This window comes from Arachis duranensis, chromosome 9, assembly GCF_000817695.3.
Source record: "Arachis duranensis cultivar V14167 chromosome 9, aradu.V14167.gnm2.J7QH, whole genome shotgun sequence".
Lineage (NCBI taxonomy): Eukaryota > Viridiplantae > Streptophyta > Magnoliopsida > Fabales > Fabaceae > Arachis > Arachis duranensis.
In genome coordinates, this window is record NC_029780.3 from 9,677,968 (window position 1) to 9,741,508 (window position 63,541).

A 63,541-nucleotide genomic window follows, 5' to 3' on the forward strand; every position below is an offset into this window, starting at 1 on the left:
TTTTCTTTAGTAAGGTTTTAACGAGGCAATAATCCTGAATGGTCATCCAAGGGGGAGTGTTGTGATAAACACAAAGGATATGGATGCCCATGCAAGTGACTCAGTTTTTATGTTACCAATAGAGAATGAAATTAATATGGGTTGAAAACATTCCTCCCATATGCTTATAAATAGGAGGTTAACCTCCGTTGTTAACACACACAATAATAAACAAATACTCTCTCTTTATGTTGCAATCAAATACTCTTCTCTTTATATTTCTTCTACAATTCTTTCTCTTCTTTTATTTTATTAGTATTCTAAATTCTCTTTTCTATTACTCTTTACATATTATATTAATAGCAATATTAATCATCTTTATTATATTGAGATGGTAACAATAAACATATGCGATTCTCTCTCTCTTTATTTTTAATACTTATTTCTATCTTTGTATATATATACACATTACAACATATAATATTATTATATATACATAAATTATTATTGAGCTAATTATTTTAATAATAGAGTCTTCTATTTATACATCTTTATTTTATATATATCTTTTATTTTACAACAATAACTATATTTTAACATGTTTATTTATATTTTATTTATTATTTTATTATAAAACGATTTTTTCGGTTTAACCACGGTCGAACCGGTTGAACCTATAAACCAGTGAACCAGTAGCTAGAGCGGTTTGATGACCGGTTTGGTTTTCAGAACCTTGGAATTGACAGATGATATCATCAGCCATAGGATAGGCATTCATTATATGCTTTTGTATGTTTTGCTTGACTGTGCATTACTTTGGTTTTATTATCTAAATCAATCTTGCTCCCTTTCTCCCATTCTTTTACAGTCATCTTAAACTAGTTCATACATAATTATAATATATAATTAAGTATTTGTTGAAATTTGTAAATGAAAATATTGTTAAATTTGTATAAGTTCATATTTTCTACTATGGTGAGAGGCATTAAGAACATATGTAAAAATCATGTAATTTTATTTGTATAATAAAAATTTTAAATTTTATAAAAGTGCTTATAGAAGTAGGAACTCCTAATAAATCGATTTTGTATAAATTGATTTATAATGAAATGTCGTTTTTCTGTTAAACCAATTTAAGATAAAACGATTTATATAGTAAGAGTAAATTAATGTAATTTAAAACGATTTATTATCAAAGAAAGAACTACTCCATTTTCATTTCGTGTGTATCATGCGTGAAGTGATGCAATTCGTGGGTGCCATGAGTGAAATGGTGCATTTCGTGTATGCCATGGCTGAGGTGACTCATTTCGTGGATGATACAATTGAAATGGCTTGTGTCATGTTGCATGAACCCATTTCGCGGGTACCCCCATGATATGCCTCCTATTTCTATTTCGTGTGTGATTCTTGCGAATTGGCCGTGCGCATTTTTAGAAAAATTTCAAACCATGCGCATTTTAGGAATTAATGTATTTTACATGTGCATTTAGGTAAAAAAGCCCTCTTCTCACTTCGCTCTTCACATTTTCTTCTTCTTCTAACAATGGAATCACCATGCACCACCACTATAAGATCCAACTCCTCCTTTTCTCAGCCCAATCTCCACTCCGTCGATGAACTATTCGTCGACCGCATCCTCCTCCCTCCTCTCCACCTCCTCCCATCCAAACCCGATCCACCACCCAATCCGGAACAGTTTACAATCTCCTAAGACCTTGACGCTTCCTCATCAGTCACCGTAATAACAGAATCTTCCACTTTTATCACTACTACTCTCTCCACATCAAAGCGCTAGAAGGACATTTTCAAAAAGAAAAAACACAGAAACAACGACACAGAAGAGAAAGAGAAAGAAAAAGAGAAAGAGAAGGACAAGAAGAAAGAGATTAAGAAAACATGTGGCGGAACGGATTATGCGACGGAGCTAAACATTAATATACGATCCTTCTCCAGAAGTAGGTCCGCTAAAAATGTCATCACCTGCCTCAAATTTCTTGCCGGAGCTCCGTCTTCGACCCAAAGAGTGAATAGCGCGCCATGTTCCCGGAGCAACTCTACCGGAGATTCCAAGTCCAGGAAGTGGCCTAGCAGCCCGGGTCGTCCCGGAGTTCAAGTGGACCGGACAAGCCCAGTGTGGCAGGTCCGTCGTACCAAGAACAGCAACAACACCAACGCGCAGAACAACGACGGCGCCGAAGCCAAAAAGAGAGAAAGTACCACGTGTCAACGGAGAGAGACTAAAGCGAGGGTGTTGAATTATTTAAATTAAGAGCAATGCTAGGGGCCAGCAATTTTTGTGATTGTTAGCCATCAACTAGCCATCAATGATGATTTGATGGTGTGAGATTGGTATGAGATTTCATCCAATGGCTCACCTTCCTCTACTAATTACATACTGGCCAAAATTCAATAAAACTGCTGACCCCTAAACTTTTCCTAAATTAAATATTAATTATTTAACTTTTTTACAATTAGACACTGAATTCTTAAACACGATAACAAATACCTTTTAAATTTCTCTTCAAAATCGTTATCAACTTTTCGTATAGTGTGAAGAAAAATGGCATCTTATAAAGTATAGAAATTGGAAAGCAATGGTGCTGGTGCATGCATATATATTCTCAAGGTGATATATAAGTTATTGGAGCAGAATTGGAATGTCTATGGTGGGGAAACTTGCATATGGTCTTTTAAGGACCACGCAGGAATATTTTAATTGTGGGTGAAGGTTGGTTTCGTACATAAAATATTGTTTGTGTGTTACATATGACCAGAGGAATGGACTCTCCGGGGTGAGAGTGAGGCATCAGCCCTCCAACAAATTTTAAATTTATATATTATTATAATTGATGTATTGTATAAAGTAAAATTTAATAATGTAGTAATAATTAAAAAATAATATTATTTATGTATTAAAATTTAAATTTTTTTAAATATATTTATATTATTTGTATTTTTTATTTGATTTAAAATTTTTTATATATTTCTTTTTTAAGATTAATTTTAATATTTATAATCATATAAAAAATATTTTAATATTATTTATAATAATATTATTTTTTTAATTTTATTTAGTTGTTTATTTTTTATTATATTTCTATTAATTTTTATTTCTATTATTATACAAAAATATTTTAATATATTTTAAATTCACATAACAAAATTGTTAGTACAATTAATTTATATTATTACATGTCATATTTTTTAATTATATAAAATATAAAAATATAATTTACTATTACATAAATACTTAATAAAGTAAATTAATTAACAAAATATTTAAAAATAAATAATTTTATATTTTATTAAATGTAAAATCATAAAAAATTATAAAGACTGAAATAATTATTTTTTTATTGGATAAGTATTTATTAATTTTTTTAATTAAAAAATTAATTATAATTATATCTATTATTAAATATATAAAATTATATTTAATTATATAATATTTTAATTTTTGATCCCTTCTTTCATAGATTCTTGAATCTGTCCCTGCATGTGACCCATAAATTAACGTAATTGTAAATTAGTATAGAGCGATTCGGTTGAATTAGTAAATTTAATATTGGTTAGACCAAAATGGTGATGAATGGGGTTAAAGATTTATTGGATCTTAGTAGGTGCTTTTTTTTGACAGAAAGTATCCAATTATATTTTTATTGGTTTAGATTTTTTTTGGTGACTATTGGTTTAGATTATTGTAAAGAGATTTATTTGACCTATTTTATTAATTTTTATTTTCATTGAATGGTTAAATGGTAGTTGTTTGAAGTATATATATTTATATGGTGTTTATTATGGTACGATGATAAATTCATACGTATCGATATGTTTAAAATAAGACAAATAACAATAAGACATGTAAAATTTATTTTTCACGTCAGCATTTAGTTTTTTCTTTTTTAAATATATAGTATATCACCACTTTTACTAAAATACCATTTTAATTAAATAAAATAAAAGAACATTTATTTATTTAATTTTATAAAAAGACTTAAACATCTTTTCTTTATTTGATTAAGCAAAAATATCATTTTAAATTAATTAAATTTTAGAATTTAATTAATCCTAATTTTATAGATTCAAATAATTGAAACAACAAAACAAAAACATATTAAAAAAATAAAAAATCAAAATTGTTCTTCATCTATGTTAAACATATTAAAAAAACAAAAAATTAAAATTGTTTTTCGTCTGGGTTCAGAAACCTTCCCGTTCATGCCTTGAAGGTTTCAGTCTTCTTCATCTTCTTCTCTCCTCTTTCTATCCTCTCTCTCTGCTCCTCGATCTCTCTCATCTGTCTCTGTGTCGCACGCAAGATGCCATTTGCGCTCTTTGTGAAAGGACCCTTTCTTTTCCCTCCGGTGACAATTCTGATGTCCCAACTTCTTCCTTCTGCAAATTCTGCCACCCGCACCCTACTTCTGCCTCCTCTGCCTCCGACTATTTTGAATCCTAGTATCTTCTTCTTCTTTTTTTTTCTCTTCAAAGTTCTATTTTTTCTGTGACCTTTGTATTGTTTACACCAAATAGTATTGAATTTTGTTGTGGGGGTGCTTTGTTTAGCAGATGTCGGTTGCGACAAAAACAAAGGTATTCATTGTCATATGCTTCGATAGAGTTGTCAGGGTTCTATTCGATTGTTCTACAGATGACTTCTTTCACTTTGCAAAGCTTATTCTTTCACTTGTTCTATTTTAATTTGCTTATATCATAATATCTTTTTTAATTGGATTTAATTTATTTATTCATTATTTTTTTAATAGAAGATGAAGAAGACTGAAACCTTCGTGGTGTGAACAAGAAGGTTTCTGAATCAGATAAAGAATAATTTTAGTTTTTTGTTTTTTAATATGTTTAACACAGATGAAGAATAATTTTAATTTTTTGTTTTTTAATATGTTTTTGTTTTGTTGTTTCAATTATTTGAATCTATAAAATTAGGATTAATTGAATTCTAAAATTTAATTAATTTAAAAAGATATTTTTGTCTAATCAAATAAAAGAAGAATGTTTAAGTTTTTTTATAAAATTAAATAAATAAATGTTTTTTTATTTAATTAAAAGAGTATTTTAATAAAAGTGGTGATATACTATATATTTAAAAAAGAAAAAACTAAATGTTGACGTGGAAAATAAATTCCACATGTCTTATTGTTATTTGTCTATATTTTAAACGTATCGGTACGTATGAATTTATTATCGTATCGTAGCAAACACCTATATTTATTTATTGACAAAAAAGTATATCTTTATTCAAATTAAAAAAAGAAATATATATTTACAATTAAGAGTAAAAAAAATTTCAGTCCAAAAAAAAAGAATAAAAAAATTTCATGCCCAAAAAAAAAGAAAAATATATATTTTTTTAATTCATTTGTTATTTTGATAATAACAGTGACGTTACAAATGTAATATCCTCTCTTTAATGAAAAAATTGAGGTTACTATATAAAAAAAATTGAATTATTTGAATAAATCAATGAAACTAATTTTCGTCACTGTAAATGGTATGATATTTTGTAGTGTCATTAGTTCTTTGTGCTTTAATTCTCGAGTAAATAAAGAATGAAGTAACAGTGAATAATAAATTATTAATTAATTTTATTTCGGAACAAAATACTAATTGTAAGAAAAAAAACTAATTCTTTAAGAATCTGAATTAAAAACCGCTCTAAATATATTAGCTAATATAGATAGATATACAAAATAAAAATAATAGTAACCATATTCTAATAAAATATTAATTTTTTATAAAAAAAAATTAAAGACACGTCTTCGAATTAGGATTTAGAATTACGGTTTTCGATTTTAATTTTTTAGAGTGATTCTTATTAGCCTATAACCTATTATTATTATTATTATTATTATTATTATTATTATTATTATTATTATTATTATTATTATTATTATTATTATTATCATTGTAATATTGGCAATTAAAATAATGATAATAACATTAATAATTATAATAATAAGAATAATAGTAATAATAATTTTAATAATCAAAATAATACTAATATTAATTATAACAATAATAATGATAATAGAGATATTATAATAATAACAGTAATCAAAATAATGACACTAATAAAAACAATAACAGTAATAATAAATGAAATAATAATTATAACAATAATAAGAAAAAACAGTACAATAGACAAAAAAAAATCAGTATAAAAGCGAAGGTTATTGTAAGAAGGATAATATTAACGATAACTAAAAGGTTAATTTATATTTAAATTTGTCCCAATTAGTCAATTACTATAAATTAATATTTTCGAACCGGCTCTTATATTTTTGAATATCTTTATTTATTGTCTGGTCTTTTAAGATTCGGATTATACTTTTTTCACTAAGAAAGCTCTTGGAGGATATGTGCCTATAATAATCAATTTGGCATCTCATAAAGTAAAGCCTATAACAGTGAAATATCTCGATGTATAATTCTTAAATAGTTTATATGAGAAGTTGGAAACTTGATGTGTGTGTGTATAAATAGGCATGCATGTTATGGTGAGAAGTGTGAAAATTGAGTTAATTGCTTAACATGACAACATCTCAAGTCCAAAAGATAGAAACAGAGTTTCATATTAAGGCAGATGCTAAGGAATTCTATGTGTTTTCTGCAACAAGACACACCATGTTGCTAAGGTTTGCCCTGATAAAGTACAGAGTGTTGTAATTCATGAAGGTGGATGGGGCACTGAGAGATCCATCATTTCATGGAGCTATGTTCATGGTAATGTCAAGTGGACCTTATTAACTTGTTACAAAGTCAATTCCTCTTGGGTTATATTTTAATTATCTTTTACCCCAAACCCCGTCCCCTCACAAAGTAACGGTCAAAATTCACTATGCATACAAATATTTTTTGTTTAGTATTAGATATTGATATAAGATCTGGAAGCTTAAATTTTCATATGAGAAATTTTTGGATCAATAAATTTTAATATTTTTTGTTATCATTTGATTGATATAAATATTAAATTGTCTTTAATAAATAAATTATACTAATTTATGTGTGTAAATTTTGAAAATTGTAAATCTAAACTGTATTAATTTATATATAAAAATTCTAATAAACATAAATATAAATTATACCTTTCTTGTGTGCAAAATTTCTATAAATATAAGTGCATATTATTATTGGCCATTTAGCATTGTGACTTACCCAATTTTGTGATGACACTTTTTATTTCCTTTGATCCGTAAAATCTAAACGGTTTTTGGTTTTGACAAGATTAGATGGCAAGGCTTGTGTTGCTAAGGAGATTATTGAAGACATTGACAAAGAAGACAATAAAATGAGCTTTAGAGTGTTGGAAGCAGACCGCTTCATGCTGTTCCCAAGAAAAAGGGAGGATGCATGGTGCGTTGGACCATGGAATATGAGAAGATCAATGAAAACACTCCTGATCCTCACACTATGATGCAGTTGGTAGTTGATGTGAGCAAACAGGTTGAAGTTCACCTTATTTCCAAAGGCTGCTGAAAAAGCGATGAATAATTCACATCAAATTAATGGTGAATTTAAAGCTGGGTAATTGGAGCTATATAATAATATTATTATGATGTGCCCTCATGTATCTTTGCTAAAATAATGGGCAAGGTATAAGCTACTATATATACTAAGCTTATTGAGCCGAGATACATGTTTCATGTCCTACGTTCAATAATAAATAATAAATGATTAAGTTGTCGTGTGAAAATGAGATATTATTGCTGAGAATTACTTGGACGTTTTCAGAGAAAAAATTTATTCACTTGTTCTAACATATTTAGGTAGCATTTGTTTTGTGATAATAAAATTCGAATTAGGAAATTGACATTTGGTTTGGTGTGCGAAATTAGAACTCGTACAATTTTACCGACAAGTGCACTGAGTCGTCCAAGTAATACTTCAGGTGAATGAGGGTCGATTCCACGAGAATTGTTGAATTGAGCAAGCAATAGTTATTTTGCTGGACTTAGTCAGACAAATAGTAAAAGGTGGTTGTTGTTGTAAACGCAAAAACAATGAAATAGCAAATAAAGAAAGCAAATAAACAGATTCGGAATAAGACAATGATAAGAAAACAGTTAAGTTCTCGGAGATGTTTATTTTTTCGGATTAAGATTTCTCACCAACTACTTTAATAATGAGTGATTTATTCTATGGCAAACCATAAGTGATTAAAACATAATCTCTTAGCGATTTAATCTCCTATAACCTTCATCAAAAGCCACTCTCGTGGTCATTCAATTCAGATCGGAGGGTGAAGTTCAAAAAATTAGTTTAGCGCCACAAAAACCTCAATTAGCTAAAGCTAACCGGATTTTATGTCACATATCTAATTAGCCCAAGTAAATTGCAGTTTAGGAGGAGTGTTTTCAAGCTGTAGTCCAATCGAGATAGCTCTCTCGAGAATCACAAGAACTCATGTAGAATAAAGGGTCATACTCTCGTTCCACCCCAGATGCATAAGATTAAGAACGAAAACAACACCTTAGAATTGAATCAAACATTAATTAAAATAGAAAAATAATAACTTTAATCTATAGAAATAAACAGAGTTCCTAACTTTAACCAAGAGGTTTAGTTGCTCATAACTTTAACCACTTTGGTGATTGCTTCGGTTCTTCCTGGCGTTCAACGCCAATCTGGGCGTTGAACGCCCATAGGGGAGGAGTGCATTCTGTCCCTTGCTCCCTGGTTGGCGTTGAACGCCAGTTTTGGGCGTTCAGCGCAGGAAGTGGCTCCTTCTTGGGCGCTAAATGTCAGTCTTGGAGTTTAGCGTATGATTTGGCAGTGATTCCAAAAGAGAAGTATATACTATTATATATTGTTGGAAAGCTCTGAAAATTAGCTTTCTAATGCCGTTGAGACCGCGTCAATTGTACCTCTGTAACTCAAGTTATGCTCGTTGGAATGCAAGGAGGTCAGGATTGACAGCATCTGCTATCCTTTCTTTATCTTTGCACAAGACTCTGCCAAATTCGTCCGAATTTCACCTAAAGTCATAAAAATACCACAAAAACTCAAAGTAGCATCTAAAGGTGAACTTTGCACTAAAACATACTAAAACTTAATAAAATCTAACTAAAAACAATATAAAAACAGCTAGAAAAAGGGTATAAGATGCTCACGCATCAACATTTAGCACTGTGTTTATTAATAGTTATGAATTGGAACTAAAATTTTGGTAATTATGTTGATAGTTCATGTTGTAGGATTACAAGTGTTCATAACACGTAGCGGAAGTAATAAAGTAATTATATTGATCTATTTTGTGGTTAAAATTTTATTGAAATAAGATGAATTAGATGCCAATATCTGAATACCTTAATAAATAAGAAACTTTTTCCTTCAACAGTACAAAGGTACTATATGTATCCACATCAGGACTGATCCTTATTGTCAACTTCTTGACCAATGAATTTAATTGAAAAATTTTTTGTAACTCCTTGCACCAGCAATTCTTCACTAAGAATTGAAATATTTGTGTATGTGGAGGTAGAAAAAAAAGTTATGTACTTTTCTTTTACCATATACATTTATATATAGTATGAGATTGGTAACTGATTTTATCTAAATTACAACTTAATTTGAAACAGAATCAGTTAGGACCTTATCCGTATTTAAAACTCATCATAGAATAAATAATTAATTGTTTAATATTCTCAATTATAATATTATTATATTCATGGTGCTAGCAAAGAATATAATAATATTCTATTTGAATTAATATACTTATTTGTTTGATCAAATTAAAATAATAATTAAATAATTATTTACTAAAGATTAGAATACTCATTAGTGTGTGACCCCATAAGTTCAATACTAAGCGAGTAGTAAATTAGTCATACTAAATTTACTAATCAAGGTTGGCGTCTAACAACACTCCTTGACGACCCAATAGTATGAAGTAATAATATTTTTACTAAGAACTCAAGATGAACAAAAAATATAACTTCTTCCATCCTTTTAATTCTTGGCTAACTTTTAGAGTATGGTTTGATTGTCAAACTCTAACTTGTTACCATTATTATAATGAACTAGTGTATGTTCTCGTACTCTATATAGAATAATATATAAAATTATATAATTTTTTAAAAAAAATTAAATAAAATATGTATAGTAATTATTATTATAAATATTTTACAAAGTTATAATTAAAATTAAATTCTCAGTATTTAATATTAAAATATTAAAAATAATTAGTATTTGTCTTAATCAATTTGAGTTTGTTGAGTGATCATCTCACTCGTTCGCTTAAACAATTATTAAGAGTTAGAATCTCACCTTGTGTGTGTAGCAATTCATTGGCTAGCGGTAAACTCTTAATAAACGAAGCATCAATATGTGGTTAGACTTGGCAGGAGTACCCGAATATGTGGGTACCCGACCCGTCCATATCCAGTTGGAGAGGATAATAACTTGATCCGAATCGGGACAGATTTTGCTCAGGACAGGACATGGTCAGGTTTAGGGTGTACCCGTCCTAGATATATACATATAAACACTTTTTAGGTATTAGGATTTGCCTCACATCACAAATTCAGTAATTCACAGTCTTAGTCCATACTCTATATCCATGCAAGAAAAACTCAATCATCCTCACCTAGAGTCTTCTTCTTTTCGGCTTCTTCACAAAAAATCTCATAGCTTTCGTCATTGTCGTTGCTGAGTCCATCGCCGCCTACCCCCTTCACAGCTCCCATCTTCCTTCACAGCTCATGTACTGCTGAGCCCATCGCCACCTTTCTCCTACCGAGTCCCTTTTCTCTAGGTAAATTCCTCCCCCTCCCTTCTCTCTTTCTCTCTCATTGTGAGTCTGTTAAGTTCTTCTCTTCTTCTTCCACAAACTTATCACTTAGTCGCCATTGCTTTGAGCATGAGCGTTGCTGTTGTAGTTTCATTTGAGTCTATCACCGAATAAAATAGAATTTTTATTCAAGTTAGACCAGTTGGAAATAGGCATGCATGAGATTATTTTTGTATGTAATTTCTGAATTTTCTCATTCATATTTGATCTATATAGTTGAATATTTTAGTATGGCGATCATCGTGGTTTCGTTGCGACATTAATGTGATAAAAGCTGCGATAATTTCATAACTAATATATGAGACAGACCAGATTATTAAAGTAATCAGGAAAATATGTGCGCATACAATTTATAAGATGTAATTATCTCAGAAAAATATATATGTATAGCCCAAGGAGAAGATTTTTAGGAAATTATTATTTCTTAATATATTTATGGACAATACATATATTAATTATAATCGCAAATTAAGTAATTTCACATTAAATAACTTATATAACTGTGATCTCATTTAATGTCATAAATATTGAATTAAATAAGTCATTATTACTTTCGATTTGGATAAATGAGATTAAAACTATAAATACTATTTTGGACTAATCATTAATTCTACAAGTATTTAAATCATACCCAATGTCCATTCAACTAGTACCGTAGGGTATTACGTGTCCGGAATCAAAATATAATAAATACATTGTCAATTACAATTATAGTCACAGGTCAAAAGAAAATTCTAATATTAAGTTCATCATAAGAATATCCTATTGATAAATATACGGTAACTATAACCATTATAAATTTTCAAAGTAAGTCACTTCAATGGTCATATTTCTATATATACCATTTATATATATAATTTAATAAATGAGATCTATTAATTTTCCTCCAATAAAGACTATATATATATATACTAAAAAATTTCAATTTTTACATCAATGATTTTAATTTTTCATCAATGGTTTAAATGTCTTATTATGCTTTTGTTTTTATTTTTACTTAATAAAAATATTTTAATAATTTTTTGTTTCCATCTCTATATTTATGGTAAAAAATTTGTGAATTATGGAAGGTTGGAGAATATGATAAACAGTGAAAAAAAAAGAGACAAACAAAAAAAAGTGAGATAAAAAGATTTGCTTGCTGAAGTTAAAATGAATGATCACAAAAATGAGTATTACTATATAGAGATTATTTGTAAAACTAACTAACTATGATTATTTCTAAACTATTTTCTAATTATAGTTTCAACAAATTTCTAACCATGATATAACAACTAACTAAGATTAAAGGCTAATGACTATTATAAATAAATTCTATATCAACTAATAACATTCTTCCTCAAACTAGAGGTATGGATGTCTAGCAACCCTAGTTTGGAATAGCAGGAAAAGAAGGGCCTTGGCCCAGTAATAAATTTATATTTGATAATAATTTTTTGTTTGAAATGAATAAATTTTATTACATAAATTTGCACTTATTCATTGAAATAGTATGTTTTGTGAATTTTTTTTTAATTGTGTTTAATTGTGAAAAACATGTTTTTTATACTTAAACTTGCCAATTTTTAATTCATTTTATTGCCATTTGATACCTTGATATGTTTGTTTGAGTGATTTAAGGTTTGAAGACAAGAACGACTTGAAGAAATGGAGAAAAAAATATGCAAAGTGGAAGAATTCATAAAGAAATGAAGAATTTGTAAAGCTGTCAGTCATGACTTCTTTGTACTAAATTGATCATAACTTGAGCTATAGAGGTCCAAATGATGCGGTTTCAGTGCCATTAGAAAGCTAACATCTAGAAAATGACATGCATATGTCTATAGTGAACATTGAGTTGAGTATGCATATACACACAATGTGTGCGTACGCACGAGTCTGAGCGCATGCCTCATTTAAGTGTGCACGTGATTCGCGATTTCTAGCCTATTTTGGACCCAATCTAACTCATTTTTGATCCTATTGAACCAATGATTGAAGGGAAATGAAGCAAGGAGTCATAGTTTAGATTTTTTTTATCATGTTTTAGGTGATTTTAGATAAAAAGGCTCCAACTTCTATCTAGAATTCTAGAATTTTAGCTTAGTTTTCTTTCTAATTTTAGATTTTGATCTTGTTTTAGTTTAGTTATGTTTATATTTTCTTGTTCTAGTATCTTAAATTGCCTAGTCTTTCTTGTTAATTTCTCTATTTTTCTACTCTTTAGTTTATGAACTCTTGTTGAAACCTACGATTTGTTTTGCTTGCCGGATAATTGATCATGCTTTCATGCTATTCTTCAGTTTGAATTGAAAATTGTTTGGACTGATTAATTGATTTATCAACCCAGTGTTTAGTACTTAGTTTCTACTGCATTGTTCAGATATTACTGCTAAGATTGTTTGAAAATTATTTGAATATGTGGAGATTTACTGTTTTATTATCTATTTTACAAGCAACACTTGAGTTATAGATGCGATAAGAATGGTGTTGGAGTTAGTGATGGTCGAAGAAAAAGAGAGGGTGAAGGGGTTGGAGGGAATAGTGGTGGTGGAAGGGGTTATGGTGGCGAAGAAAGGTGGAGAGTAGAGATAGAGGAGAATGGACCAACAGTTATATTGTTAAAATTAGAAATTGGAGTTGAAGATGATGGAAAATAAAAGATGAGGATATTTACAAAATTATCAACAAAAGTTTAAAGATAAATCATTTTTATTGAACAAAATATGTTTTATATGCATCTGAATCTTTTGTAATTAGAAATAACTATTTATTCCAAAAATAAAGTTAACTAGGTATGCGCATATAAAACAAAAACAATTACTAAAAATGGTTGAATTTAAATAATTATACTTACATAAATAAAAAAAATATAGCCATCAATCAATCACTTATATAAGAATATAGTATAAAGTAGTCTCATGTTTATATTTATAACCAAATTTTATAAGAAATATAACTAAATTTACCATTTTCTATTAATAAACAATAAAATCGAGGTAAATCGTTTTACATTCTTTTCTCTTTTAATGAGATAGTCCTTTGACTCCTTTCTAAAGATGAAAAAAAAAAACTGATTAACTTGATAATAATATCATATTATAATGTACAAAAATTAATGTAACTTGGGTAAAAAAACATTCAATCAAATGCACGCTCAAAGTCCTACCAAATTTTGAGCAATAATAATTTTAAATTGGCCAATTATATAGTATCTATCGCCTAGGTGCTGAATTTTTGTTGAAAATTTATTTCTAATAACAAATTTTAAATATTTAAAATTTATTACTTTTTATATTTTTAACAAAATTATTAATTTTTTAACATTTTTTACAATTAGACACTAAATTTTTAAACATGTTAACTAAATACCTTTTAAATTTCTCTTCAAAATCGACATCAGCTTTTCGTATAGTGTGAAGAAAAATGGCATCTTATAAAGTACAGAAATTAGAAAGCAATGGTGCTGGTGCATGCATATATATTGAAGCATCTCAATTCTCAAGGTGATATATAAGTTATTGGAGAATATGTGCCTATAATAATCAATTTGGCATCTCATAACAGTGAAATAAATCCCAATGTATAGTTCTTAAATAGTTTATATGAGAAGTTGGAAAATTGATGTGTGTGTATATAAATAGGCATGCATATATTACGGTGAGAAGTGTGGAAATTGAGTTAATTGCTTAACATGACAACATCTCAAGTCCAGAAGATAGAAACAGAATTTCCTATTAAGGCAGATGCTAAGGAATTCTATGATGTTTTCTGCAACAAGACACACCAAGTTGCCAAGGCTTGCCCTGATATTATCCAGAGTGTTGTAATTCATGAAGGTAGATGGGGCACTGAGAGATCCATCATTTCATGGAACTATGTTCATGGTAATGTCAAGTGGACTTTAACTTGTTACAAAGTCAATTCTTCTTGGTTTATATTTTAATTATCTTCACTACTCCAAACCCCTTCCCCTCACAAAGTAACGGTCAAGATTCACTATGCATACAAATAACTTTTGTTTAATCTTAGATATCGATACAAGATCTGAAAGCTTAAGTTTTTATATGAGAAATCTTTTGCGTTAGTAATTTTTAATATTTTTGGTTATCATTTGACTAGTATAAATATTAAATTGTCTTTAATAAATAAATTATATTAACTCATGTATACAAAATCTAAAGAATATAGATGTTATTAATTCATATGTGAAAATTTTGATAAATATATATGTAAATTATATATTTTTTTTGTGCAAAATTCTTATAAATATAAGTACAAATTATTACTAGCTAAATACTTATAAAAAATAATATTTATTCGTCATATAACATTGTTCATTTTCCCATTTTATGGTGCCCATCAGTTGACACTGAATTTTTATCAAACTTACTTTTTATATCAAATTTTAAGTATTCAAAATTTATTAATTCTTATACTTTTAAATTAAATATTAATTATTTAACTTTTTTTTTTATAATTAGACACTAAACTTTTAGCCACAAGAGTAAACACTTACAAAAATCACATAAATCCAAACTTTAAGTTTCGGAGAAGTGATTTTGTGAAAATTAATTGAAATTCTTTGACCTTTAAAAACAGGGATAGATTCTGGTATAATTGATTGGTTCATCAATTAGTGCTGGAAGCAGCATGCATCAGAAAGAGATAGAGCATCATATCTCTAACTGAAGTGTGGTTGCATTGCGACTTTCACAATTTTGTGATGACAATTTTATTTCCTTTGATCCGTAAAATCTAAACGGTTTCTGATTTTGACAAGATTAGATGGCAAGGCTTGTGTTTCTAAGGAGATTATTGAAGACATTGACAAAGAAAACAATAAAATGAGCTTTAGAGTGTTGGAAGGAGACCTGGTGAAGCACCACTACAAGAGCTTCAAGTTCTTGCTTCATGCTGTTCCCAAGGAAAAGGGAGGAAGCATGGTGCGTTGGACCATGGAATATGAGAAGATCAATGAAAACACTTCTGATCCTCACACTTTGATGCAGTTGGTTGTTGATATGAGCAAACAGATTGAAGCTCACCTGTTGAAAAAGTGATGAATAATTCACATCAAAGTAATGGTGAATTTGAAGCTGGATAATTGGAGCTATATAATAATATTATTATGATGTGCCCTCTTGTATCTTTGCTAAAATAATGGGCAATGGCATAAGCTACTATATATATACTATACTAAGCTTGTTGAGCCGAGATGCATGTTTCATGTCCTACGTTCAATAATAAATAATAAATGATTAAGTTGTCGTGTGAAAATGAGATACAATTGCCGAAAAATACTTGAACGTTTCAGAGAGACAATTTATTCCCTTGTTCTAAGACACTTAGGTAAGATTTATTTTGAGATAATGGAATTTGAATTAGGATATTGAGATTCAATACTGAGTTTATTAGTAGTTATAAACTGAAACTAAAATTTTGGTGATTATGTGGGTAGTTTATGTCCTAATCTTTGTCTTTCTATACCGACGATTCTCTTCCTTTTTTTGTGTCTTTATAGATTTTATTTCTTTTTTTTTCTTTTCTTTAATGTTGCGGAAAAAAAATTTAGTTTCTTTCAAGTTTATTTAATTAGTTAAATCCGATTTTGCAATCTTATTTAATAATCTAGAATCTTAACTTTACGAGCTGAGTTTGAAATCACTTGATTGTTGTGTGTACATGATTGATTGTGCGTGAGTTTATTATGTCTTATTATACCTAAAAAATTTCAATCTTTACATCAATAATTTTAGTTTTTTCATCAATGGTTTAAATATCTTATTATGCCTATGTTTTTATTTTCTTTAATTAATAAGAATATTTTAATATTTTTTTTAAAATTTCAATCTCTATATTTATATTTATTGTAAAAAGTTTGTGAATTATGGAAGGTTGGAGAATATGATGAACAGTGAAAAAAAAGAAGCAGACAAAGAAAAATGACTTAAAAAGACTTGCTTGCTGAAATTAGAATGAATGATCACAAAAATGAGTATTACTATATAGAGACTATTTGTAAAATTAATTAACTATGATTAGTTCTAAACTATTTTCTAATTATAGTTTCAATATATTTCTAACCATGATATAACAACTAACTAACTAAGATTAAAGACTAATGACTATTATAAATAAATTCTATATCAACTAACATTCTTCCTCAAACTAGAGGTGTGGATGTCTAGCAACCCTAGTTTGGAATAGCAGAAAAAGAAGGGTCCTGGAGCCAGTGTCTTGCTAAGCAAATATGTTGTTCAATTAGCAGAAGTAATAGGTAACAATCTGAGAATCTCTTTATTGGCTTTATCCCATACAATGTGGCAATCAACCTGTATATGTTTGGTGCGTTTGTGCAAAACTGAATTGATTGCCATATGAAATGCAGATTGACTATCACTATATAAGATGAAAGGCTTCAAGTGTTCAAGACCAAGAACCTTCAACAGTCGAATGCTACACTGTCTGTTATTTGCTACTCTTCTATGAAATGAGAGTTGTCCCTAAAAAGAAACAATACCCTGAAACTGATCTTTGTGTGTCTGAACAGGTTGTCCAGTCAACATTAGCAAACCTGGTGAGAGTGTAGTTGCTGTCCAGAGAAAAAAAGAGGTTGATGCTAGGAGCTTTCTTTAAATATTTCAAGATTTTCAAGACTACTTTGAGATGGTTAATGATTGAGGACTCTGAATATTAGCTTAAATTTTTTACTGTAAAAGATATAGTACTTGTGAGGTATTACAATTGGATTAAATAATCTATTGGTGTTGACACCGACTTTGCATCAATTAGGCCAAATTTCTCAATCATGTTAGTAGTATTTTTCTTTTGGTATAAGGCTAACCCTTTCGTACTGTAACTCTATAAGCCACCTCCATATCCAAGAAATATTTAAGTTTGTCCAAATCCTTTATGCTAAATCTATCATCTAATATCTTCTTGATGTAGGTGATTTTATTTGCATCATTTCCTGCCATGACAAAAGAATAATCTGATTTAGACTGCACATAACCAGATTTAGATAGGACAAAGACAAATTTGGTGTTTTGTTGTCGACTTGCCTGCTTGAGTCTATAAAGAGACTTGTTGGGCTTGCAAATCGAACCAGCGGGAGCTTACAATTCTTAAGACACCTTCATGTAAACCTTTTCAAACAAATCACTATGTAAAAATACAATGTTGACATCTAATTGTTTCTAGAACCACCTCTAAGACACAGCAATGAAGAGAAGAACTCTCAAGGTGGTCATGCAAATCACGGGGCTAAACATGTCAAAATAGTCAAAGACGATAGTCTAATTGTACCACTTTGCCACTAATCTGGCCTTTTGCCTTTTCACAGAACTATCCACATGGAATTTGATATTGAACACCCATTTCGAACCAATGGCATTCTTTCTTGGAGGCATCTTAGTAATAGTTCAAGTTTTGTTATTTTCAAGAATCAAGAATATTAACATTAGCATTAGTGGCATCCTTCCAACAAGCTTACTAAACAGCATCATCATATGTGTTTATTTTGTTCATGTTGTCCTTGTGATCAAGTTGTTATTATTTTATCTTTATGTTTTGTTTTTTTCTATATAGTTGTGATTCTCTTGAGTAAAGTTAATGTCATTATATTTGTCATTTTTTATTAGTAAAGTTAATTTTATTATGTTTGTGATTTTTTTGAGGATCCAATCTTGACTAATTTCATTATATTTGTCATTCAATGTATGATGTGCCATTCAAACATGAAATAGTGAAAATCTGAAGAAGCAAGCCGACAAAGTCATACATATAATAAAATCAACATTCATGAAACTAAACATAAATAACATACTCGTAAGTAAAACAGTATAATTTCACAACCCTAAACATAAATAACATACTCATAAGTACCTGAAAATAACTCGAAAACCACCTATTTTCATCCTTACCATCCTTGTCATGAAACCAGTTTATGTTTAAGGCTGGTTCAGGCATATGTTGAAGGCCAACAAGCTATGGGAATACCCTGTTCACTTGGTGCTATTCAATCACGGTAAAATATATCAGGCTAGTCAACCCCGTCATAACCGATTGTGCTTCTCAACTGAATCTTTGGATTAACAACGACAAGCACGTCCAGCACAGCATAAGGCTCCCACACAATTTGCAAATGATTATAAAATCTTCCATTAGTACAGTATATATTAAACATGTTGGCGAATGAGTAATAAAACTTGGAAACAAATACAAACAACTTACATCTTGACCACCAAGCGGTCTAATGCAAGGCGACACTGGATAATTCTTTCCTCCTTGTGGTCGGATGTCAATAAATAAGTGGCTCACCTGGACGATAACAACATTATATGAATATATAATCTGGCAACTCAATAGTTAATAACTAGAAACTAATAATGAAAGTCTAAGTGCATTTATCGATACCTAGAAGCAGTGACGGATCCAGAAAATTTTAGGAGTGGGGGCAAAAATATATATACTAAATAAATTTTGTTAAATATTATTAATTATATGGAGATATAAAAATTAAAAAGAGTTAGTGAACACTTTTATTCTTAAAATACTATTTATTATATATAATTTATAAAAAAATATTTTTTATTTCTAAAACTTAAAATTAAAATATTTTAATTAAATTATAGATAACTTATTATCCTAACTAATTTTTTATACATATTTAATAATAAAAGACTGAACTAACTGGCACATTAGCGCCTAATAATACATTAGTATTTATAATTTGAAATTAGAATTATATATAAATACTAGAAAAATTAAATCTTTATATGAAAAATATGTTTATATAAAAATAATTAAATTTGTTATATATTTTTTAATTTAATTTTAATATAATGTTAGATAAAAGATTCTATGCATCTGTTTAATTATATATTGTAATTCAAATATTTTTTATTATTATTTTTAAAAATAAAAAATATATTTTAAATTAGTAAATTAATCAGTTCATTTTAAAATTTTATATGCAATATAGGTACATATAATAGAACAAAAGATAAAAAATAAGTAATAAAGATGAATAAATTGAGAATAAAATAAAATATATAAAGTCACAAAAAAATATTAGATTAATACCTAAACTATAATTGTTTGAATTAAAAATTACAATTGAAAATATCAAAAAGAGAAACAATGAAATTAAAAGATACATAGAGTCATGAAGAGCTATATAAAAAAATTGGAGAATTTAAAATTTACTTTTTGATGAAGAGAAGATGACCATTAGGCAAGAAATAGATAAAGAAAGTTAAAAATATAAAAATAAGAAGAGGGTTTAAGAGAATAAAAGAGTGACGGTATAATAATTAAATTTGATTAGGTTAAATAATAGTCAAAATGATAGAAAAATAAAAAAGTAAACTTAAAACTTTAGCTAATTAAATTTATTTTATTTGTAGTAGGGTCATTTAAAATTTGAAATGTGGACATATTATATATAATTATATTTTTTAAAACAAAAATTAAAAACACCATGGGGGCAATTGCCCCCTCCTTGTTGTGCATGGGTCCGTCCCTGCCTAGAAGCCAACAGAAAAGAAGAGTAGTCGAATCCATGCGGCCTTAGAGTAGGAAACTGCCAAAAAATCCAAAACTATAGTAGCCAGAGGGGGCCTGCCAAATTTGTCACATTTCTGTTGGCCACCTGACACATGCATCAATATAGCCATGCCAACGCACTCGAACCCCAACTATAAGTGCACATCTCGTCAAGCCTCGCCACAAAGGGCAACCACCGTATATGAACCCAATTTCTACTCTTGTCAGCAAACAACTAAGTGGATAGTAGCATCATAATGTGCGCATGTGCATATATGCGTATGGTATCCTCAGTCGTATCGGCTGGCAGCACCTTGAATCTCTCATGGAACCATGTGAAGTGGACTGTAAACTACTTTACCTTATCCGGTGGTGAAAGCTCGCCAAACAACTTCCGAAATCACTCCTAAACCGGCCTGCCATCATCCATCAGCTTATCAAAATCTGTGAGGCACCCAGATACAGCCTTACCATCGATGGGCAACCCCAGCTGGTATGCCACATCCTACAGTGTGATGGTGCACTCCTCGAATGGTATATGAAAGGTGTGCGTCTCAGGACACCACCTCTCAATGAACGCATTAACCAATGGTTCATTCATCCAGAATCACCGCAGGTTGATCCTAGCTAGGTGGTACAAACTAACCCTCTCCAAATAGGTATAATCTTATCATGCAAAGGCATATTTGGTTGCCTCTGAATACTATACATACACCTACTTGGCTGCAGTATGTGAGAAAAATAACCACACCAAATGAAATTCCAACACTTACAAATTTAAACCATAAATTATAATCGGAAATAAAAAGTACAAGTGTCCTATCTATCCAATCTTAACTAACATTTCAGATATCGTTAAGTTAACATTATTTTTCAACCAAATTTTATTAAAATAGAGAAATAAAAATGTTGAACTTTTACATAAAATTTTAAAACATATCTAGATATATTTTAGAATAAGTGAAAAATGTTCGATTTTTAAATTCATAATAAGTCCTGCATTATAAAATTTAAAACAGTAAGACTTAAATTTAAGACTTAAATCTTAGATTTAAAATAATAAAATACAACCATTAGATTTTATTTATATAATTTAAGTCTAAAATTTAAATATTAAACTACAAAACTTATCATTTTAATTTTTAAAATAATAAAATACTATTGTTAGGTTCTATTTCTAAAATTTAAGTCTTAAATTTTAAATAGTAAATTGCAAAACTTATAATTTTAAATTTTAAAATTTAAAATTTAATATTTAATAGCTAAAGTTTTAAATCTTAATTTTCAGATACGATATTTAAAAAATAACCCTACAAGACTTAAATACTATATTTAAAATTTGAACCCTAAATTTCAATTACAAACGGATAACCATTCTACTTAAACATTTAATCTTACCTTTAAATTTTAAGTCTTAACTTTGAAATTCTAAACTACAAATCTTAAATTCTTTATTCTAACTATTGCACCCTAATACTACATTTTATGTTATATAAAATTCAATACATAAAAGAAAACAAACTTACCTCTTCGTTAATGCTTCAGGCAACATGCGCAGCGCCATTAAGTCAGTACAAGGTGTATTCGTCCGCCATGATCCTGCGCTTAAATAATTCCAAATGTCCAATAACCTTAAGAACCTTTCCCTCTCAATCCACAATTTTTTTTCTCTTTCTCTCTAAAACAAAGTTTAACTTCTCTCTAAACTTTTGCTAAATGATACAAACTGATGAATAATTCGCGACTTCCTCCGGCGTATTTATACTCAAGCACGCATAAACTGCTATTTTCCTATCACGGTTTATGCATAATTGAATTTTGTGAAGAAACCGCTGGAGGAATGTTGTGATTTTTTCCTTAACGTGTTTGAATATAAACCGTTATACTCCTCTAGCGGTTTACATCTATACCTAATTTGTAGTTATTGTCGGTTTCTATAATAATATTAAAGTTATATTTGCGTATGTAATCTTTAAAAGTTGTAATCCGGTAAAATTAAAATACAAATGATTTATTTTGGTAACTTATAAAATATTTTTTAATAAATATTCTAATAATTTTTTATAGAAACTAAATCGTGTCAAATAATAAGATTTTTTCTTTAATTTTTTAATTATATTTGAATGTGAGTTTTAAAAAAGAGAATTGAGACATGGAAAACAACTTAACCACTACTAGATTAGACTGTTTCTTATTATATTTTTTTAAAATTATTTTATATAACCTTATATTATATTCCTAATTAATATATATAATCTAAAATATTTAATTAAATATTATTTTATATTTAATTTAATTTTATTATTATTTTATGTGTACTTTTTTTAAATTTAATTAATTTTCTAATTGTATAAAATTATTAAAATAAACATTAAAATTTTATTAAACATCTATAAAAAGTAAACAAAAATACTTTTATTAATCATAAAGTATTTACTTTTTTAATTTATAGATGTTCAATAAAATTTAATATTTATTTTAATAATTTTATAAATTAAAAAATAATTAATTTTTAAAAAGTGAATATAAATTAAAAATAAAAATAAGAATTAAATAAATATAAAATGATATATATATATGTATATATATATATATAATCGAATGTTTTAAATGATATATTTTAATTAAAAATATAATATATGGTTATGTAATATAATTTAAAAAAACTTAATATATAACAAGAAAATACTATAATGTTGAAGATAATTGAATTTTTTAAGGTGTAAAAAATGAGATTAAGTAAGTGTTGGGGTTCGAATTCCGTTTTGTGTATGTAGTAATTCATTGGCCAGCGGCAAATTCTTAAATGGAGCTCAGATTCGTGACGGATTAGTTTTTGACCTATCGAGTTAGGAGATATTTTGGACAACAAAAAATAAATTAATAAGATTAAAAAATATAAAAATTTTAAGATTATAAAATAAAAACAAGAAAGCTTTATATAATGATTGATTTGATCAATTTTGTCATATGATTCCTATACATATTTTCTTCTAGTTATATTTGAAAAAATAAATAATTCTCCATCAAACTAGTAAAAAAATATCTAAACCATCAATAAAAAATATAAGATAATGTCTAATTTTAACTTATTTTTACTCGTTTCTTCTGACGTATTTTATTATTACTTGCAAATAAATATAACAAAGCAAAAAAATTAAAAAATTATTTATCGGAGTTGTACTAAAAACACATTAAACAAAAAAAATATTCATTTACAAAACCTATCTTTCATATTTCCAATAACAATGCACATGGCTATCAATAAAGAATAAAGAATATGGGCCAACAAATTATTAAATTACTTTAATTATAGGAAACTCATTTACTATTAGAAAATATTTTGAGTCACACTACAAACATACATAAATACTGTATGGCTGAAATATTGGCCACAAATAAAGAATCTTATCAATAAGTCCTTAAAATCATAAAATTCTTTCTCCACTATAGACATAATTCTTAAATAGTTTATATGAGAAGTTGGAAAATTGATGTGTGTGTAACTGTGTATATAAATAGGCATGCATATTACGGTGAGAAGTGTGGAAATAGAGTTAATTGTTTAACATGACAACATCTCAAGTCCAGAAGATAGAAACAGAGTTTCCTATTAAGGCAGATGCTAAGGAATTCTATGATGTTTTCTGCAACAAGACACACCAAGTTGCCAAGGCTTGGCCTGATATTGTAAAGAGTGTTGTAATTCATGAAGGTGAATGGGGCACTGAGAGATCCATCATTTCATGGAACTATGTTTACGGTAATGTCAAGTGGACTTTAACTTGTTACAAAGTCAATTCTTCTTGGTTTATATTTTAATTATCTTTTACCCCAAACCCCGTCCCCTCACAAAGTAACGGTCAAAATTCACTATGCATACAAATATTTTTTGTTTAGTATTAGATATTGATATAAGATCTGGAAGCTTAAATTTTCATATGAGAAATTTTTGGATCAATAAATTTTAATATTTTTTGTTATCATTTGATTGATATAAATATTAAATTGTCTTTAATAAATAAATTATACTAATTTATGTGTGTAAATTTTGAAAATTGTAAATCTAAACTGTATTAATTTATATATAAAAATTCTAATAAACATAAATATAAATTATACCTTTCTTGTGTGCAAAATTTCTATAAATATAAGTGCATATTATTATTGGCCATTTAGCATTGTGACTTACCCAATTTTGTGATGACACTTTTTATTTCCTTTGATCCGTAAAATCTAAACGGTTTTTGGTTTTGACAAGATTAGATGGCAAGGCTTGTGTTGCTAAGGAGATTATTGAAGACATTGACAAAGAAGACAATAAAATGAGCTTTAGAGTGTTGGAAGCAGACCTGGTGAAGCACCACTACAAGAGCTTCAAGTTCTTGCTTCATGCTGTTCCCAAGAAAGAGGGAGGAAGCATGGTGCACTGGACCATAGAATATGAAAAGATCAACGACAACACTTCTGATCCTCACACTTTGTTGCAGTTGGTAGTTGAGGAGAGCAAACAGGTTGAAGCTCACCTTATTTCCCAAGACTGCTGAAAAAGTGATGAATAATTCACATCAAAGTAATGGTGAATTTGAAGCTGGGTAATTGGAGCTATATAATAATACTATTATGATAGGCCATTATGTATCTTTGCTAAAATAATGGGCAATGGCATAAGCTACTATATATACTAAGCTTATTGAGCCGAGATGCATGTTTCGTGTCCTACGTTCAATAATAAATAATAAATTATTAAGTTGTCTTGTGAAAATGAGATATCATTGCCGAGAAATACTTGAACATTTTCGGAGAAAAAAATTATTCTCTTGTTCTAAGACATACATTTAGATAACATTTATTTTGAGATAATGAAATTCGAATTAATTAGGAGATTGAAATTTAGGATTGTGTTTATTAGTAGTTATAAACTGAAACTAAAATTTTGGTAATTATATTGGTAGTTTATATTTTGATCTTTCTCCTTCTATGCCGATGACTCTCTTTTTTTATTTTGTGTGTCTCTATAGATTTTATCTCTTTTCTTTTTCTTTTCTTTGATGTTGTAGAAAAAATTTTAGTTTCTTTTTATGTTTATTTGATTAGTTAGATCCGATTTTGCAATCTTATTTAGTAATCTAGAATCTTAACTTTACGAGGTGAGTTTGAATTCACCGTAATTATTGTGTGTACATAATTGATTGTGTGTGAGCTTATGTCTTATTATACCTCAAAAATTTTAATCTTTATATCAATGGTTTTAGTTTTTTTATCAATGGTTTAAATTTTTTATTATGCCTCTATTTTTATTTTCTTTAATTAATAGGAGTATTTTAATAATTCATTTATGAGAAAGTTTAGGGAGCTACTTTTGTTAAAATCTGACCAACACTTAACCAACAAAAAAAAGTAAATAATCTCACATTATTGGATAAAATTTCACACCATTAAAAACTCCAACGATGACTAATTGATGATTATAAATCACAAAACTTGACCCGACCCCTAACACTCTTCTTTTTTTATTTCAATCTCTATATTTATTGTAAAAAGTTGTGAATTGTGGAAGGTTGGAGAATATGATGAACAGTGAAAAAAAGAAAAAGACAAAAAAAGTGTGATAAAAAGACTTGCTTATTATTAAAATTAGAATGAATGATTATAAAAATGAGTATTACTGTATAAAGACTATTTGTAAAACTAATTAACTATGATTAGTTATAAACTATTTTCTAAATATATAGTTTCAACAGATTTCTAACCATGATATAACAACTAACTAACTAAGATTAAAGACTAATGACTATTATAAATAAATTCTATATCAGCTAACATTCTACCTCAAACTAGAAATGTGGATGTCTAGAAATCCTAATTTGGAATAGTAGGAAAAGAAGGGCCATGGAGCCCATGTCTTGGTAAGCAAATATGTTGTTCAGTTAGCAGAAGTAACAGGTAACAATTTGAGAATCCCTTGATTGGCCTTATCGCATACAATGTGGTAGTCAGTCTCTATATGTTTAGTGTGTTTGTGCAAAATCGAATTGATTGCCCTATAAAATACAGATTGACTATCACTATATACAAGATGAAAGGTTTCAAGTGTTCAAGAGCAAGAAGCTTCAACAGTCAAATGAGCCAAATTCCTTCACAATAAGGCACGATATTCGGCCTCAAATGATGAATGCAACACTGTCTGTTACTTGCTACTCTTTCATGAAATGAGAGTTGTCCCTAAAAGGAAACAATACTCTAAAACTGATCTTTGTGTGTCTGAACAAGTTGTCCAGCCAATATTAGCAAACCTGGTGAGAGTGTAGTCATTGTGCAGATGAAAAAAGAAACTAGTATCTTATTGGCTTAAATTTGAAATGGTTAATGGTTGGAGATTAAATATTGGCTTAAATTTTCCACTGCAAAGGATATAGTGCTTATGAGATATTATAGTTTTCCAATCAATTTCCTATAATTGGTAGAATCAGCAATCAGGTCTTCTGAGGTCTTAGACAAATAGATTAAATAATCCATTGGTGTTGACACTGGTTTTGCATCAATTAGGCCAAATTTCTCAATCTTAATAGAATATTTCTTTTTAAAGGCTAACCCTTTTGTGCTGTAAGCCACCTCCATATCTAAGAAATGTTTAAGTTTGTCCTTGATGCTAAATCTATCATCTAATATCTTTTTGATGCGGATGATTTCATTTGCATAATTTCCTGCCATGACAAGGGAATAATCTGATTTAGACTTCACATAACCAGATTTAGATAGGACAAAGACAAGTTTGGTGTTTTGCTGTCGACTCTCCTGCTTGAGTCCATAAAAAGACTTATTGAGCTTGCAAATCGAATCAGTGGGAGCTTACAATCCTTGAGGCACCTTCATGTAAACCTTTTCAAGCAAGTCACTATGTAAAAATACAATATTGATATCTAATTGTTCCATGAACCACCTCTAAGACACAGCAATGAAGAGAAGAACTCTCAAGGTGATCATGCAAATCGCGGAGATAAATGTGTCAAAATAGTCAAAGCCGATAGTCTAACTGTACCACTTTGCCACTAATCTGGCCTTGTGCTTTTCCACAGAAGCATCCACAAGGAATTTGACATTAAACGCCCATTTCGAACCAATGGCATTCTTTCTTGGAGGAATCTTGGTAATAGTTCAAGTTTTGTTATTTTCAAGAATCAAGAATATTGACCTTAGCATTAGTGGCATCCTTCCAACAAGCTTACTAGACAGCGTCATCATATGTCTTTATTTTTGTTCATGTTGTCCTTGTGATCAAGTTGTTATTATTCTGTCTTTATGTTTTTTGTTTCTCTATGTAGTTGTGATTTTCTTGAGTAAAGTTAATGTCATTGTATTTGTCATTTTTTTTAGTAAAGTTAATTTCATTATGTTTGTGATTTTCTTGAGTATCCAATCTTAACTAATTTCATTATATTTGTCATTCAATGTATGATTTGCCATTCAAACATGAAATAGTAAAAATCTGAAGAAGCAAAACGACAAAGTCATACATATAATAAAATCAACATTCATGAAACTAAACATAAATAACATACTCGTAAGTAAAACAGTATAATTTCACAACCCTAAACATAAATAACATACTCATAAGTACATGGATCTAAACATAAATAAACATAAATAACATACTCATAAGTACATGGATCTAAACATAAATAAACATAAATAACATACTCATAAGTACATGGATCTAAACATAAATAAACATAAATAACATACTCATAAGTACCTGAAAATAACTCGGAAACCACCTATCTCCACGCCTACTATCCTTGCCATGAAACCAGTCTATGTTCAAGGCTGGTCCAGGCATATGCTGAATGCCACTGAGCTGTGGGAATACCCTGTCCATTTGGTGCCATTCAATCATGGCGAAATATATCAGGCTAGTCACTGTCCGCCATAACTAACTGTGCTCCTCAGCTGAATCTCTGGATTAACAACGACAAGCACGTCCAGCACAGCATAAGGCTCCCACACAATTTGCAAATGATTATAAAATCTTCCATTAGTACAGTATATATTAAACATGTTGGCGAATGAGTAATAAAACTTGGAAACAAATACAAACAACTTACATCTTGACCACCAAGCGGTCTAATGCAAGGCGACACTGGATAATTCTTTCCTCCTTGTGGTCGGATGTCAATAAATAAGTGGCTCACCTGGACGATAACAACATTATATGAATATATAATCTGGCAACTCAATAGTTAATAACTAGAAACTAATAATGAAAGTCTAAGTGCATCTATCGATACCTAGAAGCCAACAGAAAAGAAAAGTCGTTGAATCCATGCGACTTAAGATAAGGAAATTGCCAAAAATCCAAAACTGTAATAGCCGGAGGGGGCCTGCCAAGTTTCTCACATTTCTATTGGCCACCGGACACATGCATTGAATAGCCATGCCAACGCAGCCGAACCCCAACTATAAGTGCCCATCTCGTCAAGCATCCCGACAAAGGGCAACCACCGTATATGAACCCAATTTCCACTCTTGTCACCACACAACTAAGTGGATAGTAGCATCATCATGTGCGCACGTGCATATATGCGTACGGTATCCTCAGTCACATCGGCTGGCAGCACCCTGAATCTCTCATAGAACCATGTGAAGTGGACTGTAAACTGCTTTACCTTATCCGGCGGCGGAAGCTCGCCAAATAACTGCTAAAACCTCTTCCAAGCCAGTCTGCCATCATCCATCAGCTTATCAAAATCTGTGAGGCACCTAGATACAGCCTTACCATCGATGGGCAACCCCAGCTGGTATGCCACATGCTGCAGCGTGATGGTACACTCCTCGAATAGCATATGAAATGTGTGCGTCTCAGGACACCACCTCTCAATGAACGCACTGACCAAGGGCTCATTCATCCAGAACCACTGCGTGTTGAGTTTAGTCAGGTGGTACAAACTAACCCTCTCTAAATAGGGTATGATTCTATCATGCAAAGGCATATTTTGCTACCTTCGAATACTGTAAATATACCTATTTGACTGCAACATATGAGAAAAATAACCACACCAAATAAAATTCCAACACTTATAAATTTAAACCATAAATTATAATCGGAAACAAAAAGTACAAGTGTCCTATCTATCCAATCTTAACTAACATTTCAGATATAGTTCAATTAGCATTATTTTTCAACCTAATTTATTAAAATAGAGAAACAAAAATGTTGAACTTTTACATAAAATTTTGAAACATATCTAAATATATTTTAGAATAAATGAAAAATGTTCAACTTTTAAATTCATAAGTCCTGCATTATAAAATTTAAATCAGTAAGACTTAAATCTTAGATTTAAAATAATAAAATACAACCGTTAGGTTTTATTTTTAAAATTTAAGTCTAAAATTTTAAATATTAAATTACAAAACTTATAATTTTAAATTTTAAAATAATAAAATATTACCGTTAGGTTCTATTTCTAAAATTTAAGTCTTAAATTTTAAATAGTAAATTGCAAAACTTATAATTTTAAAATTTAAAATTCAATATTTAAAAGCTAAAATTTTAAATCTTAGTTTCAAATACGATATTTAAAAAATAATCCTACAAGTTAAAATTTGAACCCTAAATCTCAATTACAGACGGATAACCATTCTACTTAAACATTTGATCCTATCTTTGAATTTTAAGTCTTAACTTTGAAACTCTAAACTACAAATCTTAAATTCTTTATTCTAACTATTGCACCCTAATACTACATTTTATGTTATATAAAATTCAATACATAAAAAAAATAAAACAAACTTACCTTTTCGTTGATGCTTCCGGCAATGTGCGCAATGCCGTTAAGTCAGTACAGGTGCGTTCGTCCGCCATGATCCCGCGCTTAAGTAATTCCAAATGTCCAATAACCTTAAGAACCTTTTCCTCTCAATCCACAATTTTCTCTATCTCTCTCTAAAACAAAGTTTAACTTCTCTCTAAACTTTTGCCAAATGATAAAAACTGATGAATAATCCGTGACTCCCTCCAGTGTATTTATACTCAAGCATAAACCGCTATATCTCTATCGCGGTTTATGTATAATTGAATTTCGTGAAGAAATCGCTGAAGGGGTGTCGCGATTTTTTCCTAAACGTGTTTGAATATAAACCGCTATACTCTTCAAGCGGTTTACATGTATACCTAATTCGTAGTTACTGTCGGTTTCCATAGTAATGTTAAAGTTGCATTTGTGTATGCAATCTTTAAAAGTCGTAACCCGGTAAAATTAAAATGAAAATAATTTATTTTGATAACTTATAAATTATATTTTAATAAATATTCTAATAATTTTTTATAGAAACTAAACTGTGTCAAATAATAAGATTTTTTCTTTAATTTTTTAATTATATTTGAATGTGAGTTTTAAAAAAGAGACTTGAGGAATGGAAAACAACTTAACTACTATTAGATTAGACTATTTCTTGTTATACGTGTTTTAAATTATTTTACATAACTATATATTATATTCCTAATTAATATATATAATCTAAAATATTTAATTAAATATTATTTTATATTTAAATTAATTTGATTATTATTTTATGTTCACTTTTTTAAATTTAATTGTCTTTCTAATTGTATAAAATTATTAAAATAAAAATTAAATTTTAGTAAACATCTATAAAAAGTAAACAAAAATACTTTTATTAATCATAAAGTATTTACTTTTTTAATTTATAGATGGTCAATAAAATTTAATATTTATTTTAATAATTTTATAAATTAAAAAATAATTAATTTTTAAAAAAGTGAATATAAACTAAAAATAAAAATTAAATAAATATAAAATGATATATAATTGAACGTTTTAAATGATATATTTTAATTAAAAATAAAATATATGATTATGTAATATAATTTAAAAAAACGTAATATATAACAAGAAAACACTATAATGTTAAAGATAACTGAATTTTTTAAGGTGTAAAAAATAAAATTAAGTAAGTGTCGGGGGTTCGAATTCTGCTTCGTGTATGTAGTAATCCATTGGCCAGCAACAAATTCTTAAATGGAGCTCAAATTCGTGACGGATTAGTCCTTGACCTGTCGAATTAGGAGATATCGTGAACAACTAAAAATAAATTAGTAAGATTAAAAAATATAAAAATTTTAAGATTATAAAATAAAAACAAGAAAGCTTTATATAATGATTGATTTGATCAATTTTTTCATATGATTCTTATACATATTTTCTTCGAGTTATATTTGAAAAAATAAATAATTCTCCTTTAAACTAGTAAAAAAATATCCAAACCTTCAATAAAACAAATATAAGATAATGTCTAATTTTAATTTATTTTTACTCGTTTCTTATTTCATTATTACTTGCAAATAAATATAATAAACTAAAAGAAATTAAGAAAATATTTTTTGGAGTTGTAGTAAAAAAACATTAAACAAAAAAATATTCATTCACAAAACCTTTCTTTTATATTTCGAATAACAATGCACATGGCTATCAATAAAAAATATAGTGTTTTAATTTTCTAATTTATTTATTTGTGGACAATACATATATATTAATTATAATTACAAATTATGCTATTTCAAATTAAATCTTATATAATGGTGATCTTATTTATTGTTTTAAAGGCTAAATTGAATAAGTCATTATTACTTTTGATTTGGAATTAAATGAGAATAAAATAAGATATTATCTTTTGTTCCTAAGATAATTATCTTTTGGATTTTAGATATATTATTTTTTGGACTTTAGATACTATTTTTTTAGCTTTAGGGTTTAATGAGTCCCATGCTCAAATATAAATAGTGCCTTCAGGGTTTCGGTTTTCAATATACCAAAGCCGCATTTGTTGCTCTTTTCCCATCAGAAGAATCACAATTCAGCCGCCTAGGGATACAAAAGGTTTTGGTTGAGGAAGATCAAAAGAACCACAAGATCCAAATCCTTCCATCAATTTTTGTGAGTAAAGGTTTGCTTCCGTATTATGATATAATTTTTGGTGATTCAATATGGATGATCTGAGTTTTTGAAGTTAATTTATTCTAATAAGATGTATCAGAGTCGTCTATGATTAAATCATTAAGAAATTATAAATTTATTTTATTTTAATTTGAATCTTAATTTGAGGTTGAGAAATTAGATTCAAATATGTGTTACTTTTGAATTGTGTAGCACACGTTAATAAAACTAAAAGAGTATATAAAAGTGCATAAAGAGTACACAAATAGTACATGAAGAGCACATAAAGAATACAAAAGATATATTAAAAAAAAGTTACATTCTTTTATATATGTGCATATCATTTTTTGTCTGTATCTCGATCTCAAATATTGGAACTGTTAATTATGGACACTGCACATCCATAGAATTAGCATATTTATCATAAAGCTTTGTATACACTATAATTTAATATGTGAATCCGTTTTTTTTTAAATAAAAAAGAAGTTCTTTGTTTGTTTACCTTTTTTTATATCATTCTATATGGATTCATTTTTTGGCAAATTTATTTTTTTTGTTTTGCATAGATTGAATCATAATTATTGATTCTAATCTTAATGGATAAAAAAATTTGCCATATAAATTTGTTGAATAGTTATAATTATGTCTTTTTTAAGGACTTAAAAGACACCATTAAGATTTAATTTCTCTTGGAATTTAAGTATTTTTTTATTGTTACATAATGAAACTAGTAACAATTTGGATTATTATACCACCTATTTTATAAAGATTTGGTTTTTGAATAAATTGATTGAATATTATGTTGCCAAAGTAACCTCTTTTGATGAAAATTAATTTATTCAAAACATTAGGAATATAGTGACAAGTAATTTATGCGAATATTGGTCTGTCCAAAGGAAGGTATGTATTTGGCCGAATTACATACACATATTTATGGTAAATACATATTTGGGTAGCTAATTAAGAATAAAGTAATGGTTATAATTTATGCGAACAATAATTGGCTCAAATGAAGTTTATTGTTAGGCCAAATAATAAGCACTGCACACTTTTGTTTATTTTCTATTAATTATGCGATCAATAATTGGCCCAAATGAAGATTATTGGTTGGCCAATTAATAGAAAATATATGCGGTAATAAATAGGTATTGAAGTTTAAGTTTTCATGTGCGCATTCAGTCGGTCCAAAGAAAGGTTTAATGTGTGACAAGAATTTTGATAATATTTGATTACTGCAATGAGAGTATCACTTACAGTTAATTTTTCTATCCAAAAATTGAAAACTAATATTATTCTAGATATCTCAATATGGACTTTTTCCCATTATTTAACTAATGTTTACTGCATGTTCCTTTTGTTCTAATTCAGAAACTATGACTTTAGCTACCAATGTTTATACACAAATTAGCAGTATTGCTATGATGAATAGTTCAAACTTTAAAGTTTGGAAGGATACCGTGGAGATTGTCCTTGATTGTATGGATCTGGATATAGCTCGTTCGAGAGGAGAAATCCACTTCCATTCTAGAAAATCTCAATGATGTTAAAATAGAGAAGTGGAAGATATCTAATCGAATGAGCATTATGATCATGAAGTGCTCAATTTCTGAGGCATTTCAGGACTCAATTACTGAGGATAAAGATGCCAAACAGTTCGTAAAAGATGTTGAAAAATTTGTTGCTAAGAATGAAAAGGTGGAGGCAAATAGCCTTTTGAGCAAACTTGTCTCCATGAGGTATAAAGGTAAAAGGAACATAAGGGAGTACCTTATAGAAATGTCTCATCTTGCTTCAAAATTGAAAGCACTAAAGTTAGAGTTTTCTGAAGATTTACTCGTGCATTTAATTTTGATCTCCCTTCCTGCACACTTTGGGCAATTCAAAGTGAGTTATAACACTTTGAAGAACACTTGGTTATTAAATGAGCTTATATCTCACTGTGTGCAAGAAGAAGAGAGGCTATAGCAAGATAAGACTGAAAGTACTCACATGACTTCATCTTCTCAGTATAAAAGAAAGCGTGATGCTACTACGGATATGCCTTCTCAGCAGAAAAAGACTAAGAAACAGGATCAAGTTTTAACTTGTTTCTTCTGTAAGAAAGTGGGACACATGAAGAGGGATTGTACCAAATATGCTACTTGGTGTGTAAGAAGGGTATAATTCTTACTTTCGTTTGTTTTGAGGCTAGTTTAAGTTATGCACCTATTGATACTTGGTGGGTAGATTCTGCTGCTACTACTTATGTAAGTATTACTATGCATGGTTGCCTGTGGAGCCAACCGCCAAGTGATGTTGAAAGATACATCTATGTGGCAAACGGCAATATAGTTGCAGTCGAAGCTATAGGAACCTTTAGATTATGTTCCACGAGTGGATTTTACTTGGATTTATTAGAAACATTTTATGTACCGTCATTTAGATGGAATTTGATTTCTGTTTCTCATTTAGACAAATTAGGTTATTTTTGTTCATTCAGAAATAATAAAGTTAGTCTCTTTTATAATTCGAATAATATTTGTTCTGGTCATTTGGTGGATAATCTATATAGACTTGACCTAAATTCCTATAATAATGAAATACTGCAAATAGGTACAAAACAAAAACTAAATGAGAATTCGGCATCATTATAGCACAAACGCTTAGGTCACATCTCTAAACAGAGAATTCAGAGGCTCGTGTCGAATGAAATTCTTGGACCCCTAAATTTGGCAGACTTTGAAGTCTGCATTGAGTGCATAAGGGAGAAAAGGACAAACAAAAAGAAATTAGGTGCCGATAGAGTTAAAGATGTTTTAGAATTGATACATACTGATATATGTAGCCCATTCCATACTGTCTCTTGGAATGGACAACGGTACTTTATTACGTTTATAGATGATTACTCTCCTTACGAATATCTATATTTAGTTCATGAAAAGTTCCAAACCTTGGATGTTTTCAAGTCTTTCAAAGCTGAAGTTGAACTTCAACTTGGAAAAAAAATTAAAGCTGTCAAATCTGATCGTGGTGGTGAATACTACGGAAGATATGACGGTTTAGGTGAGTAACATCCCGAGCCTTTTACTCTTTTTCTAGAGAAGTGTGGTATTGTTCCCAATACACCATGCCAGGCAAACCTAGTATGAATGGCGAAGGAATCGAACTCTTAAGGACATGGTGAGAAGTATGATTATTCATTCTTCCTTGCCTGAATCACTCTGGAGAGAAGCCTTAAGGACCGTAGTATACATCTTTAATAGGGTGCCAAGCAAATTAGTTAATAAAATCTCGTATGAAATTTGGACTGGAAAAAGGCTCAGTATAAAGCATCTGCATATTTAGGATGTCCAGCTGAGGCACGACCTTATAGGCCGCATGAAAGAAAATTGGACTCAAGAACAATTAGTTGCTACTTTGTTGATTACGCTGAGCACTCACGGGTGTACAAGTTTTACAATCCTACATCAAGGTCTATTTTGAAACAGAAAATGTGATATTTCTTGAGGATGTTGAGTTTGGGGGGAAGAAAATATTAGGAATATAGTTTTTGATGATGATTCTATAACTGACAATGATCAGGTCTTTGTGCCTATTATTGTTCAAGATACAGTTATAGTACAAGAGCACAATGAGAATCCTACTGTAGATCTAGTTGCAGTACAAGAGAACAATGAGAATATTGTTGTTTCTCAAGATGCTTTTACAGTACAGAAAAATAATGAGAATCCTCCTCAATCCCAACCCATACAACAAACTCAACAACCTCCAAAAGTGTCATTAAGGAGATCCAACAGAGAAAGGAGAAAATCCATCTATGGTCTCAAATAAGCTTCCCGTCAATGGTATCACAAGTTTAATCAAGTCATTATCTCATATGGTTTTGAGGTAAATATTATAGATGACTATGTATACTGCAAATTCAGTGGGAGTAAATACCTTTTGGTCTTATATGTTGATAATATTCTGCTTGCTAGTAACAATATAGACTTGTCGCATGAAACTAAGAAAATTCTATTGAACAAATTCGAAATAAAAGATCTTAGTGATGCCTCTTTTGTATTAGGAATCGAGATACTAAGAGATCGCTCTCAAGGTATTCTTGGATTATCACAAAAGAACTATATCAAAAAGATTTTAAGTAGATATGTCATGGAAAGTTGTATACCAATGGACATACCCGTAATTAAAGAAGACAAGTTCAGTCTCAAGCGATGCCCTAAAAATGATCTTGAGAAGACAACAATGCATGATAAACCTTATGCATCTGCACTAGAAAATTTAATGTATGCTTAAGTCTGCACACATTCTAATATATCATTTATAATGGGAGTGTTGGGTAGATACTTGAGCAATCCGGGCATAGATCATTGGATAGCTGTTAAACGCGTAATGCGTTATCTAAAGAGAACAAAGGATTACATGCTTACTTATCGGAGATCAGAAAATTTGGAGATCATTGGGTACCCTGATTCTGATTTCATAGCATATGGTTGCGAAACTTTGTCACTGAGTTTCGTATAGTAGATGACATTGAAAGGTCATTAAAGATATTTTGTGACAATAAATCAATAGTACTATACTCCAATAACAATAAGAGCTTGACCAAATCGAAGCATACAAACATTAAGTTCTTAGTTGTCAAGGAGAAAGTTTAAGAAAAACAGATTTTCATAGGACATATAGGAACAGAGTATATGCTAGCAGGCCCATTAACCAAGGGATTGATCCCTAAAGTCGTTCATGAGCACACTGCTCGGATGGGTGTCAATATTTGTGATGCCTTGATTTAGTGGGAGATTATTTTATGCTATATGTTCTATGACATATATTGAAATTTTTTTTTTTGCAGAATTAAGTTGATGGTTTATTTTATGTTATGTGAAATATTCATTTTACAATATTTGTTTTGTGTTTGATCTCAATAAAGTTTTAAAGTTGGACCAGCTGGAAATAGACATGCATGAGATCACTTGGCATGTAATTTTCATATTACTCATCCAAATTTGATCTATGTTGTTAAGTATATTAGGATGGTGATTGTTATGATTTAGTCACGACATTAATGTGATAAAAGCTGCGATAGTTTCATATCTAATGTATGAGTCAGACCAGATTGTTATAAGATGTGATTATGTCAAGAAAGAATATATGTATAGCCCAAGTGGGAGATTATTAGGAAATTATTTTAATTTTTTAATTTATTTGTGGGCAATATATATATATATTTTTAAATGCTAAACTGAATAAGTCATTATTACTTTTGATTTGGAATTAAATGAAAATAAAATAAGATATTATCTTTTCTTCCTTAGATAATTATTTTTTGAATTTTAGATATATTATCTTTTGGATTTTAGATACTATTTTATTTGGGTTTTAGGGTTTAATAGGTGCCATGCTCAAATATAAATAGTGCCTTCAAGGTTTTGGTCTCCAATATACCAAAGGCGTCTTTATTGCTCTTTCTCCATTAGAAGAGTCACAATTCAACCGCCTAAGAATACAGAAGGCTTTGGTTAAGGAAGATCGAAAGAATTACAAAATCCAAACTCTTCTGATCATGATTCATATTTATGAATTCAGGTACGCTTCCGCATCCAATATTTTCTTTCTTAATGATTTAACATAGATAATCTTTGAATCGAGAAAATTCCAATATATAGGCCAACAAATTAATAAATTACTTTAATTATAGGGAACTCATTTTTGCTTTTAGAAAATATTTTGAGCTACACTACAAATATACATAAATACTATATGGATGTAATATTGGCCACAAATTAAAAATCTTATCAATAAGTCCTTAAAATCATAAAATTCTTTTTCCACTATAGACATAATTCTTAAATAGTTTATATGAGAAGTTGGAAAATCGATGTGTGTGTAACTGTATATAAATAGGCATGCATGTTACGGTGAGAAGCGTGGAAATAGAGTTAATTGTTTAACATGACAACATCTCAAGTCCAGAAGATAGAAACAGAGTTTTCTATTAAGGCAGATGCTAAGGAATTCTATGATGTTTTCTGCAACAAGACACACCAAGTTGCCAAGGCTTGCCCTCATATTGTACAGAGTGTTGTAATTCATGAAGGTGAATGGGGAACTGAGAGATCCATCATTTCATGGAACTATGTTTATGGTAATGTCAAGTGGACTTTAACTTGTTACAAAGTCAATTCTTCTTGGTTTATATTTTAATTATCTTTTATCCCAAACCCCGTCCCCTCACAAAGTAACGGTCAAAATTCACTATGCATACAAATAATTTTTGTTTAGTATTAGATATTGATATAAGATCTGGAAGCCTAAATTTCCATATGAGAAATTTTTGGATCAATAATTTTTAGTATTTTTTGTTATTATTTGATTAGTATAAATATTAAATTATTTTTAACAAATAAATTGTATTAATTTACGTGTGTAAATTTTAAAAAAATATGAATTTAAACTGTATTAATTTATATGTAAAAATTTTAGTAAATATAAATACAAATTATACAATTTGTTATGTACAAAATTTTTATAAATATAAGTGCATATTATTACTGGCCAAATAATATTTACTGGCCATTTAGCATTACAACTTTCCCAATTTTGTGATGACACTTTTTATTTCCTTTGATCCGTAAAATCTAAACGGTTTTTGGTTTTGAGAAGATTAGATGGCAAGGCTTGTGTTGCTAAGGAGATTATTGAAGACATTGACAAAGAAAACAATAAAATGAGCTTTAGAGTGTTGGAAGGAGACCTGGTGAAGCACCACTACAAGAGCTTCAAGTTCTTGCTTCATGCTGTTCCCAAGGAAAAGGGAGGAAGCATGGTGCGTTGGACCATGGAATATGAGAAGATCAATGAAAACACTTCTGATCCTCACACGAGTTGGTAGTTGATGAGAGCAAACAGGTTGAAGCTCACCTTATTTCCCAAGGCTGCTGAAAAAGTGATGAATAATTCACATAAAAGTAATGGTGAATTTGAAGCTGGGTAATTGGAGCTATATAATAATATTATTATGATGTGCCCTCATGTATCTTTGCTAAAATAATGGGCAATGGCATAAGCTACTATATATACTAAGCTTATTGAGCCGAGATGCATGTTTCGTGTCCTACGTTCAATAATAAATAATAAATTATTAAGTTGTCGTGTGAAAATGAGATATCATTGCCGAGAAATACTTGAACATTTTCGGAGAAAAATTTATTCACTTGTTCAAAGACATACATTGAGATAATGAAATTCGAATTAATTAGGAGATTGAGATTTAATATTATATTTATTAGTAGTTATAAATTGAAACTAAAATTTTGGTGATTATATTAGTAGTTTATATCTTGATCCTTGTCCTTCTATACCAACGAGTCAACGATTCTTTTTTTTTATTTTGTGTGTCTCTATAGATTTTATCTCTTTTTTTTTTCTTTTCTTTGATGTTGTAGAAAAAATTTTAGTTTCTTTTTATGTTTATTTGATTAGTTAGATCCGATTTTGTAATTTTATTTAGTAATCTAAAATCTTAACTTTATAAGCTGAGTTTGAATTTACCGTAATTATTGTGTGTACATGATTAATTATTTGTGAACTTATGTCTTATTATACCTAAAAAATTTCAATTTTTACATCAATGATTTTAATTTTTCATCAATGGTTTAAATGTCTTATTATGCTTTTGTTTTTATTTTTACTTAATAAAAATATTTTAATAATTTTTTGTTTCCATCTCTATATTTATGGTAAAAAATTTGTGAATTATGGAAGGTTGGAGAATATGATAAACAGTGAAAAAAAAAGAGACAAACAAAAAAAAGTGAGATAAAAAGATTTGCTTGCTGAAGTTAAAATGAATGATCACAAAAATGAGTATTACTATATAGAGATTATTTGTAAAACTAACTAACTATGATTATTTCTAAACTATTTTCTAATTATAGTTTCAACAAATTTCTAACCATGATATGGCGCAAGAGTGACCGGTGGCTAGCTGTGAGGGTTTTGAAGTTTGAACAAAGTGAAGAGTGAGTGAGTGACTGGAGTCTGGAGAGTTGGGGTTTGGATGGGAATAGAGAGTTAGAGAGGGCGCAACAACAAAGGTGAGAAGGGAATATAGGGTTAAAATTTTTTAATGGGTGAAATTATTAAAATACTCCCTATGTTAGAAATAAAGTAAGAATATTTAAATAAATTTAACAATTCGGGAAATTATCGGGGATGGGGCGCGGATCCCCACTCGGGTCCCCGCGCCTGTTTCGGGGGAATTTTGCTCCCCATCCCCATCCCCACGGGGAAAATTCCCCACCATCGAGGCCCCATTTGGGGCGGTCCCCGCGGGGATCCCCGCCTGCTGGGGATTTTTGACACCCCTAGTTATGTATATATGATTGATTGTGTGTGAGTTTATGACTTATTATACTTCAAAAATTTCAATCTTTACCTCAATGATTTTAGTTTTTTCATAATGGTTTAAATGTTTTATTATGTCTCTATTTTTATTTTCTTTAATTAATAGGAGTATTTTAATAATTTTTTATTTCAATCTCTATATTTATTATAAAAAGTTGTGAATTGTGGCAGGTTGGAGAATATGATGAATAATGAGAAAAAAGAGAAAGACAAAGAAAAGTGAGATAAAAGACTTGTTTATTAAAATTAGAATGAATGACTATAAAAATGAGTATTACTATATAAAGACTATTTGTAAAACTAATTAATTATGATTAGTTATAAACTATTTTCTAAATATAATTTCAACAGATTTCTAACCATGATATAACAACTAACTAACTAAGATTAAAGATAAGGACTATTATAAATAAATTTTATAAACATTCTCCCTCAAACTAGAAATGTAGATGTCTAGCAATCCTAATTTGGAATAGCAGGAAAAGAAGGGCCTAGAGTCCATGTATTGTTAAGCAAATATGTTGTTCAGTTAGGAGAAGTAACAGGTAACAATTTGAGAATCCCTTGATTGGCCTTATCACATACAATGTGGTAGTCAATTTTTATATGTTTAGTGTGTTTGTGCAAAATCGGATTGATTGTCCTATGAAATACAAATTGACTATCACTATATACAAGATAAAAGGCTTCAAGTGTTCAAAACCAAGAACCTTCAACAGTCGAATAAACCAAATTCCTTCACAATAAGGCTCGATATTCGGCTTCGAATAATGAATGCAACACTGTCTGTTACTTGCTACTCTTTCATGAAATGAGAGTTGTTCCTAAAAAGAAATAATACCCTAAAACTGATCTTTGTGTGTCTGAACAGGTTGTTCAGTCAACATTAACAAACTTGGTGAGAGTGTAGTCGTTGTGCAGAGAAAAAAAAAGGCTGATGCTAGGAGCTTTCTTTAAATATTTCAAGATTCTCAAGGCTACTTTGAGATGGTTAGTGATTGGGGACTCTAAATATTGGCTTAAATTTTCTACTGCAAAGAATATAGTACTTATGAAATATTACAATTTCCCAATCAATTTCCTATAATTGGTAGAATTAACAATCAGGTCTTCTGAGGTCTTAGACAAATGGATTAAATAATTCATTGGTGTTGACACCGGCTTTGCATCAATTAGACCAAATTTCTCAATCATGTAAGTAGTATATTTCTTTTCGTATAAGGCTGATGGTTCTGCTTGAACTTGAGAAGGAGGTTGAATCAAGTTAGTTTAAAATTTAAAATTTCAGACTCTATTTATACTGAATCCGTAAATGTAAGAGATTTTTTCGTTTTGTCTCATGTGCAGAAAAGAAACATTGAAGGGAAGAAGAGAAAGATGCCAGCATATATCTTGATTCGGATTCCAAGTACCATGAATCCTACGTCCATTCTCCACCAAAAATCATGGTGGAATTTTCACTATAATCCACTGATTACAATCACCCATACTATTGAATTACAACCTAATTCAACTAGTATCTATCCCTAAGCTTTTATCACCAAAGCTTAGCACCCAAAGTGTTGTCCCAACTTGGAAGGAAAATCTAAATAGATTCAAACTCACCAAGTGCTAACCCAACTTGGTAAGGAGAACTAGTCCTAGTTCAACAACCCAATAACACAAGAATTCATTGGCTATTTTTTCCATCACTCTTGCCTTTTCTCTCTTAGCTTTTTCAACTCACATAATTAACCTTTTTTCAATACAGAAAATGACACAAGACAGCCGTAACAAAGAAAATCAGAAATTAAGCTTGAGTAGAAGAAAAAGATTTTAGCTCAATAGTTGAGATGATGCTTTAAGTTTTTGCTCTCTTTTTCTTTACTTCAAATGTTGGAATGAGGTTGGTTATATATCTTCAGCTTACCTTCAATTTTGCCTCTTCTATTTTCTTGTCCCAGCTGTTCGTTGGAGCTGTCACTGCTGGCATGTTGGTGTGTTGTTTATTCCTTTTTCTTTCAGCTGTCCTGCTTTGCTCATGATGTAGAAAGCTTCCCTTTTTCTTTTATCAAATGCATAGCCTTTTATTTTTGTTGAACGGTGCTATGTTAGAGTGCTTTGGACTTGTGCATTAACTTGAAGCACCAAGGGAATTGGAATAAACCAGCTACATTGTTTGGCTGTGAAAATGAGTAATGGGCTGTAACAATAAAACACACAATAAACAAAATTGGGCTTTTAACCCAACCAATATTTGTCATTATTTGTTTGCCCAAAATCAAACTAAGCTGAACAAAGGCTAACCCTTTCGTGCTGTAACTCTATAAGCCACCTTCATACCCAAGAAATATTTAAGTTTGTCCAAAATCCTTGATGTTGAATCTATCATCTAATATCTTCTTAATGCAGTACATTATTTCCAACCAAGAAAAGGAATAATCCGATTAAGACTGCACATAACCAAATTTAGATAGGACAAAAGCAAGTTTGATGTTTTGTTGTTGACTCACTTGCTTGAGTCCATAAAGAGACTTGTTGAGCTTGCAAATTGAACCAGCAGGTGCTTGCGCTTCTTGAGGCACCTTCTTGTAAACCTTTTCAAGCAAGTTACTATGCAATATTGACATCTAATTATTGTTCCAAGAATCATCTCTAAGGAACAGCAACTAAGAGAAGAACTCTTAAGGTGGTCATGCAAACCACGGGGTTAAACATGTCAAAATAGTCAAAGCCGATTGTTTGATTGTACCACTTTTACCATTAATCTAGCCTTGTTCCTTTCCACAGAACCATCCGCATGGAATTTGACATTAACAAGCTTGCTAGACAACATCATCATATGTTTTTGGTTCTGAGATGGCAACCAATGCAAAAGAGAAGGCTTGAAATTTGTTGAGAGATTGTTGTATGTGACATACTTTAAAATCAGATATCTGCTGATGATGGAGTGAGTTGATGTGAAGGAGACAAGACACATTAATATTCTTTGAGCTAAATTGGAGGTTTTCTTAACCTCTGTGATTTTAGATGTTATCTAATAAAGTTTGCTATGGGAATGCATGTTGTGCATGAGAGTTTAATGCATCATCATGAGTATGATGGTGTGGTTTTTGTTTTGGTTGGTGAAGAGAATTTTTGCAAACTTGGCAGATTCTCGTCAACCGTGTCATGAATGTGTTGTGGTGTTTGATGAATGATGTTTGGATGTAATAACAAGTCATGCTCATGAATGCAAAATGGATTGAGATTAAAAAAAATGGGCATTCATATTATTAGGTGCATTTACATGTGTTTAAGAATCAGAGGCATTTTATTGTGATAGGAAAAAACATCTTCTTAAAATTGCACATGTCTAGAGATTAAAAAAAACTCTCTTGTGTTAGTGTCATAAAGCACATATCCTTTGACATTGTCTTTGAATCCCATAAAAACACACTTCCTAGCCCTTTTGTCAAGTTTTTTGGAATTAAGTCTCAATTTGGTCCCTGAAGTTATACTCGAGTCTTAAAGTGGTCCTTGAATTTTAAAGTTACTCAACTTGATCCCCGAAATTGTTCTCTAAGACTCAAGTTGGTCCTTGAGTCTGTTTCCGTTAATAAAAATGACTGGAAAACTGACATGGACACATTGTTGACATGCTGGCACCATAATTGTTAACTGACGTGGCAGATGTAACTTTTTTTATCAATTTAGTCCCTTGAACCCTTTTACAAACTCTAATCCTAAAATTTGTTGTAATATTTTCTTATCAGGAAAACATGCATCCTCCTTGCCCAATAATCCCAACATTACTTTAATTTATTTTACTACTTTATTAATTTTTTTAATTAAAAAAAATCATCAATTGTTTTATCATATCTTGTTCTTCTGTTGTTTTCTTCCCAAATTGGTATATAAGGCAAGAAACTTAGATCTTTTTCTTCATCACATCATAAAAGCATACACAATTATTGTAGTAGCAATAGTGGTTACAACATCATCGCGCACACAGAAAAAACACAACATAAATTCATCTCAATTTAGTGTATATTCAACATTTTATTTTTTGTTTCTAATTAATAAAAATGGATTTTGATCCTCCTTCTTTCCTCCAACAACAAAACACTACTATTCACTACTATTCTTTGTCAAATCCCTCTTTTTCTTCTTTTTATTTTCTAGTCAACATCTAAATTATTATGTTTTAGTCAATCGCAATTCTCATCTTAGCTAGTAGTAGTTGTAAAGTGTGTTGTATCTTACAGTGGCAACTGAGTTAATTGTTAGACCCAGTAGTGGTATCAAACAAAACCAAAGCAGAGCCCTAAATTTAATTCCGCAACCAACTTTGGAAACATGGCTTTCATTCCCTACTCCTTCGCTCCGTCTTCCTCAAATTCCAACCCCAAACTATAACCCAAACTCACCAGCGACAATTCTCCCCTTTCCCAACCCTCAAAACGAAAAGAATACCCCAAATAGCACCATATCAACTCGAACAACAACGTGCTCATACACGTCACCGCTACCAACAGATCGGTTAATCTCAATCGCCGTATATACGCTCCCATTCTTCAACTCACTTCGGTACAGATGGTTCATCCTTTCCGAAAACTCCAACCTCGTCGTGCTCTTCGACCCACTCTTCCCTTTTTACTCCCTTGATCCCTTTTACAAACCCTCTTTTTGTTAATATACAAAAATCCCTACTTTGTCCCGCACCCACCGATTAGAAAAATCACGTAAGACATACCCAAATCCAGCTCTATCTTCTTCTAAGAAAACATTCTTGTCATTGTTGAGCTTCAAACATGCAAGATTGGGATGAGATCAAGAAGAGGAGAGAAGAGGTATGCCTGTGTGAAGCTCAGCCAGGAATTAAGAAGAAAGAGCAAAAGAAGGGCTAAAAATATTATAAGAAATTTTAGGATATGGTTTTTAAAAGGGATCAAGGGACTAAATTGATAAAAAAAAAGTTACATCTGCCATGTCAGCTAACTATTATGGTGCCAACATGTCAACGGCGTGTCCATGTCAGTTTTCCAGTCATCTTTATTGACAGAAACTGGCTCAAGGATCAACTTGAGTCCCAGAGAGCAATTTCGGGGACCAAATTGAGAAACTTTAAAATTGAAGGATCACTTTGAGGTTCGAATGTAACTTCAAGGATCAAATTGAGACTTAACTCAACTTTTTACGATGAGAAACTAATGTGAAAGTACATGCTAAGCACCCAAAAAATTTTAAATGCAACAAATCTGGTTTGAAAGTAAAAAATAATTCATAAGGAGATTTATTTCTCCATATTAAGCTTGAAATTTTGTTAATAAGATGAATAGCGTGTGTAATGGCACGTGTCTAAAAACACTATTAAATTGATGAGTGAAAAAATATACCTCATCCCATCTCTAGAAGATTTTAGTATTTTCTTTCAACATCACTATTTTGCTGAGGTGTTTCTACTTAAGAAGTTTAATAATCAATTCCTTTTGAGGTGAAAAAATGAGAGAGATTGATGAATTCAAGTCCATTATCAGAATTGAAACATTTTATGGTCTTTCAAAACTGATTTTCTATGTAAGTAACAAAATTCTTTATTAAACTTTGAACTTTAGATTTGTCTTTCATAAAAGATAGCCAAAATAAATATGGTTTTGTCACCAATAACAGTAAAAATATCTATGTCGAGTATGAGATGTTGTAGCCAAAGGCCTCCAAATGTCTAGATGTACAATGTCAAAAGCTTCAAATGATTTGCTAGAACTCTTATCAAAAGATAATGTTGAGTTTGGAAAATTTATATTTGAAATGATGATCAAACATTATTAAAATATATATTAGAAAATTAAAAATATTATTGAAGTCTTACTTAATTAATTTTCAATTGGTTGTTTGATGATTTTTGTTCAAGTGTGCAGGAAGCAAATTAGTTTCGTATTGGACCAAAGCTACACAAGTCCAAATAGATCATTAAAGAAAATTCAGCCTTGGGCAAAATTAATTCTAATATTAGTGGCTGAATATAGAAAAAGAAAGATATCCAAAGTGGCCCATATCACAAGCTCATGATGAAATCAAAATTGATAAATCAAAGAAAGGAACCCAAGGACTTCAAAGCATGCTTCGGTTACATGGAATCCAAATCTCAACCCAATTCATTTCATTCCTCAAGTAACCAAAAGCCTAACACGTGACTCCATATCTTGGTAACTGAAAGTAAAAATTCAATTTGATTTAATTACATTGAAAGCCTTACACGTTACTTTTGGTCTTGGGAAATGGAAGTGAGATTTCAATTGAGTTTAATGTGCTTTGAATGCTTCCTTCGAAATTTTTCTTTCTCTTCTCTATCCTCTCTCTTGCTTTGAATCACATCTATCTATCAGAGAAGAAGATAGAAGAAAAGTGAAGCCTCTGAAGAAAAGCCTATAAAAAAAGGTTAAAGAAGATTGATGCTATAGAAGGAAAGATTTGGAGAAAGGCTTCAAGATTTTGTTACCAAGAAAGGAAGAAATTGGCCTTGGTTCATGAAGCAAATCTACCTTGAAGGCACAGCAAAAGATTGTTTCTATTTTTGTGCTACAAAGAATATCTAAGCCTCTAAGTCTCTAGCTGGAAGAAGCAAAAATGAAAAGTTTAAAGCTAGCCTGGGTCAGATGCCAATCAATGATCAGAATCCATTCTTGGGGCCAAAGTCAAGATCAATGGCCAAGATGGAAGAAGCTTGAAGAAAAAGGGTGAGAAAGATAAGGTAAGCTTGCATGCATCAGTCTCGGTTCTCTCATCTCTCTCTGTGGTAGCCGCTGCTACTCTTTGATAGGAGAAGAGGTTGATGGGTTAGGGTTTCGCCTTTGGAAGCTTCCCCTTCTATATTAAGGGTAAACGGCCAAGGGTTGAGATCAAGGAGAGATAGTGAAAGCATAGAGTTCTCATAGCTACTCGAGCTTTCTGAGTTCTTCTCCTTCAATGGTGTCCATTTTGTTTTCTTTTTCTTAGTTTTGTCTATCTGACTTCTATGGTGAAAATGGCAAACATGGTGAGGTTTATAAGAAAAAGCCAGTGAGAGGAAAAAGACAGTGATCAAAATTAGAGAAAAAATCATAGATATCTCAGAGTTTCTTTGTACATCTGTATGTTGTGTTTCATGATCCTGTGGGGATTCCCTTACAAGTTAGGTTAGCACTTTACGGTTGAAAGCTAGGATTTGAGTTCTAGTCAAATTCAGATTGGGTGTAGAATCTGGATTTGTCCCAGATAGGAACGAGTAGTTCCTGGAGAGAAATTGGTGTTTGTAATATTGTGAAAACATAGTGAAATTTCATCATTGTTGTGATGGAGACTGGATGTAGGTCACATTGCACCTAGTGGCTGAACTAGGATATATCTGGTGTTAATTCTTCTTCCCTACTCCTTTCTTTGTTTCTGCTTATCAGGAGCAAAAACAAAAATAACTTTCAATTCGGTACGAGACAAAACAAAAGAGTCTCTCAACTCGACACGAGGCAAAAAGCAAAAATATCTCTTGAAGTTCCTTGAAAAATCAGAAATTAATATTCAACAAAAAGGGGCTAAGATTCAACCCCCCTTCTCTTAGCCACTGATTACCATCAAGTAATTTCTTTTGTTTTTGCGAAATGACAAAAATCACAATGTTCTTTTTTATCTGAATATTCAATGAGAGGGTAATCCCTCTTTATTACAACTAATCTATCAATAGCTAGGTGCCTAGGTATATGCTCTAGTCTGAGATGCCACAACTTAGCATTGTGTTTTATTCTATTTTGAGGTGGGGTCTAATTCAGAGGAGCTTGTAGCTGCTGCTCCATGAATTTGTGATGCAGGCACTGATAGTGATTTAGTGTCACTTGTGCCTTTATTTTTAGATGTGGATGTTGATGCTAATATAATGGTGTTTGGTGTATGTATGTGAGCTTACGGTTGGGATTGCCAATGTGTAAAGACCATCCTTCTCATTAGCACACCCAATCACTTTTTAGGTACTCCTGTCCTGAATCTCACATTTTGTGTTAGTAATTGAAAACTGACAGTTTAAGATTTTAGTAATTCTTGAAACAGACAACAAATTGAAAGTAAAAGTTGGAATGTATAGTACTTCTGTGAGATATAGATTGTTTGAAAAAATCACAGTTCTAACAATCTTGGTTAAAGTTTAGCTACCATTAAGGAGCTTGACAAGAATTGGTTTTATGTGATAGTAATGACAAAAAATTTTCATGAATGATGATACATGGCTAGTTGCTCCACTGTCAAGACCGAGGAATCGGAGCAAAAATTTTTTGTAAGAAATATGTGAGAAATATGTGAGCTCATTATGAGAGTGTAGTGTGTTATACCTGTTTCTATTTAGGAATTGATGCTGATTTTGTTATCTCAAAATGCGTGAGCTATATTACCATCTTTACTACTACCATCTCTGCCTCTGCCAAAACGTATGTCCTCTTTCTCTACTATTACTTTCAGTGTTGAATTGATACACATGTTTCTCTCCTTCAATTAGATCAGATTAACTCATCAATGCCCAAGTCGGGCCGATTTTTGGATAATGCAACTGACGCTCTTATTGTGTGAGCATTGAAAAGGTTACACTGACATCCGACATTGTCTTGAGCAACATTATTTGTGATCTAATAGTGTCATATTCATCATTAAGGCCTTTAAGCAATCCTACAACCTTCTTATTTCTTCTGTAGGTTCTCATAACACTTAGACTACAAACACATTCTATACCACAAGTACATGGTGAATGGGTTCTAAACTGTCTAACTCTTCCTAAATAGTTCTTAACTTGGTAAAATAAGTAGTAATGCTAAGATCACCTTATTTGGCACATTCATTTCCTCTTCCAATTCAGCCACTCATAAAACATCACTATGGTGATACCTGTAAGTAGTGACATAAACTCTAGAGTCTAGAGCAGAGAAAGAAAATAGAAAAAATGGAGAAGGATCAACAATTAGAGGATTGGGATCAAAATCAATGTTATAGTGGGGGCAATACTAACCTTTTAAATTAAGAACTGCTCAGTAATTTTTAAAATCTCACTGAACCCTACTAGCTAATGAATACATCTGTGCTTGCCCATCATTATTCATTAATATCAATTAGAGACTTTAGTTAAGGTGATTAATCTTGATACCTTTTAATAATATATATATATAAAAGAGTGTAGTATGTGTAAGTGACTAAGTGTATCTTAGAGAAAAATTCTATAACTCTATATCTGTAGTTAAAAATATTATTTTAAGCCTATATACCATATCATATTAATCAAGTTGGGTTGTGTAACACCCTACCACACAGAGCTTTATGCTTAAGCCGTAAAGCAGAGGTGGTGTGGTATTACGACCTCTAAAATAAAAGTATATATAATAATATTGAAAAGGATACAGTATACGAGGAGCCTTGAAAAACGGATAAAGCAAAAATCGTAAAATAAAAAGCGCAACACTCAGAAAATAAGATTACTTGCATGCGAAGAAATCTAAGGTTTAAAAGCATAACTAAATAGAAAGTAGAAGTAGAGAGACAAGAAAATAATATAACAAGCTCCTAACTCAACCTGCGAAGTTAAGGCTGGTCGGAGAATATTTACATACAATATATACATAATAAAAGCCCAAAAGAACATGTTTAAAATCCCTAACTCTCCATAAAACCTCTAAGAAGTACCAAAGATAAAGTGTTCATATAAGGAGAGTCTAATACATACATATATATATATACAACAACAGAGTATGGGATGAGAACTGGAGGTTCTCAGCGTAGTAAAGGTGCCACACACATAAGATATAAGGTCCTGAAAATGACAGAGATAATCCTAGAATGCTAACACTCAGATTACAAATCTTAAATTACTAAACTGAAACCATAAAAAGGTGGTCTTCTAAGGATATCTAAGCTTAGTTTAAACTTAACCTTAACACTAAGTCTTTCCACCTTTCTTCTGTGCCTCTATCACCGGTAAGTTTGCAAAGACAGACAAACAGACAATTGCAAGCACAGGTAGGAGACAAGTAGTGCAAGTAGCAAATATAACAATTAACATAATATAATCATTTAGGCATTCCCAAATAATGCATAGAAAACAAAGCAAACAATATGCACATGATGTATACCTTTCCTACAGGCCGTGAGCTCACGCATCGGTTAACTGCCAGAACACGACACACTCGGTAGCTAACCCAGATATTGTCTCTCGACTGCGCATCTCCAGGAGGCACAAGATCGGGGGATTAGTGCCTTACCACCTTCCCCTAGTGAGGCCGTGCCATATCGGTCACGGGATTAATTCCCTACCACCTTGCAGATAGAGAGAGAAAGAATGTGAGGGAATACGTCGGGGGATTAGTGCCCTACCACCTTCCTCACATCCCACAAAATAATATCATCATCGTGCTCATTCATTCGCAAGTTCAACACTATAACCTCTTTACATTATTCATAATCATCGCATAATCATATCATTAAAGTCATAGTACCTTATACACTTCAAGTGTACACGTTTTTATATATAATTCATCACTTTCTCAACTTACTTCACCCCCAAGATACCTCTATTTCCTAGCTTCATCTAATTACTAGGCTTACTTTTATGATTTGTGACTGAACGTAAAAAAATAGAGGTTTAGAAGTTTGAAATTAGGTTTAAAACTCAAAAACCCAGATTTCTTGACACAGGGTCCACACGTACGCGTGGGAGTGCATTTATGAAAGTTCACGCATACGCGTGAGAGTACAACTTTCTATGCTCGCATAAGCGAGCAGATACCCAACCCAAAAAGGTTGGTCGCGTACGCGAGTTATACAGAACAACAAAAATGTTTAATGCTGTAGAATTTTCAGTTTTGCACTCCAAACTTTTGACACGCATAACTTTTTTGTTTTAAAATATTTTTCATCTGTTCTTCGAATAGTGTAAACTTCATAGACCTAATTTTCATATGAGATAAATTTAAAACAATTTGGGGGATTGGAAGCCAAGTTATGTCCCGACAAAATTTAGCCAAAAAGTCAATTTTTGCAAAAAAACTTCCAACTTCTATTTCATTGATTCACCATTCAAATATCAACCATTCCACACTTAAAATAAGCCCTAAAATATGCAATATCACAAGAACATAATTCTACACCCTTCTATCATACATCAACATTACACAATTTCACACCTAAATTCTTACTTTAGATAATAAAACCATGAGCAATCTACCAATTATGCACAAATAACCTTATCAACAAACCAATCATCATTCAAACACCACTTTAGCATTCTAATTCCAGCATACCCATAATCACTAACACATACTCAATCCATGTCATCAACCTATATTATCACAAACACTCATTCATCATATTTAACCGTTCCAACCTATCCTATAGTCCTCTAGCCTAAGGTTTCACAGAACATTATATATTAAATATGAGAAACCTAAATCATACCTTGGTCGATTTCCACGTATTACACAAGGCACCCACTTAGGCGAACGGCAAGCCCTTAATACCAAAATTTAGCTCCAATCACTAACCAAGATCCCAATCAAGCTTCCAATGGCTCCAATGACTCCATATCATGTATACGTACACACGTAACACATACATACATACATATACCTAAAAACTCAAAATCCAACTTAATCAAAACAAGAAATATCTAGGATTAAGGATTTTTACCGTACCCACGGACCAAATGAACTAAGGCCAACAAGTTCCTCAAGCTAAATTGAATCTATAGCATCAAAGCCAACAAATTCTCAACATGTATGCCCAAGGTTTTTGAAAATTAAAGGGGTAGAGTAACTGAATTGAGAATGAGGCTTACCTATGAAATTGTTCAGATAGATTTGTAGATCTCGACGTGATGGTCGCGTGGCCGCAAACGGTGCCGCGATCAAAGCTCGGAGCGAGAAGTTGTGGAGGTTTAAAGTGTAGGCCAGGGTTTCGTCTTTCTTCTTCCCTTCTCCAACAATGGCAACATGAATGAAGAGAGAAAGGGAAGAGAAACTATATTCATTAAGGCTTGTTGGGTTGGATTGGGCCTTGGGCCCATTTTGGGTTCGGTTTTATTGATTTAGTCCATTCGATTCAATCTGGGGCCAAATTCTTTAAAATTAGTGTCAAAATTCTTATTTTAATTTTCTCTATCATGTCAAACTACAAAATTTTATTTTCTAATTTTCTTGAGCAATAATTAATTTATTCGCTAATTATTTACTAATCTCTCGGATTTTACAGGTTGGTCTAATGGTAAGCTCATTAGTCCGCTTAAGCAAATGTTGGGGGTTGGGGGTTCAAATCCTGCCTTGTGCATGCAACAACCCATTAGCCAACTACAAACTCTTAAATGGAGCTCTGATCTATAATGGATTAGTCTTTGACCTATCAAATTGGGGAATACCGTGGAAAACAAAAAAAATAAATAAAAAAATAAAAAATATACCATATCATTTCCCAATATTAAATGATGCTCCCTTAATTTTCCTTATATAGTTATTACTCAAATTTAGCTAACCGTGTTATATCTAACTTAATGTTAAGCCTAATTCACACTATACTTAGTTGAGCTGGACCTTCCCCAATTTCTATTATTGATAGCTTTCTCGTGCATCCGACACTCCTTTGGCCATAGCTTCACACAACAACTTCAACAAACTTGAAGCAATTTCCCATCCACCGTAGCCTATATATATATAATCAATTCTCAATTCTACTATGTACTACTTCAAAACCCTACATAACACATTATTCCCAACAACATACATACACCATGGCTAGTATCCTTTGGCACTTTGTTTTGCCCATTTTTCTTGCCACCCTTTTCTCTCCATACCCTACTTATGGTGCCAAGCAATCCAAAATAATTGGCATGAAAATGAATGTGATTGACCAGTGCTGGAGACGGGATCCCCAATGGAGGAGCCACCGCGCGCAACTCGCAAACTGCTCCATTGGCTATGCTGGCAAGATGATGAACAACATTGGCAGTGACCTCATCTATTATGAAGTTATAGACCCTAGTGATGACCCCATAAACCCTAAGCATGGTACCTTGCGATATGGAGCTTCTGTGATTCAACAAAAAGCTTGGATCACATTTAAAAGAGACATGAAAATTACATTGGCAAAACCCCTTCTCATTAGTAGCTTTACCGCCATTGATGGCCGCGGCGCCAACGTCCACATTGCTCATAACGCATGCTTTATGATCTTTAAGGTAATCAAAATGAGTTAAATCCCAAAGTGTGTGATGCATGATGATATTGGTTGTATATATTAAAATAATCTCTGAGATTTTAATTGTACTAATTATGCTACTGAGATTAAAAATTGCACAGTATTAACTATTAAGAGTGTAATGAGTCATCACTTGATGGAAAAAACCCAAGTGATTAACTGGATATATTATTGTCAATCTTAAAAATATAATTTGTACAATTAATATTATAGCTGAAAACCGTTATATTAGTTTAGTTGATATGCATAATGTATGCATAATGCATGCATGAATGCTGAATTGCTAACTACTCAGATAACAAATTGTTTGTTATTTGTTTGAAGGCGATGAACGTAATAATCCACAACATTCGGATCCATGATTGTAAAGCACAAGCTCCGGGATTGGTGATGGGTCCAAATGGGAAGGTGCTTTCATTAGGTCAAGTTGATGGCGATGCCATTAGACTAGTCACTGCTTCGAAGATTTGGATTGATCATAATACACTTCAAGATTGTGAAGATGGTCTTCTTGATGTTACACGGGGTTCCACTGATGTCACCGTCTCCAATAACTGGTTCCGGAACCAAGATAAGGTTATGCTTCTTGGGCATGATGATGGATATATTAGAGACCAGAATATGAAAGTTACTGTTGTCTACAATCATTTTGGACCAAATTGTAACCAGCGTATGCCAAGGTAAGTACATAATAAATTATTGCAAAGTTTAGGCGACTAATAATTTTTGATTGAGAAATGCAACATGCTCAATAAATAATATTATTTAATAACTTGGACTCATGTTTATAAAAATTTATACACAAAAAATACATAATTTGGACTCATAATATATTTGACGATATTAATAAATTTATATAGGATCCGTCATGGATATGCACATGTAGCAAACAATCTTTACCAGGGATGGATGCAATATGCTATTGGTGGAAGCATGGGACCAAGTCTCAAAAGCCAATCTAACCTCTTCATAGCCCCTGAATCTGGGAACAAGGAGGTAAATAAATTAAATAATCAGTAATGAAATTAATTAATTAAGATGAATTTATTTTGATCATTGTTTTAGTAATTATATTATGTATACTATATATTATTTTAATTAATTATTATGTGTTGCGTAGGTGACATGGAGAAAAGGCAATAGCGAAAATGGGAACATGTGGGAATTCCATTCAGTAGGGGATGCTTTTGAAAATGGAGCTTCTTTCACGGTAACAAAAGGAGGACGTGTGCCAAAGCCAAATTATAGTGAGGAACAATATTTTAAGGTTCTTGATGCTAAATCTGTCAGATTTTTGACAAGATCCTCTGGCGTACTATGATGCACAAAAAACTCTATATCTTGAATGATTATATCCACAATAATTACAAGGGATCCATCAATATAATCTTAAAGCCAATACTAGGTTTATTTTCTAGGTTTGGGTTCTCAATTTTCTTTATAAATCGAGAACTAATTTACAACCAAATAAGTACCTTATAATTTGAATGTATTCAGGAAGCAATGTACATCATAGAAGAATGCAAAATATGGGACTAAACATGTCAAAATAGTCAAAGACAATAGTCTAATTATTGTACCATTTTGCCACTAATCTGGCTTTGTGCCTTTTCACATAACCATCCACATGGAATTTGATATTGAACATCCATTTTGAACTAATGGCATTTTTTTTAGGCATCTTGATAATAGTTCAAGTTTTGTTATTTTCGAGAATCAAAAGTATTGACCTTAGCATTAGTGGCATCCTTCCAACAAGCTAAGCTTACTAGACAGCATCATCATATGTCTTTATTTTTGTTCATGTTGTCCTTGTGATCAAGTTGTTATTGTTCTGTCTTTATGTTTTGTGTTTTTTTATATAGTTGTGATTTTTTTGAGTAAAGTTAATGTTATTAAAAAAAAGTATAGATAGACAATGAAAATGCTAAACAATGTGAATAATGGATATATCAGATGTTTATTTCATTAGGTGTATGGATGGTTATTGTAATATTAAGATTTAGATGGATAATTTAGAGGTGTAGTGTGTTTTGATTTGATTGGTGATTGTTCATGTTGTTCAAAAAAATTATTGGTTACGTAACATAACCCATGTCATTATATTTGTCATTTTTTTAGTAAAGTTAATTTCATTATGTTTGTGATTTTCTTGAGTATCCAATCTTAACTAATTTCATTATATTTGTTATTCAATGTATGATGTGCCATCCAAACATGAAATAGTGAAAATCTGAAGAAGCAAACCTACAAAGTCATACATATAATAAAATCAACATACAGGAAACTAAACATAAATAACATACTCGTAAGTACAACAGTATAATTTCACAACCCTAAACATAAATAACATACTCATAAGTATCTGAAAATAATTCGGAAATCACCTATCTCCACTCCTACCATCCTTGTTATGAAACTAGTCTATGTTCAAGGCTGGTTCAGGCATATGCTGAACGTCACTGATTTGTGGGAATATCCTGTATGTCCACTTGGTGCCATTCAATCACGGTGAAATATATCAGGCTAGTCACCACCCACCATAACCAACTGTGCTACTCAGCTGAATCTCTAGATTAACAACAGCAAGCACGTCCAGTGCAACATAAAGCTTCCATACAATCTACAAATGATTATAGAATATTCCATTAGTACATTATATACTAAACATGTTGGTGAACGAGTAATGAAACTTGGAAACAGACACAAACAACTTACATCTTGACCACCAAGCAGTTTAATGCAAGGTGACACTGGATAATTCTTTTCTCCTTGCCGTCGGATGTCGATAAATAAGTGGCCCACCTGAATGATGACAATGTTATATGAATATATAATATGGCAACTCAATAGTTAATAACTAGAAACTAATAATGAAGTTCTAAGTGCATCTATCGATACCTAGAAGCCAAGAGAAAAGAAAAGTCGTCGAATCCATGCGGCCTAAGAGTAGGAGACTACCAAAAAATCAAAAACTGTAGAAGCCGGAGGGGGCCTGCCAAGTTCGTCACATTTCTATTGGCCACCCGACACATGCATCGATATAGCCATGCCAGCGCAGCCGAACCCCAACTATAAGTGCCCATCTCGTCAAGCCTTGCCACAAAGGGCAACGACCGTATATGAACCCAATTTTCACTCTTGTCACCAAATAACTGAGTGGATAGCAGCATCATAATGTGCGCACGTGCATATATGCGTACAGTATCCTCAGTCGCATCGGCTAGCAGCACCTTGAATCTTTCATGGAACCATGTGAAGTGGACTGTAAACTGCTTTACCTTATCCGGTGGCAGAAGCTCGCCAAATAACTGCTGAAACCACTCCCAAGCCGGTCTGCCATCATCCATCAGCTTATCAAAATCTGTGAGGCACCCAGATACAGTCTTACCATCGATGGACAACCCCAGTTGGTATGCCACATTCTGCAACGTGATGGTGCACTCCTCAAATGGCATATGAAAGGTGTGCGTTTCAGGGCACAACCTCTCAATGAACGCACTGACCAAGGGCTCATTCATCCAGAACTACCGCGTGTATGTTGAACCTAGCCAGGTGGTACAAACCAACTCTCTCTAAATAGGGTATGATCCTATCATGCAAAGACATACTCTGTTACCTCTGAATACTGTAAATACACCTACTTGACTGCAGCATGTGAGAAAAATAACCACACCAAATGAAATTCCAACACTTACAAATTTAAACCATAAATTATAATCAGAAACAAAAAGTACAAGTATCGTATCTATCCAATCTTAACTAACATTTCAGATATAGTTCAGTTAACATTATTTTTCAATCTAATTTTATTAAAACTTAAAATAGTAAAACTTGAATTTAAAATATTAAACTACAAAATTTATAATTTTAAATTTTAAAATAATAAAATACAACCGTTAGGTTCTATTTCTAAAATTTAATATTTAAAAGCTAAAATTTAAAATCTTAGTTTTCAAATATGATATTTAAAAAATAACTCTACAAGCCTTAAATACTGTATTTAAAATTTGAACCCTAAATCTCAATTACAGACGGATAATTATTCTACTTAAACATTTGATCCTACCTTTAAATTTTAAGTCTTAACTTTGAAATCCTAAACTACAAATCTTAAATTTTTTATTCTAACTATTGTACCCTAATACTACATTTTATGTTATATAAAATTCAATACATAAAAGAAAACAAACTTAAATTTTAAGTCTTAACTTTGAAATCCTAAACTACAAATCTTAAATTTTTTATTCTAACTATTGCACCCTAATTCTACATTTTATGTTATATATTCGTTGATGCTTCCGATAATGTGCGCAACGCCATTAAGTCAGTATAGGGTGCGTTCGTCCGCCATGATCCCGCGCTTAAGTAATTCCAAATGTTTGATAACCTTAAGAACCTTTCTCTCTCAATCCACAATTTTCTCTCTCTCTCTCTCTCTAAAACAAAGTTTAACTTCTCTCTAAACTTTTGTCAAATGATACAAACAGATGAATAATGCGCGACTCCCTCTAGCGTATTTATACTCAAGCATAAACTGTTATATTCCTATTGCGGTTTATGCATAATTGAATTTTGTGAAGAAACCACTGGAGGGGTGTCGCAGTTTTTTTCTTAACGTGTTTGAACATAAACCGTTATACTCCTCTAGCGATTTACATGTATACCTAATTCACAGTTGCTGTCGGTTTTCATATAATAATGTTAAAGTTACATTTGCGTATACCATCTTTAAAAGTTGTAATCCGATAAAATTAAAATGCAAATAATTTATTTTAATAACTTATAAATTATTTTTTAATAAATATTCTAATAATTTTTTATAAAAACTAAACTATGTCAAATAATAAGATTTTTACTTTAATTTTTTAATTATATTTAAATGCATAGTTATCAGAATCGGACCGGACCGGCCGGTTCGACCGGAAAACCGGTGAACCGGAGGTCTGGCCGACTCGGTTTAGGTTGCAGACCGTTTCTGCAATTAACCCGGTCAACGGCGGTCAAACTCGTTGAAAACCGGATGAGTCAACGCGAACCGGTGCGGTTCGGGCGCATGAACCGCGCGTCTCCACGGTGCACCGGCGGACATGCTAATCACAGGAGAAGCACCTTATTAATTAATTCACAAAAATGCATCACTTAGGATTCGAACCAGGAAGCTTGTGCAAAATCTTCAACTCCCTTGCCACTATGCCAATCATTCTTCTTTGACAATTATAAGCTAATAATAATATATAATAAGAAAATTTACATAATGCTCTAAGCTAACAACCATACACTAGTTCATATGTCGGGAGTGGATCCTTTCCAGTGAATAAAAAACTGGATGAAATATTAAATCCTAATTTTTATTTTTAATAAATATTATATTATAATTTTATATCTTTATTTAATTATTACCGGGTTAAACGGTTCGACCACTGACCCATCGGTTAAACCACTAACCCAGTGACCCAGTAACTTCACCGGGTCGATTGCCGGTTCGGTTCTGATAACTATGTTTAAATGTGAGTTTTAAAAAAGAGAGTTGAGGAATGAAAACAACTTAACTACTACTAGATTAGACTGTTTCTTGTTATACGTTTTTTAAATTATTTTACATAACCATATATTATATTCCTAATTAATATATATAATCTAAAATATTTAATTAAATATTATTTTATATTTAATTTAATTTGATTATTATTTTATGTTCACTTTTTTAAATTTAATTGTCTTTCTAATTGTATAAAATTATTAAAATAAAAATTAAATTTTAGTAAACATCTATAAAAACGTAATATATAACAAGAAAACACTATAATAATGTTGAAGATAATTGAACCTTTTAAGGTGTAAAAAATGAGATTAAATAAGTGTCGGGGATTTGAATTTCGCTTGTCTATGTGGCAATCCATTGATCAGCGACAAATTCTTAAATGGAGCTGAGATTCGTGACGGATTAGTCATTGACCTGTCGACTTAGGAGATATCGTGGATAACTGAAAATAAATTAGTAAGATTAAAAAATATAAAAATTTTAAGATTATAAAAGAAAAACAAGAAAGCTTTATATAATGATTGATTATTTGATAAATTTTGTCATATGATTCCTATACATATTTTCTTCGAGTTATATTTGAAATAATAAATAATTCTCCTTTAAATTAGTAAAAAAAATATCCAAACCATCAATAAAAAATATAAGATAATGTCTAATTTTAACTTATTTTTACTCGTTTCTTCTGACGTATTTCGTTATTACTTGCAAATAAATATAACAAAACAAAAAAATTAAAAAAATATTTATCAGAATTGTACTAAAAAAACACTAAACAAAAAAAAAATTCATTCACCAAACATTTCTTTCATATTTCGAATAACAATGCACATGGCTATCGATAAAGAATATAGGCCAACAAATTAATAAATTACTTTAATTATAGGGGATTCATTTGCTATTAGAAAATATTTTGAGCCACACTACAAACATACATAAATACTGTAAAGATGTAACATTGGCCACAAATTAAAAATCTTATCAATAAGTCCTTAAAATCATAAAATTCTTTTTCCACTATAGACATAATTCTTAAATAGTTTATATGAGAAGTTGGAAAATTGATGTGTGTGTAACTGTGTATATAAATAGGCATGCATGTTACGGTGAGAAGTGTGGAAATAGAGTTAATTGTTTAACATGACAACATCTCAAGTCCAGAAGATAGAAACAGAGTTTCCTATTAAGGCAGATGCTAAGGAATTCTATGATGTTTTCTGCAACAAGACACACCAAGTTGCCAAGGCTTACCCTCATATTGTAAAGAGTGTTGTAATTCATGAAGGTGAATGGGGCACTGAGAGATCCATCATTTCATGGAACTATGTACAACATAATAATATTTACTGGCCATTTAGCATTGTGACTTTCACAATTTTGTGATGACACTTTTTATTTCCTTTAATCCGTAAATCTAAACGGTTTTTGGTTTTGAGAAGATTAGATGGCAAGGCTTGTGTTGCTAAGGAGATTATTGAAGACATTGACAAAGAAAACAATAAAATGAGCTTTAGAGTGTTGGAAGGAGACCTGGTGAAGCACCACTACAAGAGCTTCAAGTTCTTGCTTCATGTTGTTCCCAAGAAAGAGGGAGGAAGCATGGTGCACTGGACCATAGAATATGAGAAGATCAATGACAACACTTCTGATCCTCACACTTTGTTGCAGTTGGTAGTTGATATGAGTAAACAGATTGAAGCTCACCTGTTGAAAAAGTGACGAATAATTCACATCAAAGTAATGGTGGTGGATTTGAAGCTGGACAATTGGAGCTATATAATAATATTATTATGATGTGCCCTCATGTATCTTTGCTAAAATAATGGGCAATGGCATAAGCTACTATATATACTAAGCTTATTGTGCCGAAATGCATTTATCATATCCTACGTTCAATAATAAATAATAGAAATGATTAAGTTATCGTGTGAAAATGAGATATTATTGCCGAGAAATACTTGAACATTTTGAAAAAAAAAAATTATTCACTTGTTCTAAGACATACATTTAGATAACATTTGTTTTGAAATAAAGGAATTCGAATTAATTAGGAGATTGAGATTTAATATTGTGGTTATTAGTAGTTATAAACTGAAATTAAAATTTTGGTAATTATGTTGGTAGTTCATATCTTGATCCTTGTCCTTCTATACCAACGACACTCTTCTTTTATTTTGTGTGTCTCTATAGATTTTATCTCTTCTTTTCTTTTCTTTGATGTTGTGAAAAAAATTTTAGTTTCTTTTAAGTTTATTTGATTAGTTAGATCCAATTTTGCAATCTTATTTAGTAATCTAGAATTTTAACTTTACGAGTTGAGTTTGAATTCACCGTGATTATTGTGTGTATATGATTTGATTGTGCGTGAGTTTATGTCTTATTATACCTCAAAAATTTCAATCTTTACATCAATGATTTTAGTTTTTCCATCAATGGTTTAAATGTTTTATTATGTCTCTATTTTTATTTTCTTTAATTAATAGAAATATTTTAATAATTTTTTTATTTCAATCTCTATATTTATTATAAAAAGTTGAGAATTGTGGAAGGTTGGAGAATATGATGAACAATGAGAAAAAAAGAAAGACAAAGAAAAGTGAGATAAAAAGGCTTGCTTGTTAAAATTAGAATGAATGATTATAAAAATGAGTATTACTGTATAAAGAGTATTTGTAAAACTAATTAACTATGATTAGTTATAAATTATTTTCTAAATATAGTTTCAACATATTTCTAACCATGATATAACAACTAACTAATTAAGATTAAAGATAAGGACTATTATAAATAAATTTTATAAATATTCTCCCTCAAACTAGAAATGTGGATGTCTAGCAATCCTAATTTGGAATAGCAGGAAAATAAGGGACCTGGAGCCCATGTCTTGGTAAGCAAATATGTTGTTCAGTTAGTAGAAGTAACAAGTAACAATTTGAGAATCCCTTAATTGGCCTTATCCCATACAATGTGGTAGTCAGCCTCTATATGTTTAGTGTGTTTGTGCAATGTTTGTGCAAAATTGGATTGATTCTCCTATGAAATGCAGATTGACTAATGCTATATACAAGATGAAAGGCTTCAAGTGTTCAAGACCAAGAACTTTCAACAGTCGAATGAGCCAAATTCCTTCACAATAAGGCACGATAGTTGGCTTTGAATAATGAATGCAACATTGTCTGTTACTTGCTACTCTTTTATGAAATGAGAGTTGTCCCTAGAAAGAAACAATAGCCTTAAATTGATCTTTGTGTGTTTGAACAGGTTTCCCAGTCAATATTAGCAAACCTGGTGAGAGTGTAGTCGTTTTGCAGATGAAAAAAGAGGCTGGTTCTAAGAGCTTTCTTTAAATATTTCAAGATTCTTAAGCCTTCTTTAAGATGGTTAGTGGTTGGAGACTCTAAATATTGGCTTAAATTTTCTACTACAAAGAATATAGTGCTTATGAGATATTACAATTTCCCAATCAATTTCCTATAATTGGTAGAATCAGCAATCAGGTCTTCTAAGGTCTTAGACAAATGGATTAAATAATCCATTGGTGTTGACACCGGCTTTGCATCAATTAGGCCAAATTTCTCAATCATGTTAGTAGTATATTTTTTTTGGTATAAGGTAACCCTTTCGTGTTGTAACTCTGTAAGCCACCTTCATACCAAAGAAATATTTAAGTTTGTCCAAATCCTTGATGCTGAATCTATCATCTTATATCTTCTTAATGCGGATGATTTCATTTGCATAATTTCCTGCCACGACAAAAGAATAATCTGATTTAGACTGCACATAACTAGAATTAGATAGGACAAAGACAAGTTTGGTATTTTGTTGTCGACTCGCTTGCTTGAGTTCATAAAGAGACTTGTTGAGCTTGCAAATCGAACCAGCTGGAGCTTGCAATCCTTGAGGCACCTTCATGTAAACCTTTTCAAGCAAGTTACTATGCAATGTTGACATCTAATTGTTCCAAGAACCATCTCTAAGGCACAGCAACTAAGAGAAGAACTCTTAAGATGGTCTTGCAAACCACGGACTAAACGTGTCAAAATAGTCAAAGCCGATAGTCTGATTGTACCACTTTTACCATTAATCTGGTCTTGTTCCTTTCCACAGAACCATCCGCATGGAATTTGA

The 63,541-nt window shown here is 30.9% G+C and overlaps 5 protein-coding genes and 1 long non-coding RNA gene across 7 annotated transcripts; 5 read left to right on the forward strand and 1 right to left on the reverse strand.

Moving 5' to 3' along the window:
- Positions 1–1,525: 1,525 nt before the first annotated feature.
- On the forward strand, positions 1,526–2,251 carry LOC110275624 (uncharacterized). The gene is made up of 2 exons (XM_052254180.1): positions 1,526–1,677; positions 1,807–2,251. Exons 1-2 carry the CDS (start codon positions 1,526–1,528, stop codon positions 2,249–2,251), a joined length of 597 nt encoding a protein of 198 aa, XP_052110140.1.
- Positions 2,252–8,161: 5,910 nt separating this feature from the next.
- On the reverse strand, positions 8,162–22,337 carry LOC127741458 (uncharacterized). Of its 2 annotated transcripts, none has more exons than XR_008002608.1 (3): positions 21,844–22,337; positions 18,656–19,090; positions 8,162–8,975 (listed from the first exon to the last, which is right to left on the reverse strand). It is a non-coding gene; the product is annotated as an uncharacterized LOC127741458 (long non-coding RNA). The 2 variants fall into 2 exon arrangements; XR_008002609.1 differs by lacking the exon at positions 21,844–22,337 and adding an exon at positions 19,187–19,333.
- LOC107464662 (MLP-like protein 34) lies at positions 14,398–16,048 on the forward strand. Its single transcript, XM_016083603.3, has 2 exons — positions 14,398–14,655; positions 15,557–16,048. The coding sequence occupies exons 1-2, from the start codon at positions 14,463–14,465 to the stop codon at positions 15,829–15,831; spliced, it is 468 nt and encodes a 155-aa protein (XP_015939089.1). The 5' UTR covers positions 14,398–14,462; the 3' UTR covers positions 15,832–16,048.
- A 1,487-nt stretch (positions 22,338–23,824) lies between the features above and the next one.
- Positions 23,825–25,107, forward strand: LOC107464661 (MLP-like protein 34). The gene is made up of 2 exons (XM_016083602.3): positions 23,825–24,080; positions 24,584–25,107. Exons 1-2 carry the CDS (start codon positions 23,888–23,890, stop codon positions 24,862–24,864), a joined length of 474 nt encoding a protein of 157 aa, XP_015939088.1. The 5' UTR covers positions 23,825–23,887; the 3' UTR covers positions 24,865–25,107.
- A 13,096-nt stretch (positions 25,108–38,203) lies between these two features.
- LOC107464680 (MLP-like protein 34) lies at positions 38,204–39,145 on the forward strand. The gene is made up of 2 exons (XM_016083627.3): positions 38,204–38,398; positions 38,922–39,145. Exons 1-2 carry the CDS (start codon positions 38,206–38,208, stop codon positions 39,143–39,145), a joined length of 417 nt encoding a protein of 138 aa, XP_015939113.1. The 5' UTR covers positions 38,204–38,205.
- Positions 39,146–53,283: 14,138 nt separating this feature from the next.
- On the forward strand, positions 53,284–55,487 carry LOC107464679 (putative pectate lyase 14). Its single transcript, XM_016083626.3, has 4 exons — positions 53,284–53,848; positions 54,193–54,548; positions 54,729–54,864; positions 54,989–55,487. The coding sequence occupies exons 1-4, from the start codon at positions 53,402–53,404 to the stop codon at positions 55,187–55,189; spliced, it is 1,140 nt and encodes a 379-aa protein (XP_015939112.2). The 5' UTR covers positions 53,284–53,401; the 3' UTR covers positions 55,190–55,487.
- The last annotated feature ends 8,054 nt before the right edge of the window (positions 55,488–63,541 follow it).

What these genes read in the sequence shown, in the direction of transcription:
- LOC107464661 (XM_016083602.3), top strand. Translation starts at nt 23,888, where the DNA reads ATGACAACATCTCAAGTCCAGAAGATAGAAACAGAGTTTCCTATTAAG. An exon ending in TTCATGGAACTATGTTTACG is followed by an intron (nt 24,081 to 24,583) that starts GTAATGTCAAGT and finishes TGACAAGATTAG; the next exon opens with ATGGCAAGGCTTGTGTTGCT.
- LOC107464679 (XM_016083626.3), top strand. Translation starts at nt 53,402, where the DNA reads ATGGCTAGTATCCTTTGGCACTTTGTTTTGCCCATTTTTCTTGCCACC. An exon ending in CATGCTTTATGATCTTTAAG is followed by an intron (nt 53,849 to 54,192) that starts GTAATCAAAATG and finishes ATTTGTTTGAAG; the next exon opens with GCGATGAACGTAATAATCCA. An exon ending in TGTAACCAGCGTATGCCAAG is followed by an intron (nt 54,549 to 54,728) that starts GTAAGTACATAA and finishes AAATTTATATAG; the next exon opens with GATCCGTCATGGATATGCAC.
- LOC107464680 (XM_016083627.3), top strand. Translation starts at nt 38,206, where the DNA reads ATGACAACATCTCAAGTCCAGAAGATAGAAACAGAGTTTTCTATTAAG. An exon ending in TTCATGGAACTATGTTTATG is followed by an intron (nt 38,399 to 38,921) that starts GTAATGTCAAGT and finishes TGAGAAGATTAG; the next exon opens with ATGGCAAGGCTTGTGTTGCT.
- LOC107464662 (XM_016083603.3), top strand. Translation starts at nt 14,463, where the DNA reads ATGACAACATCTCAAGTCCAGAAGATAGAAACAGAATTTCCTATTAAG. An exon ending in TTCATGGAACTATGTTCATG is followed by an intron (nt 14,656 to 15,556) that starts GTAATGTCAAGT and finishes TGACAAGATTAG; the next exon opens with ATGGCAAGGCTTGTGTTTCT.
- LOC110275624 (XM_052254180.1), top strand. Translation starts at nt 1,526, where the DNA reads ATGGAATCACCATGCACCACCACTATAAGATCCAACTCCTCCTTTTCT. An exon ending in CCACCACCCAATCCGGAACA is followed by an intron (nt 1,678 to 1,806) that starts GTTTACAATCTC and finishes GAAAAAACACAG; the next exon opens with AAACAACGACACAGAAGAGA.